Here is a 72,089-nt window from a genome sequence, read left to right as displayed (position 1 = left end):
TTTACCTGTACTTATATCTGAAACACTAACACATTTGTTAGTAATAACAATATGTATTATATTTGTCTCATTCAAAACCTTGCTGGGAATTGCTTCCGTCTTCGTCTGACTTAACACCAAGATCATCATTCCATATTTCAAACCACCATATGCAACCAAAAACTAGAACATCAAGGTTTATACTTCTCAATTCAACACCAAAGCCACCAATAAACAACATAGTAATCAACACATATAACACAAAATGATTAATATAAAAGGTTCTCTTACTCAATTACTCCAGAAAATCAAGGAAGAAGGGAAGAAAATTGAGAAAATTGCAAACTCTTGTATGTTGACTTCCCTGTGTAGGTTTCAACTCCTTAGCTTTGAATCTCTATACAAGCATAGCACAAACTATTCTAGGGAAAGACCCAAATGCTCTTGTGGTGTCAGAAGAAAAAAAGATCTCCTTTGACTACAAAGTCTATCTCTCTAAAACTTTTTTCTAAAACTCAGAGAAATGAGCTAATGCATTTCAAATTCTTCGAAAAATCTTACATACTTTCTCTTGTTTTTGGTCAACTTTGACCTCAATGCAAAACAATTATAAACAACTAAACTCTTAATAATTCCTTAATCCTTAGGGGTTTTAAAAACACCAAAAACATCACATCAACATAAGTCATATAACATGAAATATATGAAAAGCATACAACTCACAACATTGTGTTATAGAGTAAAGGAATGATAAGATGAATTTAGAGTAAAGGAATGATAAGATGAATTTAGATGGGTTTTGGAGACCCTAAATTGCAAGGTTCATGATTTTGTGAAGTGTAGGATCTACGATGGTATCAAGCGCACGTTTAATACATCAAGTGTGATAAGCACAGTTCTTAGGGATGGCAACGGGGCAGGTCGGGTACGGGTTTCATGATACCCGTCTCCGTCCCCGCGAGTAAAACCCATCCCCGTCCTCGTACCCGTACCCTTGGGTATATGATTTTCATCCCCATCCTCGTCCTCACGGGTATCAGGTATACCCGTACCCGTACCCGTCAATTTTTATTTTTTTTATTTTTTATAAAAAATATGATATTTTTAAAAAAAATTATTATATTATAATTATAATTAGGTTATTTCTCTATCTCACATTATAATAAATAATCACACATAAAAAATATTAAATTTTTTTAATATAATTAAATTAAAAGTGAGTATTAAATTAAAAATGGGAACGGGGACGGGTACTGGTACGGGGCGGGTAAGTACATACTCGTACCCGTACCCATACCTGATTTAATATATCGGGTTTTACCCGTACCCATACCGTACTCGGTCAAACCGGGTATTCCTCGTCAAAGTCGGGACGGGTTCGGGTATTACCTGTGGGTACGGGTATATTTGTTATCCCTAACAGTTCTCTATGTTGAGTGTGAAGAGGGTCACACTAGGCGCAAGAACCACAAAGAGGTCTTTGACAAATATTTGTAATGATAAAATAATAACCAATGCAATTAGCATAAATGTAAAGAAAAACTCGTTTATGAATTAAAAGAATTTTGTCATAATAGACTTTTCAATCTCTATGACTATTCCAACTTTTCAAGAGAATTTTTTAATCATTACCCCAAATGCTTTGACAATCACAAAATCAAAAGGCTAGTCATCGAAAAATATTAGATTGTAATTGTCTAAACCATTCGTTAGTTATAGACAATTATATGTTGCAATTTCTCAAGTTAAATCTAAATTTGGATTGAAGATTTTAGTATGTGATAAGTATAAAAAATATTAAAGACAATCACTAATGTTGTTTTCAAAGAGGTCTTCCAAAATCTATAACATGTACTATGTACTTAATCCAAAACTAACTATAATGTTATATTTAAATCTTGTTTGGTATTGACCTTTACCATTTTTAATATGAATTTAGTAAAAAAAATTAATTAACTTGCAGTGATTGTTTTCCATTTGAATATGCATCATGTCTAAACTTCTACTCTTATTTGAATTTTTCATGTAAGTTGTTTTAATAATCATTTCTAATGTATTCAATTATTACAAGTTGTCATTGACTATATTAATATAACGATTAAATATATTTTTAGTCCTCAAATTTAAGATAAGTTTATTTTTAGTTCCTTAAATTTAAAATTGGTCTTTTTAGTCCCTATAATTTCAAAAAATCTTGTTTTAGTTCTTATACTCAAATTTTATTAGAGAATTTGTTAAATACTATTGCATAAAATCTACCTACTCGTGTTCCTATTAGTAAAAACATCATATTAAACTTAGTTGATACTGCATAATTATTTTAATCTATTTGTTTTATATATGTTATTGGTGACTCGAGGAACTAAAATAAGATTTTTAAAAATTATAAGGACTAAAAATAATAGTTTCAAATTTGAAGGATGAATAATAAATTTATCCTAAATTTAAAGATAAAAAATATATTTAAACTTTAATATAATATACATTTATAATGCATGTCAGTTTACCAAATTTAATATACCATTTATTGTCACATCTTTTGATAATTTTATTTTATTATTATTCATTTGTAAGATAAATATGTTGTCGTAGTACCAAAGTTGGACCTTGGAAGTTTTTTTTTATTTTTATTTATTTTTATTTTATGAATGTTATTTACTATATGAAGTTGCTTTTTTCATGTTAAATTTTCATGTATAGTTTTAGTTTTAGCCTTTTTTATTTATTGTTTATTTTTTAAACTTTCCCCCCCTTCCAATTTAGCTATATATTTAAGATTTTGTCGGTGTTGAGTTTTAATACTCAATTTTAGTCCTCTCCATTTTTTTTCCTCATTCAATATTTTAGATACTCAGTAGTGGCCCCTTTTGAGTTTCATACTTTATTTCAGTTTTGGGATACTTTATTTTATATAACCTCAATTGGTCCACTTTAATTGGGGTGTTCAATTTTCATGGATTGTTGGTCATTGTTATTTTGTATTTTTAATTTTGGTTTCTTTTACTCTTCTTCGTTTCATTGTGTTTTTTTCTTCTTCTTATTTTGTATATTTGATTGGTGTTTACAATTAATGGTCCTTCTTGGTTTTATTGTTCTTTGTAGAGTACTATATTTGAACTTCATTTATAACTACCTCTACTTAACATGATATCATGTTGTTTTAAAATAGACAAAATTGTTTTGTATTTTCTACTTCAAAAATGTTATTTTCTTACTCTTTTTTCCCATTAAACATAAATGTTTTAGAACAATATTTATTTCATAAGTTCACCAAGAAAATTAATATACAAACTAATTACGACATATGCATTGGTATAGATTACCTACTAGTATTCATTAAATTAAGTAAAAATTTTAAATTTAATAAAAAATAGACCAATGATTTACACATCTAGTTTTTAATTTAGATATTTAATTAAATTATAATTTTAGTCCTTTAATATTTTGTCAATTTATAATGTCGATAACTTTATTTTAAAATAAAAATACTTAATCTTCAACTTTTGAAATTTTGATCTTATCATCAATTTATTACTCATTAATCATTAAATGACATTGTTCGATGATGTCACCATTTAAATGATATAATATTTAATAAAGTGGTACAATATTTAATAACATAATATGTATGAAAAAATAAAAAAATAAAATAAAAAATATTTATTTATATATATTTTAATGATGTATTGATATTTATTTCATCAATAAATTTTATTTACATTTTTTCTATTTTTTTATTTCTAAATCTCATCACTTGAGTATAAATTAATATTAAAATTTAATGATTAATAAATATTAATTTAATAGAAATATTAAAATTTAATATTTTTAAAATTAAAGAGATTAAATATCTCTAATTTAAAATAAAAAGAATAAAATTGCAGACAAGAGAGAAAACGACAACTTAACATAAATATTTAGTCTATTAATAACTTTTAGTCCTTAAAAATAAAAAGTTATAATAATGGCTTGACCCATTTGAATTCATGGGCTCCCAAAGGCCCAGATGAGTGAGAAAATTTTGGGCCTGTAATTAAACTTACCCAACCCAATTTAAATATTTCTTATTGTAATGAACTTGGGTGAGAGACAGAGCGAGAGAGTGACAAACGCTGACACAAGTCATAGGTTTGTGACTTGTGAGATGTTGGTTAGTGTTTTTTGACAGTGTGAAACGAAGCATCAAACATGGCAATGGCAAGACGCATGATTACGAGGATGAGGAATACGGTTGGTGCTGTTCTTCTACCACACGCTCCATCAACAACTCATTCACACTCCTTCCATTTTTATAACCATTCTCTCTCTCCATCAAAATCCCATTTTTTCTCATACTCCTCTACCTTCCTTCGCTCCTTCTCTCACCATTTACCAGGTTCCCTCTCTCCGCCTTCATCTTCTGACTGCAAAAAAGTAATCTTTGTTGGCATATTAATGATGGGTCGGTGTAAATGAAGTAGTTGGTTTTGGTTTGAGGCTTGGAAGGATTACCTCGAAGATTTTAACCAATGTTTGTTTTTAGTTTAGAACAGTTACTTTGGTCTCGTGTGGCTTCTTTTGTCTGGCAGAAGTTGGAAATGCTAATTTCAATAAATTCTCTCTTACTAGCCCCCTAGATCTTATGTGGAATAGGCTTTCTATTGATATGGCATCCATTTGGAGCTGTTTTGTGCATGGTTTATGTTTCTGTTAAGGGAATCTCCTAAATAGTTATGAAGAAAAGAAACTGGAAAATGAAGCTTCTTTGCTTTTTTCTTTATTTACTTTAAGGCCTTTGTTCTGGAGGGTTTTCCATCCTCCTTTGATATTTACTAGCAACTCATTGGCTTAGATCCTATAGTAACACACAAACTGGTTATTTTTATAATTAGCTGTTCGCTTTTTTTTATTGTTCTGTTTTGTTTCACAAGATTTGATATCTATACCAGGTGTTTATGGTTTTTCTAGTTCGTTGATAGATGCCCCTAGCAGAAGAGTCCATGTGAAGTTATAGTTCTCTTTTTTTAGGAGTGTTTTTATGAGGCTATTATCTTAAGAGATTAGAGTATGTTGAATTTGCAGGTGAGAAAAGTGATGAAGGTGCAACCACGGATGGATGGGAAGAGGAAGATGAGACTGAACCTAAGGTAGTGTCTTCAACTCAAGTGTTCATTTCAATTACATAATGGATATAATTAAACATTGATTACATTTGGTGCTGTCTTTGTGTGTAGATTGGTGATGGGGGCGATGGTGGTGGAGTTGCCTTGCAAAATGTTCCTTGGGGTCAGCGAGCTCTCTCTATTGCTGAGGAGGTGCTTACACAGTTCAGTGAGGACATCAAACTATTTGCTTTTAAGACAACTCCTCGTGGATATGTTTATGTGAGATTGGACAAATTAACTGGCGAGTAAGGCTTCAACTTGTATCATATTCAACATCCGGAGAACGTGTTTACATTCTTTTAATTAGCTTATTTGAAGGAGGTGTGTTTGTGTGTGTTCCAAATAGAACACACTAATGGTGTTGATGTGTAACTAGTCAAATAATCTAACCCTTGGAAAGCTTGGAGGGGAATAACATAGCATCTCAAGCAGTGTGGGTATGATTGACTAATAATTGAAAGGGTCTCAAGAGAGTGAACACGTGTCTAGCTGAATAACAGCGAGAACAGTCTATCTTCTGTTCCCACTACAAAGGTGCAATACCTGGTAGTAGACTTCCTATCTTCTGTCAAACCTGCAATTAATATCTGTAAAAACTTCTACCTCTTTGCTGCAATTCTTCTTGAAGAACAGTCCTCTGCCCAGGGATCTCTTGAAATATATTTGTGCAGAAACTCTAGGTCAACTTCCTTTGGTGGATGAATGGGATGGCTCACTACACTAACATTCTAAAAACAAAGACAATGTTTGGTTGGGTCTATTGTGGATTGGTAGATTAATTTGCCAGACATCCTCTGATATTTCATATTTCTCTTTTTCAACTGAATTTCTGATGTCTTTAATTCTTTTCCCAGAGTCAATTAGTGTGTCACTTGGTTCACATGCAAGCATGCCAAACTGCCAGTCTTGATCAGGTTAGGATTATAGGATATCATTCATGTTCTTTTGTTAAGAAACACTGATCTCCCTTTTTGATCTAGCAATTTCCATCCCAAAATTATCACATTTGTCCCATATCTTTCACTTGAAATTTAGCAGCTAGGACCTTTTTCAATCTTTCTATGTCAATTTTATTATACTCAGTGAGGACCATGTCATCGACATATACAATTCGAATACCCTACTTCCCATCTTTGGATTGTTTGAAGAACAAGGTGTGGTCCGATTGACTTTGTTAGTATTACCCTTGACCCTTGAAAGTTGAAAAACTTTGCAAATCTATCAAACTGTGCTCTTGGTGACTGTTAGAAACCATATGGAGATTTTTTGAGTTCGCTTACCTCATTTTCTATGTTCTTCTGGTATTGCCATAGACACTTCTACTTCTAAATCCAAGAATGCATTCTTAATGTGTGTGGACAATTCAAATTGATTGCTAAAGATAGGAGTACCTTAATTGTATTCTGCTTAGCTACAAATGCAAATGTCTCTGTATAGTCAAGTCATGGATTTGTATGTACCCCTTTGTAAGTCTCATTATCATTGTATTTCAACCTGAAAACCCATCTGCTGTCAGCTTGTGTCGTCCCTCTCAGCAGATCCATCACCTGCTAATTTAACTTTTATCCAAGGTCCTTATCTCTTCTATTGCTGTGTCTTTCTGTGTAGAAACCTCCAACATGTCTTGAATAGTCTTTGGAATTTTTGTACGTAAGAGCAAATAATATTGTAGACAGGGAGGGCAATCCAAGACAGAATTTTAAGATAGGATGGAGTACGTGTCCAGGTTTCCTTTCTAAGAGCAATGGGTAAATCAATATCAGGTGACAGACTTATGGGAATTCATGAACACTTGGGCTATTACTGGTTCCAGCTCTCTTGCTTTCTTGAGTAAACAAGTGTCTTGGCATTTTGTACTTCTATTTCCCCGAGTTTAAATTGCCTGCTGTATATGGCATGTCAGGGTGAGATAGTGACACTTTTAGTGTTTTGAAGAGTTAGTATTTTTGACAGATATTAGTGTTTAGGATGGGTTTATAAGGAGGCATGTAGAGGTCAAAGACCAAGCGTCACTCAAATTTACCCCCTGAAGAGAGGAAATTTGGAAGCAGCAGTACTTTAAAGAAGATAACATCAGGGATTAACAAAGGTTATTGTAACTGTAGCCTTTTTTAGTGGGAAAATACAACGACAACAATCAGGCCTTTTTCCATTAGGTGGAGTTGGCTACATGGATCATAAGATGCGCTAATGTTCTGTTATAAATCATGTCTATAGACTAATTCTTTACCTAAAGTCCTTCTTAATCATCTCTTTATTGGGACTTCTACATGTCTTCTCCACATATATACTCAAACTAGAGATGCATCCAGAAATCTATGAAAGGTGTGTGGGGGGAGGAGGGATTTTTTTAATTATAAATTTAATTATAATAGTTAATACATCATATCGTTTATCTAAGTTGTGGATGTTATTCTTTTAAATCAATAAAATTTATCAACAACATAGAATATGTTTCAAATTTCAATCAATTTCTCAATATAAATAATTAAATAACAAGTTAAAAATTTATATTTCATCTTGTTATTAAGCTAATTTTTCACCATTTACAAAACTAGAACTGATCTCTCAATTATAATAGTTGAAAAAAAAGAGTCAATCTCTAACAAATTAAAGGATCAATAATATTTTCTTAGTATCTATATATTTTATCACAATTTATTTTTTCAAAGAGTAAGGGGAAAAGTGGGGACAAGGTCCCTACTTGCCGTAGTTGGATCTGTCACTTATTCAAACCACCCATGGTGAGATTCTACCATCTTCAACAATAGGTGCTACTGCAACTTTTTACCTTAAGCATTCATTTCTAATCCTATCTTGGCTAGTATGTCCACTTGTCCAATAACCAATGCAACAACCTCATCTTTGCTACATTGTTTTTATAAGTTATTTTTGAGTAGGAGAGTAACCAACATAAACACGTGATTGAGGGTCTAAGTTAAATGTAGTACAGCTAAAAACACCAAGGTGCAGAGAGATGAGGTAGGGAAAAATTGAAACTTTTTTGTGTTTCATAGGACAGTACATAGCTCGAAATTCTATTGATGAGGTATGTGGATATCAAATTCAATAGGAACACTCATTATGAACTTTCCAAAACATATATTTCATGAAAGTTGAATTCCCAAGAAAAATTATTTCCCACTTTTCTAATTTTCAAAACTTTTAGGGTATTGATTAAATTTATTTGGTTGGAGACAGACTTTGGGAGGCTGATATCACTTCATTTTTTAGGATCCATTCTATTAAATTTGTATTCCATCCTTGCCGTACTGCTATAGCCAAGGTCTTAGCTTCCTTGTGCTCTAATCACTTACTATCTAACTTTACCCGATGCCACTTTTCCTCTTCGTTCCATTTTTCAGCTAAACTACTCTTATGGTCCTGATTTAGCTTCTTAGTGTTAAACATTTGTTTCTATTTGTGCATAGCATGTGCTAACAATGATTTGTGTAACATTTTATGAGCATGTTGTATTTGGCATGTAAAAGGACGTATTAGCCTATTAAGAACCTTAAAGATTATTTTATGAATCATGGTATATACCTCAAAGTTGATTACTCATTGGTGCATAATTTATTTATGAGTTTATGGTGCCTTGTCTATTTGATACTTCGGAACTATACTAATTGTTTTATGTTCAACTTTCCAACATCCTTTTCAGATATGGGTGTCCAAGCGTGGAAGAGCTTGAATGCTATAATAAAGAGTACAAGAAAAGATTAGATGAAGTTGGAGCACTCGGGGAGATACCTGATGATTTGGCTCTAGAGGTAATACATGGCAACTATGTTCTATACTTTTGTTCCAATGGGATTTTATTTAGTAGTAAATGAATGTTCTTTTGAAGTGTATTTGGTGCTTAACAAAGCATAATTTTGCTCTGAAGGTTTCATCCCCAGGTGCTGAGAGGCTACTAAAAGTGCCAGATGATATTAGTCGATTCAAAGAAATGCCTATGAGAGTCTACTACACAGAAAATATGGAGTCCAATTGCCCAGAAAGGGATGGAGTTTTCTTGTTAGATTCTATAGAAAAAGATTCAGAGATTTGTGTGTGGAAGATGGCAAACGTTAAAGAGAATAGAGACCCCCTTAGAAAAGGCAGACCCTTAAGTCGTAAACAGAAGGATTGGAGATTAAAACTGCCATTTAACTTGCATAGAATGGTAACCCTTTACCTTGAATATTTGTAAAATTTAATGTTATTCTTTGATTCAGGAACATGGAATCTCTTTCTCCCCCTCTTCCCTCCCCTCTTTTGCCTTCTTATATTTTCCTAGTTACGATAACTAGATGTGAGATGTGGAAGTAGTTTGAGAAAAGGTAGTTTTAGTTGTGGGCTCAGTCCCGGTTTTTTTTTTCTTTCTGGTTTTCAAAATTTTAGATGCAATATGAATATAATTAGCTGTTCTTTGGACATATTTGTAGTCTAAGCGACTAAGCAAGAATTTCAAAGATGAAGCTCTAAATTAATTATTTGTAATATTTAAAAAGTGAAGCTTACCATAAGCATAAGTACATAGCTACAAGAATTTACTTTGAGATTCTGATGATGTTTACTCTTGCATTATGTTATTCATAAATGGAATAACATTTTCATTTCATATCAATTTTAGTGTCAACATCATCTGATTGCTTGGTTTGAAAGTTTGGGACTGAGGTCGTGACTGTGGTCTAAAAACCAATAATGCGTGTTGCTGTAAATCTCGAGGGTTTCGAATTAATATCTTAATTGTGGCTTGTTAGGCTTGACTAGGATTCCTCTCTCGCTCTCCTTTTCTGTAAGGGCTCATAGCTAATGTGTTGGGAGTTTGGACAATTGGTTGGAACATTTGTACTAGTTAGTTAGTAGAAGAGTTTAGTTAGTTAGAAGGGATTTGTCAAGATACTAAATGGAAGGATGATGTAAGGGAAGGCACATTCAGATGAATATCATTTGAGAATTGAGTATTGCTCTTTGTAAAAAAACCCTTTGTGAATGGGAAATTCTTGGATTAGATCTCTCTCCTATTTTTTGTCCATTTCATTCAAGGAAAGATCTCTATTACAAGAGTTTCTCCTTCACAAAAGATTTCTTCTTTCACATAGAGCAACATCACACCACGCCATGTAGGATATGAACCTATGACATCGAATTTTGGAGACCCGTGTTCTACTGAACTAAGCTAAGATCGCGTTATTTTCATAATTTTTTGGAGACGGCTTCCACTGAACTGAACCAAGAGCGCTATGTTTTCATACATGCACACATATCATGTACACGGGAAAGCACACATACAAAACACAAACACACAACACACACATACTAAACAGAGACACACACAGACACTGACATTGTCACACACACACAGACATAGGCGTGCACACACACACAACACACCGACTTTATGGAAAAGAGATATTCCATGAAAAGGAAAAGAAAAAATTCTGCTTGATACCTAAGTTATATTACTGCTTGTGACATCATAACATGACTACTGACAAGTATAATTACTCATGAACTTTTCATTTTTCTCATTTCCTTTACCATTTTATGGTTTTCTCTGTCATCTCTCAAGACAAGATTGTGAGCTACATGTTCATGATTGAAAAGCAATCAAACAATGCTTTTATTTCTTCTGCTTCATGGAGTGCATATTTTAATCATGTCATGGATGAGTTTGTTGGTTATGTTATTTCTCTTGGCATAATTGCTGACTAGTGGTCCTTTGTTTTCAACAGTAATGAATAGATTATAAGTAATGGGGTGCAAGCTGCAGGACCACATTCCTAGTGCTTGCTTTGTATTTTTATTCTCTTTCACTCTCATCATGTCATATATTATTATCCATCATGAAACTATGATCGTGGCCTGGGTAACGGTTATTGTAATGGTGATATTTGTAAATAATACAACATACTTGGAAGTTTGGTTTGTGTTTCTCATCATGTGTAATTTCAAATTTTAAAATGAATTAAACGTATCCTTTCAGGCGAGCCAGATAACCGTTTTATGTGATGGGCTTGTCTATTTCCCAAGTTTCAATGAAACTACCTTTAAATTAAACTATTCAAACAAGTTAATGCAGATGATTATGAACTTTTTAAGATAAAACTGAATCGTTGAACTTGAAGTCTTCAAATTTGTATGGAGGACCAGCTTTTACCTTTTTTCATAGGCAGGCAAAACATTGGTAAAATGAATTTTAATGGCTTAAATATTATATCATATCATCATAATCAGTCACTAGATGTAGGAGTATATCTTATGTTATAAGTGATCTTGTAATTGTAGGTTGTTTAGCTCTTCATTTTTTATATTATGGTGTATAATAATCACTCTGAGGTTAGAACTTATGACTTTATGCATACCACTCTAATCTCTCTCACTAAGTCTAATTCTGGTGGTTCTAGCCCTTTATCATTTTATGTGACACTTGTTCTACTCGTTTTCTTAAGTTTCTTGTGGATGGAAAGAGTATATTTATCATATAAACCAATGTATAACCAAAGTAGCATACTCAATCTATTTTATTTTATTTTAATATTTTTGTTGATTTGTATGATCTGTGCTGCCTTCCTATCATTTCCCTGCTAAATTCGTCAGCTGTAACCTTCCCTTAACCTTTTAGTCTCGGGAGAAATTGACATTCTCCAAGATAAACACATTTTGAGAATACCAACATACAATGCCTTTAGTTTCTGGATTGTGTTCATTCTTTTATTGTTCGGCCATGTGAGAACACAGTTGTCCGTGTACTTTTCTTTCTCATTATTCATTTCCCTATCTGTTGTATTACACTAAGATTGAGTAAATGTGTGTTTGGTTTAGTTTATTTTTGAAAAATAATCCCTTATATTTTCCCACTTCCAAAGACTTTTTTTTTTTTTGAATAAATTCTTATTTTTATATAAATAAGAATTATCAAACACGCGTTAAACTATCATATAACTGGATTTTGGGTCCATTAATCAAGGTTACTAGTTCTAGTTTTATAAATATAAAAAACATAATTAGGAAACAAGATTCTAATAAAAGTAATCAGACAAGGTTTATTTTTTTTTATTTTTTATTTTTATAAAGATTAATTATCGATAAAGATAATCACACCATTGACATCAAGAAAAAAAAAAGTGTACTAAATTTTATGATGCCACACAAATACCAACATGATGCGCATCTGACGGTCAAAAAGTTGTCAACAGTGAAGAAAAATCATGATATATATAATTGGTCCAAGACGAAGTTCATGCACCAAAAATGTTGAAATGTGAGGACAATGAAAACTTTACTGGGTAATTTTTCATGATTGTGAAGGCAAAGAGGAAGACAATTGAATGCACAACATATGATATTGAGAAGCTCTAGTCAAATTATGACATTTGTATGTTCTTTTGCCTAGTACTTGTTTTCTTTTATTTGATTCATAGCATGTCACATCGTTGATCTATTTTCTGTTTGTTTTCCAAGTTCTAAATAAATCTCTTTGCACCAATCATAGAACAAGAGAAAAACAGCCACATGTGAAGTGGGGAGAAGGACATACATTTATTTACAAGAGTTTACATCAATAGGTTGTATCAAAGGAATAACCAGTGAATATTATATTACTCCATCACAAGGGAATCAATCATGGATGGAGTGCGGAAAATTGGTGATGAGAATATTGAGAATTTCACTCTTCAAATACGTCACGTTATTTGAATTTTGTATGCATGACAAATGACATTTAACACGTAAAGACAGGAATAGTATTCGATACAAGACTTTTTAGCCAATCTTTTGCACTTGGTATAAATGAGTGATAAACCATGATCTCATTTTGGGATGAATTGGAATGAACCAAAAAACACAAGGAGAAAAGTAATATAAGAATTAAAAATGATACACATATAATAAATAAAAAAAATAAAGAAAACGAGGTACGAATTGAATGGAAGAGAATATGTTGAAAATTTTTAGTATATTTTAGTATTGATTTCAAAGCAGCAGCATGTGACGTGAATAGCTTGCTTAATTTCCTTACCCATTGACACTACACAAAGCTCTCTCCAAATGCATGGCTACAAATTGTATAAGCTTGACCCATTGAATTTTAAGTGCCCCTAAATCTGTGGTAAAGACAAAAAGGGTTTGGAAGGATATGAAAGATGCATGAACTCGTGTATTTAGACTCTACCTCATTCCAAATACATTTAGTCATTACCGAAATTTTAATTTTTATTAGAATCTAGGAGATATTGAACTTGTTACTTTGATTTAGGCAAACACCTTATATTAGTTTCTTAAATAGGATAATTGCATAAATCTCTCTAGAGATCTTTTTAAATGACACACATTTTTTATTTAATTTTTAAGTCAACAATAATCTCTTTTATTTATTTATCTAAGTAACACATTCAACCTCTTATATAAGATAATATCATTTGTGTATTATTAATAAAGAATAAATTATTAATACAAGTTTTAACAATCGAATAAGACTTAATCTCTTACTCAATTTTATCTGTCAAATTATATCCTAAATATCATGTATATTGTGATTTAAAAATTATAATAATTACAAGGAACAATTTCAAAGAACGGGTTGAAACATAATTATTTTCAAAATTAAAAAATAAAGAAAATTTTCATGAAGAAGATAAAACATATTGTATGTAATTCAAAAATAAAAAATAAACACATATACAATTGACAAAATACAAATTGACATTTATTTTTCAATTTTTCTCACTTAAATTAATGATAGTATTCTAGAGGTGAGTGATTTTTAAAAAAATAGAAGGGAAGTGTGTGTCATTCAAACATATTTTAGGGAAGGTGAGTGTAATTTTTTCTTCTTAAAATGAGCGAAAGTTATAAGGGTCCTAAAAATTTATAGCATATAAGAAAGTTTTATCATAGTTAAAAGATAGTTGAATCTTCTTAAATATATTGTTGGAGTTTGATATTTTTTTTATAACATTGTTGAGAGACAAAACTATATAGCTTGAGATATGTTATGACTATTCTTCAAATTTATTTGTCTGATATATAGTATAATTTAGGGCACAAAAATATTCTAAGATTCAACACCATTTTTAATTGTAAACTTAGGAAAAATGAAAGAGGAGGATGAAAAATATAGAGTTCACGAGGAAGAAAGTGTTGGTTACTTTCTTAAATGTAAGAGGAGACATGTCTTTCTTCTTAGGAGAATATTTTCAATTTGAAAACACTCATTTTTTCATGTGAAAGTTACTTCTAATGTGGTCTATTATCGGTCTACATTCAACCCATATCAAAAACTCATACGATTTTTGTAGTTAAGTAATAACTCTAGTTAGATGGAGCATGAAGAGAAGTCAGATGGAACACTAAATTTTTTTATACTGATTCATCTCAACCACTAAGACTACATCTAATTCTCAATCCAATCAGAATAAATTCCATTATCTTTAAACAAAGATATAAGTATTCTTTCAACAAGTCACTTCTGACTCAACCCTGAGTATTATTTGATTTGTCTCTTCAAACAACTACCCAAGTATTTTTTTAACAACAAGTCTCTCCAAACTTAACAACCAAGTATTCTTTTATAGTCAAACTTCTCCAGACTCAAAACAAGCATTCTTTTATAGACAAGTCTCTTCAGGCTCAACCTTATAACAATGGTTATGTAGGTTACACAAGTGTTGTGTTCATCTTACTTAGACGTTGTACAACCAATACATAACAATGATTGTCTACAAGAAAGAATAAATCTATAGAGAGTATGTTTTTGTACAAGTGTGCCTATATGTCGATGTATATGTATATGTCTCTCTCTTGCTTGTACTTTGAATCTTCTTATATAGTAGTTCGAAGAAGATGACCATTGCAACACTTTGAGTTCAACTCACAAGTTTGCTTCATCTATTTTCATCGTCTTTTCTTGTGATGGCAGATGACCGTTAGGCTCATTTAATGCGAGCATTAAATTCATTTCACCAAATGGTATCTCTTATCTAATTAAGGAGGCTACTTATCAACTTTTCATACCAAACGTAGCTTGTAGAAGCAATGTCGATGCAAAGTAGTTGTAGTAGTGACTTTATCTACTTTTCTTCGTGATTTCAAGGATTTTGGATCTAACAGAAAACATGGTTCTTCTTTTTAATAGATTTATGAGTTCCAAGATGGCTTTCTGGTTTGATCTGTTAAGAAATGAAACATTCAATACAAACTTTGTCGTTAGTCTCGATAAATAAAAAATATTTAATGTATATGAGATAGACTGTATGGTTTGTCTTATTTACAACGTCTCAGATGATCTATGTCTTACACTTCATTTGATAAGTTTTTCAAAGATATTCTTAAAAGACATTTTTGCAGACATTTCTTCTTTATAAAAAGTTCTTGTTTGTTAGCATTAAAACTCTAAGTTTAAGGGATTTAGATAATCTTTTGAATTAACACTTCTACTTCTCAAAATTTCAACCAACTTTCTCTTTTATGTGTTTAGGGTTTTCCTTAAGGGACCAACTTTCTACTTCTAAGTTTAAGGGATTTGGCTCCTTGGTTTTCCTTAAGCTTCTCCAAAGCCTTCAAAGATGGATGAAGCTTCGAAATTCACCATCAATAATGAGGAACACTCTAAAGTGCGCCAGTCCTTGGAGGAAGATTAGTCACTTCAAATCTCACCACACTCTTGTATGAAAAGGATAAGAGACATGGATTAAAATCAAAGAGGTTGAAACTTTTGGAAGAGAGAAAATCTGAACAATTTTCGGAATTCTCTCAATATATGATTCAAAAGTATTTACAAAGTGAAGGAAAAGACTTATATAGTGGGGAAGTGGCTTGTGGTGCAAGCTAGGCTAACTATGGTTCAAGGAGAACCATGGTTAGCCTTCTTACACTCAAGTTAACCGGTCTAGTAACTTGGAAGCTTGTGGAACAAGCTTTAACTTTAAAGCTTATGGAGCAAGCCAAGCTAGAAGCTTGTAGCACAAGCTAACCAAGTGTGTGGGAGAAGCTAGAAGAGCTAGGCGGCCCATCTTGTTTTCCTTCACTTAATCCAATCCAAAAATATTGGGATTGGTTTAGTTAGGTTTACCTAATGAGGGTGGGACCTAACTAAATCAATTCCTTGGATTAAATGGAGCAAAACAAGCCCAATATGTAAAAATTAGCTTAGGCTCACTACAGGCAATTACTAGCTTTACCTACATACTTTACTATTTTTCACCCCACTTCTACTACTAAAAATATGAAAATCAATGACCCTTAATACAGGTCAAATGGAGCAAAAGTCTCCAAACAACATACCTTAAAATCTTAAAGGGATGACTCATAAGAAAAGGAAAAGGTGTCTTACAAATACAAAAGCAAAAATACACCTATACAAGTATCTACTATATACAAAATACAAGAACTCAAATAATACAAGGTTTGTACAATAGAGACTATGAGACTAAAAAGAGGAATCATAATCAATGTTCATATTGAGCATAGGTATAAGAAGCACCTCCTCTACCTTCCTAACCATGGACCTAGTTAAAGACATAATGGTCTTCAAGTGTGAGCTCTCTTATGGATCAACCTTCACCCTTCTTGGTTTTACCTCTTTCAAAGGGATCCTTGGGGAATAGATTTCCATCAAAACTCCTTAAGGTGGTAAATATGGACACTCTATGAGTAGTGATACCATGTCGACTAATATAGAAGGAACTAGAGTTAAGTTCTTAAGTCTTTCACCTCAAACAAGCTATCCCAACATTTGGATCGACGAAGAAAGAAATATCAATTGTTGTAGTCTTTATAAGAATCTTCTGCAAGTTTTAGAATGACTTGGTCCTTTAAGCCTCGAAGTGTTAGGGGGAATGTTTTCCTTCTAAATTCTTCCTACTTACATGAAAAAGGTGGTTAAACACCTTTTGGTAGCATAGATCCCTTCCTAGTCACATAACCACTCAAAGGTCACCTTGAAGACCCAAGCATTGAGGTGAAGTTATGAAGTACATGCTTGTAAAAGATTGAGCACCTTCACCCTAAAATCATTAGAAAAAGGGAATCTAACTTTGACTCTCTAAATATCGTGTTATACATTGCCAAGAAGTTGAGGTAGGAGTACTCGACTTTCTTTACTTTAGCTTCATCTAGAGGGACATCCATGTTCTCTATTAACCCTTGTGAACAAATATGGCCATAAAAGTCCAGAAAGAGCATTGATCACCAAGATCAAGCATTTTCATTTATGGTAATCTCATAAATTAAGGTTAAGTCACCTATCACATTTTCAAATATGATAGATCGTATCTTACATCTTCTATTGTTCTTCCTCGTCTCCTTGTCAAAAAATAAATAAAAATAACAAAGTAGGAAAGGAATTTACATACGTCAAAATCGCTACTTTCTACACTAGAAATTTTGAACTTTGAATGATTACTCACATTAAATGCGTTGATGGATAATATCATAAAAAAAGACACATCATTTGAAAGCTTACGCATGTTAAAGTATCTGTTACATTCAAAAGCACTACCCTTTTTAGATGCACACAAAGGGATATCTCAACTTAGAACAACATTCAAAAGCACTACCCTTTTTAGATGCACACGAAGGCTTATCTCAACTTAGAACAATTTTTTTGGAGATTACATCAACCTAGCCCAATTTCTACGCTTAAGGTACAAGTGGCCCCTATATGAACAATCAATCGCCTACAAGGCATGAACTACAACGCTATATCTTGCTTGACACATAGGTAGGCATGGACTACAATGTTATATTTATCTTGACACATGACTAACAAGCCTAGATCTATCGAGATAGGCTATAATAAGTTATGAACTTTGTAAGGCTAACACACTTGGCATCTAATGAACTTTTATCATCTGGAACTCCATGTGGCATAACTAAATCTAACAATTTTTTCACCAAATATCCTATGTATAAAGAGGTTATTTTCGCGATATGGTACATTTTTATCTCTCATTTTACAAACTTATCACTCAAACATCAACTTTTTTGTTAGAGTCGTTGCAAGTACTGAAGGTTCTTCATATTATTAGTGTCACCATCAACATTATTGTGAAGGCTCGTTGGAGACGCTTCTTTTTACTCAACATAACAACAAAAGTGTTGGTTCTATAATAAGGAAGAACAGAGTAGAACAAACTAAGAAACACAAAAAATTGAGAATACTTAATAAAAACGTAAAACATAAATGTAGAAAAATACAACATCAAAATGAAAAATATTGAGAGAAGATAACACTATAGATATATGTGATTCAATCAATTTGGTCCACATCCATGGGAGAGAGAAAATTTCACTAGCTAAAAATAAGATCAATTACAACATAACAATCTTTTATTTTTCTCATAAATTCCTCAATCTCTTTAATGGGTTTTTATTTACGTATCTTTTCCAAAGCTCTTCTACACTTATGTTCTCACCCTTCAATGCTCACACTTAGCACTCCTCTCTCACACCATAGCAAGGATCCCTAAACACACACACACACATATAGAGAGAGAGAAAGAGAGATCCAAGTTATTAAGACTGAGTCTTATGAAACAGTACATATTGAACCATTAGATTAATGAGGATGTAAACTATATAATATGAACTCATCAAATGAATGAAGACAAATTTAACCTATATACACTACAACAAAATTTATTATTACCGACAATTATTTAACTAAAATGAATTAATTATCTCTATTTTATTATCTAATAAAAATATTAATGACTAATATATAATGGTCACTAAAAATGTATTTATATTACTCCAAAATTTACTATTAGCGATAATTATTTATTGGAAAAAACTTAAGTCTTACATCGACTAGAGATAAAATAATTAAAGAGTATATAAGTAGATGATAACTCTCACCTTACAAGCTTGTTTTGTAGGGTTGAGTTAAACCTATAACTTACTATTCTAAGTTGGTATCAGATTACTCACCATTACTAAACTCAATGTGCTAAACTTGAGGGGTGTAGTGGGCAAAACTTAAATCTCACATCGACTAGAATTAAGGTAATTAAAAAGTATTATGAATCATTTCTTAAACTTTTAGTGATAATAGCAAAAAATATTAAATGTCAATAAAAATGTCACAATAAATGTTTTAGCTACACAGTATATAATGACTAATGTGAAAATGCTAGTAAAAGATTTTATAGCAATTTTTATTGCCATTAAAACTCATATTAAATGTTACTAAAAGTCTATTTTGTTATATTGATAACTATAGAGACAAAAGACCATATAAAATATACGGATGATACATTAGATATCAAGTAGTAGTAGTAGTAGTAGTAATAATAATAATAATAATAATAATATCCCCTTATAGCCATTTGTAAATTCGACGTGAATAACCTTGATAATATCAGTTCACCTAAAGTGAATCATTAGTTGGTTTTCTTTGAATTTCTAGCATACGGTTAGAAGAGTTGTTTGCTCGGTTCATGACAAACAAACAAGCCAAATTGTGAAAGGAAAAACAGAACAAAGAAAAGTAAAACTCAGATTAATACTTCATAGCATTCCAACAAAAAGAAAAGGTTGAAACTTAGATTAATACGCAGAGCAATCCAACAAATCTACACAGTTGAAGTGGACACAACTGAAGTGGAAAGGGCTTAAGATGGGAATTTGAAGGCATAATTGGAAGTTCATGGCTTTTAGCCAAAGTTTAGAATCAAAGTGGGGGTTGAAGATGTCAGCCACGATATGGTTCATGGCTCTTGCTTCATCATAAAAGAAGCAATCAATGTTAAGACCCCATCACCATGTCATTTTGTTTTTTAAATAAATTGGCAAGATTCCTTAGACTGGGGTACCCAAAGTGCTAATTTGTCACACTGTGGGACACTCATTTGTTTGTTATCGTAAGTTTCTCTATCATAGTGTAATCTTATGTTATTTTATATAGATAAAAAAATTAATAAATAAATACTTATTTTATAAAATTAATATTGTGAATATTCTTTTTTGTTAAAATTAATATAACACAATAATTATTTTTTAAATAAATATTAGGGTTATAAATAAAAAAACATAATCAATATTATATTAAAAAATTAACATTATTTTGAGACTTATTTATATCATATTATTTATTTTAAACATAATTTTTTTTTTTTGCTGTAGTTTGATTGGGATTGCTAAAGATTCCAATCCCCTCTTCATATGTGCATCATTTGATTCTATGGTGGTGGTTGGACAGAAACTGAAGAAAATGATGGCTGACATGGTGACATGATATCTTCGGTGCCAATGCCATGATATAATATGATATAAAGTTGGTTATCATAATTAAAGAACTATATATCCCTAAAGATTGAAATGGCATAAACTTTCAATCATGAGATGAAAAAATACAAGCAATATACAAGACTACATATTGAATGATATAGCCATAGTTTTAAAAACTGGACCGGTCATCGAACCGGTTAAGGTACTGGGTCAGTGGGTCAAAGGTTGAACCGGTAGGTTACTAGTTGAACCGCATAACTCGATTTTTATTTATTTTTATTAAAAAGTATTCATATTAAAATTATTTTATACTTATAAATTTTAATAAATTCATATCTTATTTTAAATTTCAATTTTTCTATCTTATTTAAAATTATTTTTATTTTTATTTTGTAAAAAAATACATAAAAAATTATATGTTAAACGGTATATTAATACAAATTAAAAATATAAATAATATGTACATATATAATATGCTTGCAATTAATATCAGAAAATAATATATGTAATATTTACATAGATATTGCATTATTAAATATATAATTTAAAATTAATAATATACTATAAAATTTATTTAAGTTGTATATATTGCAAACAAAATATATTAGAACAAGTAGTCATTGTTATATTTAATAAGACTCCTTGCTTTTTCATTAAGAGATTCAATTTTCATTATTATTTTTGTGATTTATGGTCCCTTAAAAAATTTATAAAAAAAAAAAAAGTGGTTGAACCGGTTTGACCCACCGGTTGACCGGTTGAACCGGAAAATTGACCGGTTCAATTCGATTTGAAACGGGTCGACTGCATAACTGATCCAACTTCAGATTCGGACCGGCTGGACCACCGGTTCCCGGTCCAACCGGTCCGACTGGCCGGATCGGTCCGGGTTTAAAACACTGAATATAGCAAGACAAAAAGAAAGAAATATATCGCAATGAAAGAAAAACACACACAAACAAGTGTTAAGTATAAAAATCTTGTATAGCACTAACAATCAAAATAAGAGTAAATCTCAGTGCTTAAGAATCTAAAAACTAATCTCTAAAATTTACAAAATTAGTCATATTAAATGTTTTTAGAAATTAAAGTGTCTTGTACTTAGAACTAATATAAATATTTTTTATATTAGAAATTAATTTAGATTTTTTATTAATAAAAAATAATTATTTCATTTTTTCAAAAGACGAATTTGAGATTTTATTCAAAATAATATATGCTGAATCGGGAAAGCATCTGGGCCCTGGAATGCAACTTGATGATCTATTTTTTTGTTTTGAAGTATTATATATGTTGATTTTTTTTTCTTTTATTTTTGAAATATTTTTTATGGTACTCAAAAAGTGGAATTAATTATCAACCACTATATATTAAACATAATCTTTTATCTTATGTGATAGTATTTTTGTAACGACTTACCATAATCTCTACATTTAGAGGAATCACGTTAATTACACTAGTCATCTAAGATAAAATACCAAGTTGGATAACAAAATATACATGTAAAGCAAGTAATAAAAAGAAATCAAATGTTTATATACAAACTATAGCACTATATATATATATATATAGTCATCCAAAATAATATTACCCTAGTGGCGGTCAAGCACACCTAATTTGTTACTCCAATAGTAACTCCGACACTAAGACAAAACATCCAACGCCTTAGTGCAGCCGCATCAACTCCAATCTAATTTTGACCTGCTCCCACATATATAGTATGATCATCACAGTCCATCCACCTAGAAATAAAAGAGTAAGTTAGAGTTCAATAAACAACATACAAGTATAAGAATAAACATTTATGCTACTCAATAATCGAGTCACCAAATCATGAAGTCAAACATCATATACTTCATCATAACAACAATCATGCAATTAAGCAACACATGAAAGATATCAATGCATATCTATCATATAATGTGTCATCACACATTCACCTAGGAGATCTCCCTAACAATAGAGTAGTATAAGTGACATCTCATCTTACCGAAATCACCCCGACCACTTTTATGCCTGAAGTGCCCTGTTGGGTCAATAACAAATCGGGATTTCAAATCCCCCTAACTGTTTACTCAAATAGTGTCATTTACACACTTGGAAGTCCGATTCCACCGTCTAGAATAGTACAGTTGGGTATAGGCTTACCACGATCTTGACATGTATTACCAAGTCACTTATGGAGTTTGTCCACCGCCTATCCACTAAGAACCACACAACCTTCCTTAGTACATTGGTTAAGGGAATAACCCTTGACCTCATACCCGCTCCAACACTAACTAAAGACTTAGAAGAGACTCATCCAAACTAATGGCCTATCCAAGCACCACTCTCACCCAAAACTTGTGGCTTATCTAAGCACCACTCTCAAGAGACTCTATGTGAGTTCTTCTAGTTCAAAAACATTTTTCCCTCTCCTTAAGTCATGGGCTAGACACATGCCATAAGACATCACATGCAAATAATGCATCATACATCATACATGGTCAATCCACCACTTTGATCAATATCATCCTTATATAAACATACATACATATCAAATCATGTTTAACCATTCATATATACCATTCCCAAGCATACATATGAATTATCAACATTCTGCATCATATATCATGTATATGAACTAATTATTAAACATCAAAACATGCAAAAGCATCACAACTCAACCACAACAATAAAATACAATTCACACCTGGCAAAGTTCAGCTCGTGCCTGGCCTAAGCTCAATCTGAGAGTTCCAGGGCTCTCTCACACTCAACATTAGGGTACCACACCTAGTGTTAGTCTGGCAAAGACTCCCTTAAGAAATCACGACTAGCCTTGTGCCCAATGCGATATCAGTAAAAACCTACCTTTACCACCATTTGATATTGCATCTGGCTTAACCTTCTTCATGCTCGACGCCATTCATCCAGAGGTCCAAATTTTATTTCACGCCCGATGAGACTAACCTCGCGCCCAGCGTAAACACGAAATGGCTACCCCTAATGAATGGCCACCTAGTGTCGTGAAGGTGTGCTCGACGTAAATTCATATAGTGACACTCCAACTTTCAAAATTTGCACAAAGACCTACAATTTCAACAGCACCAACCACACGCAATCCATATACTCCAACAAACAGACCTCACACAATCCAAAAATACCTTCAAAATCAACATGCATTCATCAAATGCACCAAAATCACCAAAACCCCATTTTATCCCGAAAATGCTAAAACCCTTAATCCAACAAAATAAAAATCCCAAATCATGCATCAATTAAGTTTCTAAACTCACATGAAACCAATCAACAACATCCTAGCTTCACTCACCTAAAGATTGGCTCAAAATCAGCCAAGAAAAGGAAGAAGGAGAAGAATTTCCAAAGCTCGACTTGTGGACTTCAATAAACCAAAATCAAGTTTCCTAGCCTAAATTCAAAGAAAAGACACAAAATATTAGTGATCTAGAGAATAATAGAATCAAACAAAAAAATTTGGTAAAGAAAGGAGCTCATAGACCAGTGCCCTTCTCTCTAAGTTTTCCTAAGAATGAGTTTGAGACTCTATTCTTAAAGAAAACATTATATATCCTTCTCTAGCTTTCACTAAATCCTAAACAATTAACTTACAATGTACAGTGTTACAATTTTTAGGAATTTTTCTTTAACAATAAGGTTTGTAAGAATTTTTTAATTTCTTATATATATTGATTTTTATTTATTACAATTATTTATGTATTAAAGATTAATAATTAAAAAGAAATTATCAATAAATAATAATGATTTTTTGTTACAATATAAATTATTTATCATAAACCTAAAATATAATTTATATGTTCTAAATATTTATGTATACTAATTTTAAATATAATTTATATATATAATTTATTATAAATTTTAATTATATATAATAAACATGTTTATGTATTGAACATGCTAAAATATTAGTTAAGAGTAAAAAATGACAATATTTTATTTTTATTTATGGTATCATCTAGTTGAAGTTAAATTTTGCTAAAACCATAAAAACTAAAATATATTAAAAAAAATGAAATGTTACCCAAAAGAAAACCTTTAGTTATCCCAATTATTACACATAACATGATATAAAGAAGTATGATAATGTAAATTTTCTTGTTTATTATATATATATATATATATATATATATATATATATATATATATATATATATATATATATATGGAGAGAGAGAGAGAGTTAGTATGTACAATATTATAAAATATATATAAAAATATTTATTTGATTGACATGATATCAACTATAATAATAAAATAAAATGAAATGTATATTATTACGGATAAATTTTTAAGAGGAGGCGTTCATTACTTAATAACTCATATTTTATATCAAATTTTAATGATTTAACTGTTGAATTAAAATTTTTTGATACATAGATCAAATATGCAAATTTTTATAAAAAAATTTAAAATTATTTGATACTTTGTTATATAAATTCAAATTAAAGTATAAAATATTTTTATAATTATCTACCAATTTGAATTAATGAAATAAAATATCAAATAATTTTTAATTTTTTTTAAAACATTACAAACTTAATATATTATGTATTAAAAACTTTTAATTTAACGGTTGGATCATTAAAATTTGATGTAGAACATGAATTATTGAGTGCAATAAGTTTAAGTAAATTTACTCTTAAGGGACATTTGGTAGGAGATAAGTTTTTTCATATATAGGAATCATGATTCCTGGGAATTACAAGGGAATTACAAATCTTAAGAATCATGATTCTTAAAAATTGTTAAAATATGTCTGGTTACTCATTAAGGTTCCTAGGAATATGCATATATGATTCCTAGGAATTAAAGATTTTCATGTTTGTTTACAATAGTATATTTCTAGATTTATAAATATTTTTTACAAAAATATCCTTTATTAAAATAAATTCATTATATATATTTATTTAGTCCAATCTTATTATAAATATAATATTAAACTATTTTAAAAAGTTGGAAGCTTATTAAAATACATAATGCTATAAAAAAATTAAAAAAATGAAAATGTTACATTATAATTCAAAAGAATAAAAATATATTATTTTATTTCATTCAAAATAAAAAAATAAAAAATATTAACAAATATCATTAAAATTGAAAATAAAATAAACTTTAATAATATTATTAAAATTGATAAGGTTAATAAATAATGAAATACAAGAAAAAGAGAGAGAAGCGAGTGGAAAAGCGATGAGAGAGGGAGAGTGAGAGTGATAGAAAGCAAGAAAGAGAAGATGGAAAAATAGAAGGAGATAAAGACAAATAGAGAGAGAAAGAAGGAGAAGGAGAGAGGAAAAGAAAAGGGAAGTGAGAGTGAGGGAGAGATAAAGAGAAATAAAAAAAGAGAAATATTTTTTCTTATTTTAAAAAATGATATTATGATCTTTTATATATATATATATATTAAACTTTCCTCCTAACTTAGGAAAGTTGGATTTCCATCCTTATAAAAATGTTTTTGTGGGAAGTTAAAATAAAAATAGTTCATAAGAAATTATATTCTTGAGAATATATATATTTTTTAAAATAACTATCAAACATGAAAAATTTAGATTTTCATAAATATAAAAACATTCTATGTACGTCCCTTAAAATAAATGAATCCCTACTCAATTTTTAAAGAAAATTAATAATTGATTTTATAGTTATAACTAACTAAAACTTGACCTTATCTTATTTTCTATGTACGTTCTCTTTGAACCTTTAAATATACATTACTTAGAACATTTATAAATTTAATTTATAATATACTTATTAAGAATTAACGATGTAAATTTAAATATAATAAATTTAAATATGCATTGTTTGTCATGGTATCGTCCAGTTATATTTTAATGTTCAAGGGCCAGCTATGCATTTATCACCATTCCATTGACCGGGTTATCTTAATCCTAACAACTACTCAATTTTCAAATTCAAATTTATCTAATGGCAAATTGAATGGTATCAATAATCACATTTTTTTTAAATGTTTATTTTAAATCCTTTCAATTATAGTTACATATTAAAGAAACAAAATGTAACTTGTTGACAAAAAAAAAAAGGTTGACATTTACATTCCAACTTTTACGTTTTAGATTAACCAAAAAAAAACTTAAGTGAATAAGTTTAAGATTAAAAATATTAAAACTTGAGCCAACTTACGTTTTTTATTTTTATTTTTAATACACTTATGGGATTAAGATCTTACCAATACCAAATATAAGAATAGTCTAAATAAAAATAATAATAAAAAAAAATCTAAACACATTAAAAGATGAAAAACTGAATCACTCGAATTAGCCTTATAGTTAAAAGAAAATGAGTTGTAATATGAAATATGAGGACTTAAGTTTGATTCTCATTATAATCAATTTTGTAATTTTTTCTATCTTTTTTTTAAATAAACACTAAAAAATTCAATTACAATGTACTAACACTAATAGAATAAACTAAATTAATATTACTATAATTACATTAATAAAAAAAATTTAAAATATGATAAAAAAAATAGATTAATTTATTTTTTATCTATAAAAATTATAATAATAACAACAAAATTCAAACTTAGAAATCTATATATTAAATTTCAACCCATTAAAAGATTAGTTTTAAATCTCTAGCATAATATTTATCAAACCACTTTTTATATGAAAATGTTATCTAAGAAAATTAATAAATTAATATTATGCATTATATTCAACTGTATAAATTAAATGTTAAATTAATTTGAAATTTTCATATTTTTCTTTTTTCTTTAAATAAAATAAACAATAAAATTAATAGAATAAATTGAAGTTTTAAATTACTATAATATTTAATTCACAATTTTGGTCCATGATTTTTAATTATACAATTTTATAAAATTTACAATTTTGGTTACATTATTAATATGTATCTATCAATCGTTAAAATTTTAAAGTTAATAATGACTTGATATAAAATATGTTATAAAATTAATATTTAAGTTAAATTACAATTTTATTTTGTGACACTTTCTACCTTGCATACCATAATAACAAAATATATAAAATTTGAATTAAAAGGAATCTATCATTAATAGAAATCATCTCGTCCAACAAAAGAATATCACATTTTAAAAAAAATAAACAACAGAAGTCTAATATAATGTAAATAACAATTGTCCTAAAAGTATAACAAAAGAAACCAAATCCTAGTTAAGCTCCAATGTCATATTTTATCATAGCAAAATTCCAAAAGCAAAGACTAGACCTCATCGCCAATATCATCAACATCACGATGAATTTGACTTGTAATAATCAAAAAGAACAAATACAAGAAACGAGGAGTAAGAAACATCGTACTCTGACTTATTACATAGAATATAGTTGGATAGCAAAACAAACAACAATACAGTGAGCAACTAAATCATGGCAACAACATAGTAATAATGCAATTTATCATATCATTGCAAGATCATTAAAATTGATAGTACAACATATTTCCTCATAAACATCATAGATTCAACACATTGTTTCATTCATATACATAATGCAACGGACATAGATTGCAAAATGTTCATGTGTGTGGCCTAAGAGATCATGTCAGGTCACACACTCGTTGCACTCTACACTAGGAGGACATACAATTAGGGTCTCGTTGAAACAATTGTGTCATTCAAATTCTACCCCCATACACACAATGGGTGGGATTGAGGCTTCCTAAACCCAATAATTCTCGAGAACTAATCCCTAAGTTTTCACACAAAGGGGTCTTTCCTAATGGCATATTCCATATCGTACTCGTCCAATACAAAGATGCATATAATGCATGTCAAATAGGACTTGATGCATAACCATATTACAACAATACACATCCAAAAATGTACACCAATTCCTTTCATATCATATTCACATCATGACTAAGTTTCGCTCAGACTTCTCACCACATCAAGATACTAAACACAATACATCATTCAATTCATATATGATTCTCAATCATGTTATTAACATACTCAATTAAATCAACTAGGAATTAACAATATGTAGCATAAAGATCATAATAATTAACATCCATTCAACACGAACAGAGAATTGCAAGTTATAGAACGACACCCGATGGTGCATGTTCTGTGCCCAACACAAAACCTCTAAAAAAGCAATGTTGCTCTCAAGTTAAATCGTGCTCAATGTGACCAAGCTTATGCCCAACAAAAACATCATAGGGAGTCCCTAGAGGTCCAACACTTGGCATGGATCATCCCACACCCAACGTGAATGCCCCCGAGAGCAATCTTTGCTCTCGGCCTCAACAACACTCAACAAGTCCAAGGTGGAGTTCAATTTCATATCAAAGAACATAGTCCCTACATAAAATAGAAGTCTTAAAACACAAGCATCAATCACCAAATTTTAATTACAATTGGTAAAAACATTTTAAAGGTCATATAATACTCCAAAAAAGGTACTAATTATATACATTATATAATACTCAAACAATCTCTTTATACAATCACCAATGCATTCCTCTAGGATTCCCATATGAGTCCAAGAGCATGCCAAGATTCATAAGATTAATCCAAAACACAAATTTAAGCACATTTACATTTTAACATTATCAATTAGAACATTCAAGATTTATGAAGAAAACAAAAACACAAGATACACATAAATTGAGAATTTTCCCTTCATACAACACATGCAATAGCAAAAAGATTGAGAAACTAATCTCACTACGCACCATATAATCTATATGCAAAATAAGATTATTCACTCATCCCTTACCTTGGTGAACACTAAACGATGGACGTAAATCTCCGAAGTGATCTCCCAAGAGCTCTAGTTCTCCTAATTCTTCAAAGCACAAGTTTGTGAAAAAAAGAAATTAATGAGAGCATAAAAAGAAAACTGACTCAACTCCTTTCTTATAACTTAACTCCTCTCTAGCCACAACAGTTAAAATAATAAACTCAAGTTACCCTCTCCTTTCCTCAAATAATAAAATAAAACAATTAATTATAAAATCACACACACACCGTAAAAACATTTAATATAATCAACCCAAGAATTATAAAAATAAATAATAAATACATAAATATTATTAGTGAAAAACCTCAAGGATGTTATACATACTCCATTTTTACCTTAAAAAAATGGTAAAAAGAGATTAAAAAAATAAGGATTAAAATTTAAAAGTGCAATTTAGGTTAAATATTATCAAATATTAATTGTGATAACATCTACTCAATATAAAATTCTTAACATTGTCACCTCAAAGAGATGTGATCATAAAAAGAAACCTTACATATATATATATATATAGGGAGCATATCAAGTGAGAGGGAATTTATTATGAGAGATGAGAGGGTTAAAATATAATCCTTAGATTAATCAAGTGAAAGGAAATTAATCTAAGAGTTATATTTTAACCCTCTCACCTCTCATAATAAATTCCCTCTCACTTGATATGCTCCATATATATATATATATATATATATATATATATATATATATATATATATATATATATATATATATATATATATATATATATATATATATATTAATTTTAGTAATAAAATTATATATATTAATTATATATATATATAAATAAAATTAATATATATATAATTTTATTACTAAAATTAATATATATATATATATATATGTGTATGTATTTATTACAAAATTATTTAAATGATGGATTTAAAAAAATAATAAATTATTTTTAAAATATTCGAATAGAAATTCTAGTAATTTGGATGAATAATTTTATTATATTTACCATTTTTTTTATATATTGTAATATTCATATTTTTATATATTATTTCAATTATTTACTTAAAAATGATTTATATATAATTTTAATAATCAAATTTAAAACATAAAAAATAAAAATTTTATAAATAATTTATTTTTAACTAACTCTCGTATATAAATAAATTATTATTTAAATAATGAAATAAATTATATTCAAATAAAATAAATTTGTATTTATAAATCATAAAAATAGATAAGTTTAATTATTCATTCACTCTTTGTATAAAATTTACCTTTTAATTTTTATACTTAAAAATCATTATAAAAATCATTTATTGTATTCCCTATATAAGTATTTCAATATTGTTTTACCTTATAAACATATATGGAGAAACTTTTTTGTAAGTACTTTAAAGGGAAAACATATGAAGGAAAATGAAATAGATTTATTTGTAAGCCAAAATTAGTTTCCGTGTAAGTTTATTTGTATTTTTTTGAAAAAATTACAAGAAAGAATTTCTATAAATTAGTTTATAGAGAAATATTTTATTTTTCCTTCTTATTTTTCACTTTTATAAGTGTTCTTGAAAAAATTTATTTAAATAAATCTTATGTTGTTATATAAGACACTTTGATGAATGACATGATATTGACATAAAATTATTATATTTTTTTTAGAATAGTGGATTTAAGTCTAATTCAACCTTACAAAACCGGCTTGTAAGGTGGAGGTTGTTTTCCACTTATATATTATTCAATTGCCGAATTTATAGTCAATGTGGGACTTGAGTTCTTTCCAATACACTCCCTCACGTCCGACACTATTGGGCCTGGTATGTGGATAAATGGCGGGTAACCCTTTATAATGATCTAGGATTGGTGGGACTTGAATTTTTTCTCAATACACCCTCTCATGCCCATGGTGCATGTATCAGTGGTGGGTGACCATTTTTAAAAATCTAGGATAGCTCTAATACCATCTTAGAATAGTGAATTTAAGCCTAACTCAACCCTACAAAACCGGCTTGTAAGGTGAGCGAGGGTTGTTTTTCACTTATATACTATTCGATTGCCTAATCTCTAGTCGATGTGGGACTTGAGTTTTTTTCCAATAATTTTAACGTGATGCTAATGTGTATTGCGCTTTATATCTTAATATTTATATTTGTGTTATTTTTTTTATTTGTCTTACATTTTATAGTCCCTACACTTACACAACTTCTATATTTTATAGTCTCTAGACTTGCACAATTTTTACATTTTAGTTCCTATACCTAAAAATTACTCATTTTAGTCTATACTTTAATAAAAAAAATTTTTTTATATATTTTAGTCTCTATCAACATTTTTTTTTCTTATTTTAGTCTCTACATTTTACTCTTTTTTTCTATCCATTGTATTTTTTTTTTTCTTTTTCCCTCGTCAACACCCCCTTCCTCTCTTTTTTATTTTGTGATTTAAAGACTAAAATGTGAAAGTTGTACAAATATAAGAAAAATAATATAAATGTAGAAACTAAAATATTAATATTAAATATTAAACAATTTAGTGTGACATTATTCATCATTAATAATGCTAAAAAAATTTAATGATAGAAAACAAAATAAAATTGAAAGTACTTTTATAAGTACTAATATGAAAAAAGCATTTCATACCTACATTATATTAAAAAAATATTTTTATGAGTAATTTTTAAATAAAAAGACTAAGAAGTTAATTTTAAGAAAAAGTAGTTTTAAGAAATTATAGAAAAAATAAGAAAGAAAATAGTTCATGTAAAAATAAAAGAAAAAAAAACTTATTATAAGGAATATCACATAATTTTTAAATATAGGTTTAAAATACAAAATTCATAAAATTATAGAAAATAAATAAATAATTAATCAAAATAAATGTTTGATATTTTTCTTTTGTATTTATTTTTCAAAATTTAATAAACATTCCATCAGTCAATTCACAAATAGCAAATTAGTTGTGTTCATTCATTGGTGTGTGATGTGAAGTAAAGTAAAATATTGTGTTTAATTCTTGCAAGACACAAGTACTCATTTGTATATTTGTCAGTATGTGATTTGGACAGGTGTTTGGTTTGTCTTTCTTGACTGAGTCTCTTCTTTTCTTTTCTTTTTTTCTTTCTTCCTCCTCATGTATAATAATAATTGTCAAATTAAAATACAACATAATATTATTTTATGCATTAATTTAACACAAAAGGTTAGAGTTTACTACATTAAAAAAAATTTCCCCTTTAGATAATCATACCTGTATAATTGTATTCATATGTTATTCTTACGAGTTATGTTTTATTTGAAAAGATGCATATATTTTTTAATTGACGAACCTTGTACATTTTTTTTTATATAAATAACAAAGTAATTATTTCAAATTTCTATTCTATTTTGTTTTATTGGACAACAAAATATGCTTTTTAATATGCATATAAATAGATAGGTTCTTTGTTTTGATAGGTAATAATGTAAAAAAAAACATTAGATTACCCCTTTCAGAGATTTAGGTCCAGGTAGATAATTTCAAAAAGTGAGATATTCATAATTAATTTTAATTATATTTTTATTAGGATCGATTGAAACAATGCAAGTTTTACCTAAAAAAAAATATATGGAACGATATAAATGTGTAAATAATTATTTTAGGTAGGTAGAGTAATGAGACTTCATTTTTTTTATATTATTTTTGTAATTTTTTATATAAAAAAATCAATTTTATATATGATTATGCTTTAAAGAAGTTATCATTAATACATTTTAAATCTACTTAATTAAAATTATTTGTATATTTTAAAGTTATTATAAATAAATATTTTTATGATTATATTTCATTTAATAACTATTTTTAAATTTTCTTGAATAAAAAATAATTTTCTTAAAACTATTTGACAGATTGCATAATTTATTTTCTTTTTTGAGTTTTTTTTCTTTTGTTTCTGTCTCTCTCGTTGAGATGTTATAGCAGAAGATTTAAGATTCTCAAGTTTTTCTATTACTAGATTTATGAAGAAAAAAAAAAACTCTCTCTGACTTCGTTTTTTATCCGCTTAGGATATAGAGAGAAACAGTTTTGTGTACCTTTGGTCGCTATCAATTGATGCACCTAATACCAAACAACAGATGATACTTTTTTTTAATAATAGATTTTATTTTATATTTTCAATTGTATTGTTATATTTTTAAATTGTTTAGAAAAAGTTAAAAAATTAAAAGTTTTTTTTTAATATTTTTTTCTCTTAGAATTAATAACTTTTTCATATTCTTTTAATAACTGTAATGACTCGCCTGACCGTCATACCGCAGAACAATACCACACAGAAATAGAATATGTATATAAAGGAATATATATATATATATATATATATATATATATATATATATATATATATATATATATATATATATATATATATATATATATATATATCCAGCCTGAGGCTCAACAAGTCGAAGTATATAACAAAATGCTACGCCAAGGTAGCCTACACAAAATCAACTCCAGCCCTCCTCTATGGCACTGCTACTACTCTCCAACTTATCCCTGCTCTACTCCCATACACAGTATGATCATCCCAGTCCAAATGTGACACCCTTACTACCCCAACACATTTATAAATAAATCTTGTAATTAACTAAAGAATAAAATATTCAACAATGGTAAAAAGGGTTCACATAAAACCTTCATAAATAATCAAAATTATTAAAAATGAAATTTAGAAAGTAAAACTTGAGAGTTTACAAATTGTTTTCAAAATAGAAGGTATAACTCTAAATACATATAAAAATTTATCCTAGAATCCTCTGCCCCGATGTCACAATATCAGAGCACACTCATAACTCGATGGTTGGCATTCTAGATGCCACTCAAAGCCGGATCTTCCTCACCTAAAACATCCACAAATTATACGGTGAGAAAAGAAAACATTTTTATGGAAAGCACACAAGGAAAAATACAACATAATCCATCATAACTCCTTACTGAATGAAATATTCACAAGCATTTATATATATCATAATTTAACAATCATTTATCATCTTCACATCTCAATTACATCAATCCATCACAATCCACACAAATCTTACAATTAACACTATGCCAAGGCCACGCCACATCTGACACAAGTGATACAGATTAATTGCCTCACTCATCCCACACCATGTCAGGGGCACGCTCGTCCTTGTAGCATCACTTACTCAAGGTTCGTCTCATCCCTGGTCATTAGTGTGAGGAATCACAATCACATTACAATCCACACAATCTCTTGCAATTAACCCTATGTCAGGGCTGCCATATGACATAAGTGATGCGTGTTAATTGACTCACTCATCCCACACCATGTCAGGGGCACGCTCGTCCTTGAAGCATCACTACTCAAGGTTCGTCTCATCCCTGGTCATTAGTGTGAGGTACCACAATCACAATCATAATCATATCCACACAACATCTCATCTCATATCTCAATTCCATATTACATACACAATTTTATATCACATACACAACAGATAAGTCCAACAAAATAAGGGTTTACACACCCTTCAAGCAATTCACATCTAGATCATCAATTCTTATTAATTAAGATAACAATAACATTCATAAATTAATAAAATAATCAATCAAATTATCAATTTAATATAATTTTAACATAAACGGTAAAACCCCCAATTATTCCAAAACCTAGCTCACAGGCACTTTTCTACAATTTCGTTCTCTCTCCCAGATCATCATTCTTACAAATTAAATATATATTTCTAATCCTCAACACATACAGAATCTAATGGGATCACCAATTTCTCAAACAGAAATAATCCAATTTTTCCAAAACCTAACTTACAGGCACTTTTCTATAATTTCGTTCTCTCTCCCAGAGCATCATTTTTACAAATAAAATATACATTCATAATCCTAAATTCATACAGAATCACATAAAATCAATAATTTTCCAAACAGAAATAATTATAAAATTACTCATAATCTTAAGGGCTCTTCCTCTACCCAATTCCCTCATGTAACTCTACATATAAATAATTCTCTTTTCCCCCGTACCTGGATAAATAGCAGTTGAAACCAAAACAGAGATCTCTTGGTCTCCTCTTCTAAGTGCCCCTCAATCTTCAGAGAGTGTAGAAGGGAAAGAAGAGAATGTAGAAGAAAGAAGTCAGAACTGAAAAATATGATTTTAGGAGTGCTAGAGCACTCAATTTATAGGCATCAGGATTCGTAGAACGACCTGTTTCAAATCCGGAACGGCCCGTTCTGAAATCTCACGTCATGTGTAAAATTCACATCCAGAACGGCCCGTTCTCAAACCAGAACGGCCCGTTCTGGGGTTTGCATTAAAACTCTCAACGGTCATATTTTGGAACGACCCATTTCGAAACCGGATCGGCCCGTTCTCAAATAAGGTTCAAAGGCCATTTCTGAAATCCGGAACGGCCCGTTCCCAACTAAGAATCATAGACAAATTTTATAGTTTGGAACGGCCCGTTCCAAATCCGGAACGGCCTGTTCCGGGCTCCCAAAAGTAGGTCTATTTAGTAATTTGGAACGTCCCGTTCCGGGCTACTAAACCACCTTAATTGGGCTCTTGGCCCAGTGAAAATTGGGCTGTTACACCAAACCACATGGAAACATGCAAGGGTAAGCTAGTGAAAATAATCAACATATAGATATATATAAACAACCTTCAACTTAACAGCACCATCATCATTCTCAACAGGTTCAACATACAATATATAATAACACACAACTCAATCACAGCTTCACAACACAACAACACATATACAACTCATTTCAACATCAATTAAACACATCAACAGCTTATGCGTCGTCACGCATTTCAACTCGAAGATATCCTACAACATGGGTGAGCAGTTTAAGTGGCTAGGTCCTACCGAACCGATAGCAAAGAACCTTTTTGGACTTGCTAGGTAAACAACAAATTTGGATGCCAATCCATAGCACGATAACGATTTCTCAGACTTTGTCACTTAAACAAGAAAATATAGTACTATGTCAGGATAGAATAGTTGGGTTTAGGCCTACCACGACATTAGCTAGCTCAACTAAGTCATTTATGGGATTACCCTACTGACTATCCTCCAAATACTACAACTCTCTGATACTCGGTTAGGAACTAAGTTCCTGACTTCGTACTTTACTCAAATTGGCCACTTGTAATCGGTATAGCTCGACCTGACCCCTATACCGTGGTCGCTTTGTACACGTGTGCCTAGACCTTGCCCACACACAGGACCAACTAAGTCCTAGAGGAGAACAGTACAACGTCCACTCCAAGGGACAACTTCCCAAGGAGGGTTTTCAACAAATTGGGCTCTCTAAGCACCACAGCTTTCTCAATCCACACAATGAGATGAGTAACTTTAAAAATATGTCCCCTAGTCCTAGTGATCAACAACTCATCATCACAACTCAACTCAACAACTTAAACAGCATGATCAACTCAACAGCTTAACGGCTCAACTCATAATCTACAACTCAACACCACAGCTCAGCTTAACAACTTAAATAACATGATCAACTCAACAGCTTAACAGCTCAACTCATAATCTACAACTCAATCATCATAAAATAATATCTTTCAACACATAATGCAATGTACAACTTTCATCACACAACTACATCTTCTCATCTTATCACAAAATTCAACATTTTTTGACTCATAGAATCAAACACCTTCACGCCTGGTGCAAGTAAACTCGCGCCCGGCCTGAACCCAACCCGAGAGCTCTAAAGCTCTTCCACGCCCGCGTATCATCATCGCGCCTGGCGTGTTGGGAGGCAGAGAATTCCAGGAGTCTCCCAAGCCTGGCATGCCGAAATCGCGCTCGGCACAACGCAGAGACCTCACCAGGGTCTCATGCCCGACGCGCTTATTATGTGCCCGGTGCCACCCCAGGTAGAGACCCCCAAGGAGTCTCTACGCCTGGCGCAATCAAATCACGCCCAGTGCTATGTATAAAAAATAATAATTAAGACGTAAGAAATACCTATTTTCTTACTAATTTTTCATAAATAAAATTATTTTATTAACTCTTATGTAATACAAATTTTTATCTAGAATACTTTTAAGAATTTTTCTTCAATAAGAAGATTTATAGAAATTTTTATAACCTCTTATCTAATTCAATTTTTATTTATCATACTTATTTATTGTACTGACCGTACCGCGAAGCCGAGCTCCAAGCTCGGCATCACAGTGCAAGATGATCTCGGGCACGCGTCATACGGCGTCAACTCGGCATTCAGGTGAATCACAACTGATTCCCGAGAATCTCGCCCATACGAGATCCATTATCTAATCATTGATTACCGAAGATCTCGCCCCAGATGAGATCCGCTATCATGTCTTATCTCAGGCCCAGAGCCCAAAGCAACCTAATTCACTCCAAGGTACGTGCATTACTTATACGAGACTATTGCTCAAACAAACCCTAATTTTGGCATCGGAGTCTCTTTTGCAGGTACCTCCCCCATCTTGGAGCACCAATACATCAAGCAAAGGAGGCTCACCGATCTTACTGGACGGATCACCCCTACGGTCAAATTTCGGTAAGAACATTTGGCGCCCACCGTGGGGCCGATCAAGACAACTCTTATCGGCCACCTGCATGGTTTCTACTAGAAGCCACATCAGACGAGCAGCAGACGACGCAAGCCACTCAACTACCATGGACAGCGACGCTGCAACCCTAAGGCGGCTGATCGACCAAGTCGAGCAGATGCGACGACAGCACGACGCCAACCTCCAGAACATGCGTGCCCAGCATGAGAATGACCTCGCAGCAATGCGAACCGCTAATGAAGCAGACCTCGCAGCGTTACGCGCCGAGAATGAGCGCATCCGCGCCTAGCTCCCTCGACATCACTCCAATCAACCTCCGTGCGACAGTGACGATCATGAGGAGGAGACACATTCAGCCTCCCAATCCCGAGCGACAACTAAGGCACCAACTTCACGACCTGCCACGCACCAGTCTCATGCATCAACGCACAGAACAGGGCAGGGTACCAGCAGGGCCCCCACCCACGTCTCCGAGGGCCAAGAACCCTTCCGCCGTCATCCCTTTATGGATGGCATCATGGAGACCCCGCTACCCCGCGGGTGGAAGCCCCTCCACCTTGACCGCTACGACGGCACCACGGACCCCGACGAGCACATAGACTCGTACACAACTCAGGTAAACCTTTACACTAACAGCGACGCTATATTGTGTAGGGTTTTTTCGACCTCACTCAAGGGACCCGCGCTTCATTGGTACACCCAACTACCAGCCGGATCCATCGATAGCTTTGCCACCTTGGTACGGTGATTCATGGCACAATACGCCACCAGCCGACCTCACCACACAACCTCGGCCGCCTTGGCCAACCTCAGGCAGAACGACGATGAATCTCTACGAGCCTTCATGGAGCGCTTCTCCAACATCTCGGTTCGAATCCGGAATCTAAACCCGGAGGTCGTCCTGCACGCCATGCTCATGGCACTAAAACCCGGATCGTTCGTTGACAGCCTATGCCACGACGCCCCCCGCGACATGGATGAACTGCGTGCCCGCGCCACCGGCTACATTCAGATGGAAGAGCACTCGGCCTTCCGCGACCAAGTTCGCGGGAAGGGCCCCGCAAAACCGGAACAGAGCCACAAAGATAAGGTAAAAGTCAATAATGACAGTCAATTCAAGAAGCTGGCCAGAGCCAACAGAAGCGGGAGGTATGACTTCTACACTCCCCTAAACGCCCCGAGAGTCCACATCCTGGAAGAAGCCAGTAACAATAACCTACTAGCCCTTCCACCACCCGGCCACACCCCCAACAACGCCGATAAGTCCAAACACTACCGGTACCACAGGAACTACGGCCACACCACTTACGAGTGTCGCACGCTCCGGGACCGCATCGAAGAACTCATCCAGGCAGGCCACCTCGGCCACTACATCCAGCGACAGCCAGGTTCCTGAGGTGGCTCTGGAGGCCGGGGACGCGGGAGAGGCCGCGGGTCAGGAGCTCGCACAAACCTACCCACAGGGTCCCAGCAAAATGTTAATGGCGCGGTACAGGCCGAAATAAGTCAGGAGACAGACTTAGCCCCCTTGCGGGGAATAATCAACACGATTGCAGGTGGTTTTGCGGGAGGAGGCGCCAGCAGCTCGGCCCGAAGAAGACACTTACAGAACATCAACTGCGTCCACTCTACCACCTCCGCCCCGCACCAAAGCTCACCGCCGATCTCCTTCTCCAACGAAGACTACACCGATGTCAACCCTAACCAGGACGACCCCATGGTCATTGTTGTGGAGATAGCCAACTAGAAAGTGCAGAAAACACTCATCGACCAGGAAAGCTCGGCTGACGTCCTGTACTGACCAACGTTCCTCAAACTAGACGTCCCTCACTCTCTCATCCAGCCTCACACGGAGCCCCTAGTCAGCTTCGCGGGAGAGCGAGTTCACACCCGGGGATACGTAGACTTGCTGACAACTTTCGAAACGCCACCGGATACAAGGCGGGTCATGGTCCGGTTCCTCCTCGTGGAAGCCAACACTTCCTACAACATCATCATCGGGAGGCCAACCTTGAACCAACTCGGAGCGGTAGTGTCAACCCCACACCTCACCATGAAGTTCCCGGGCAAGGACGGTAAAGTCATCTCCGTCAAAGCTAATCAGAAAATAGCTCGGCAATGCTACGCCGAGAGTCTGAAGACTTCCTCGTCGAGCAAGCAAAGCAAGGGGAATCTCCCCACCATAGCCCCTTAAGTTTTTGAGTCTCTCTTCTTCTTTCAGTGTGAACAAAGTTGTGCACTCTTTTCCCGCCTCAGCCTTTGACTGAGAGGGTTTTTAACGAGGCACACAAGCACCATAAATAAAACTACTCCTTTCGCTCATCTCATATTCTTATTTTCCTGATTATCTAAAGGACGAAAACGAACTCTAACTGTGCAAACGCTGAAATTTGAGGTCGAGTACGAACCTTGACGCTCTCGTTAAAAGGTCGAGTTCGAACCTTAATTAAATAGCATATCTCAAATTTCTAGAGTCGAGTCCGAACCTTGACATCTCCGAGGTCGAGTACGAACCCCGACGCTGTCTTTAAAGGTCGAGTCCGAACCGTAATCAAATAGCAAATTCGAGGTCGAGTACGAACCTCGATGCTTCCGTTAAAGGTCGAGTGCGAACCCTAATTAAATAATCTATCTCAAACCTGAGGTCGAGTACGAACCTTGACGCTTCTGTTAAAGGTCGAGTTCGAACCTTAATTAAATAGCATATCTCAAATTTGAGGTCGAGTCCGAACCTCGACATCTCTGAGGTCGAGTCCGAACCTCGACATCTCTGAGGTCGAGTACGAACCCCGACGCTTTCTTTAAAGCTCGAGTCCGAACCGTAATCAAATAGCAAATTCGAGGTCGAGTACGAACCTCGATGCTTCCGTTAAAGGTTGAGTGCGAACCCTAATTAAATAATCTATCTCAAACCTGAGGTCGAGTACGAACCTTGACGTTTCCGTTAAAGGTCGAGTTCGAACCTTAATTAAATAGCATATCTCAAATTTGAGGTCGAGTCCGAACCGTAATCAAATAGCAAATTCGAGGTCAAGTACGAACCTCGATGCTCCCGTTAAAGGTCGAGTGCGAACCCTAATTAAATAATCTATCTCAAACCTAAGGTCGAGTACGAACCTTGACGCTCTCGTTAAAAGTCGAGTTCAAACCTTAGCTAAATAGCATATCTCAAATTTGAGGTCGAGTCCAAACCTCGACATTTCCGAGGTTGAGTACGAACCCCGACGCTTTCTTTAAAGGACGATTCAGAACCTTAATCAAATCACTTCACTCGAATTCGAGGTCGAATACGAACCCCGACGCTCTTGTCAAGGTCGAGTTCGAACCTTAATAACTTATTCGGCGGTCGAGTCCGAACCACACATCCGAGATCGAGTTCGAACCTCGATGAAACACGCACCACCCTAAATCTAAGGTCGAGTACGAACCTCGACACTATCGTTAAAAGCCGAGTACGAGCCGTATACCTAAGGTCAAGTTCGAACCGTGACGAAACATACATGACCCTAAACTTAAGGGCGGATACGAACAACCTATCCAATTCACTACACTCCGGTTTGAGGTCGGCTCAGAACCTCGGCGCCAATAAAGCAAGGTCATCGAACCTTCACAGAAACGCTCACCCAAACAGAAGTCCGAGGTCGAGCCCGAACCTCCCTTAGCATAGGAGGTCGAGTACGAACCACAGCATCCGGATGCAAGGTCGAATACGAACCTCGCCAAAAACTTCGTTTTATTCGAAATCGAGGTCGGTATGAACCTCGATGTCCCCGCTTAAAAGTCGAGTTCGAACCTTAGCTAAATCATTTTGCTCAAATCTAAGATCAAACCCGAACCCCACCAAAGCCTAAGGTCGGATACGAACCTCGGCACTTTCAAGGTCAAACCCGAACCTTAATAAAATCGGTCAAATCCAAACCACAATAAAATCAACCAGTTGCTCAAAATTGAAGTGTAAGGGCGAATATGAGCCTCGACACTCCCGATAAAGGTCGAGTCCAAACCACTAACTTGAGGACGACTTTGAACCCTGGCAAAACACACCCCACTCTCAATACTGGGGTCGAATTCAAACCCCGGCACGACCGACTTAAGGTCGAATTCTAACCTTGACTCCAGTCTAAGGTCATTTATGAATCTTAACACATTCATTTACGGCCGGGTTCGAACTCCCACAAAAAGTCCTACTAAACAAAAACTAAAGCCGACCTCGAATCTCGACTTCACCAACTCAAGGTAGAAGTATCACCATATACAAAAGCATATAACAGACACCAAACATGTGCCTCAAACAGCACGAACAGCCAAAATTGAACGCAAATACGGACAAGATAGAGCAAAATATATATATATATATATATATATATATATATATATATATATATATATATATATATACAAACAAAGTTCTCAAAATTCAGTACATCAATTCAAGCCAAAGAAAAATAAATCTAGCTATTACAAAGGCAGCCTAGGCTGAAGCACCCCCGCTAGAACTGTCGTCGGCATCGTCCTCCTTGACTAGCCTCCCAAAGCGGACGAATTTCTCCACATGCATGGAAGAAAAGTCGAATCCGGGAGCAAGAAGCCGAGCCTGACGAGCAGCCTTTTGGAAGCCCCTCTTGTGCTCAACCACAACGGAGCGTTCGACCTCCGCGAGCCTCTTGTCCGTGGCCGCCTTTCCCGCCGCCAGCTCCACGAGCTCAGCCTTTAAGGTGGCAATCTCCTCCTCACGGCCACCAAGAATGACCTCGTTACGGAGGCGCTCCTCAGCCTCCGCCGCCAACTCTCCCTTAAGAGAGGTCACAACGTTCTCCAGAGCCCGCACTTGGCCACGAGAAGAGGTCACCTCATCCTCTAAGGAGCGAGCGCGACCTCGAGAGAAGGCGACGAGCTCCTGCAGCTCCCCCACCTGAGAGGCATAAGCCTCATTGGATCGCAACGCAATCTCAAGAGACTTCTGCACCCGTGCAAGGTCTCCATGCGCAGAGCGGAGCTCAGCCTCGTGCAGCTTCGCCTCATCAAGGGCAGTGCTGAGAGCCTTGTTCTCCTCCCTCAGAATTTTATTCGCATCCTTCCAAGGTTGAAGCCGACCCCTCAGCTTGGCCAGCTCCTCTTGCTGCTTGGCCAGGTCCTCTCGCTGCTTGGCCAAGTCCCCCTGCTGCTTGGCCCACCTTGGTTTCCAGTGGCCTAGGATGCCCATAGTCCTCTGCAGCAGGACCTGAGCAGCATCAAAACTATCCTCAGGACCGACCTCCTCTATCAGCCCCTGGTCCTTGGAGCTCAACGAACCCTGAGGGAAGAACTTCTCAGTGGTCACCCCTGAGCTCCACAGTGAGTCCATGTCGGCTGAGGCACTCACATGGTCCAGCCTCACTTTCAAAAGGCCCTTCCTGAAGCGATGGGCTAAATATCCGCTCCGGGAAGCCCCCTGTGGCAAGCCCGAAGGCGGCGCCGAGGCTGCAACAGTGGACGGGGGAGCCTCACAACTCATGCCCCCTCCGCGAGCCTCAACGGAGGCAGAAACCGACGTCCCCTGCTCGGCATCCAGGGAGTCCACAATGGGAACCTCCGACCTCGCCTGCGAAAACCAACCCCATGTCAGAAAATAAACAAGGTGGCATACGGGGAATCACAAAAACAAGTTAACACTGTTTACCCCAGCAGCATGGGAGGCCCGCTCGGTGGCTGGGACCACTTCTTCGACGGCGGGAGCGACTGGCCCAGCGCCGGAGGTCGCCATCCCGGCAGCATTTCCTGCCTGCAAAAAACGACCCCAGGTCAAAAGACAAGAAAGCATAATAAAAGGCAACGAAAAGCCGAAGAAACAATACTCACCACCTTGGCAACTCGAGGAACTTGCTCAGCCGCCCGTACTCCTACCTTAGTGACGGCCACCCCAGCCTACAAGAAAACCCATATCACCACAATAAACCAAGCAAAGTCTAACACAGAAGAAACGTATAAGGAAGTACGACACTCACATCGGCGACCTGCGTGGTAGGCTCAGCGACTTGGGCCGCCTCCCCAGCCACCACTAGGGGAGCCTCTTTAGACGGTGGACTCTCAGTGAGATCCACCGCATCAGCATCAATGGCCTTGGAGGTCACCTCCTCGGCACCTGGAGGGGCAGAAGTTCCCCCGACCTCTTTTCCCCCCTCTTTCTCTTTCGGCTAACCTTCAGAGGGGCAACTTCCTCCTCCGGAGGCTCGGGAACCTCGAGCTCAGTAACGTTGTAGCGGTGCTTAAGCTCGCGCCACAAGTTCTTCCCCATAATGCCTGCAGACAAAAACGGAAACACATCAACAAAAGGAAATTACACGACACCTGGCAAACCACCAAAACACGAAATACTCACTCTCTAGGCCCCTCTCCCTGTAGGGAGAATTCGCAAGCGACAGAACGAACTTGCAATCCAACGGGCGAGGGAGCGCAGCAAGGTTTTCAATGGCGGCTACCTCCGAGGCCGTCACCTTCAGGTTACCCAAACCGTGAAACCTAGACGGGTTGGGACACCAGTAAAAAGGAAATTTCGGCAAGCTGCCGAAGTGGAACACCGCGTCCTCCAGGGGGTCAATACCCACAAGGGCAACCCGAAAGAACTCCTGTTTGAAGTTTTTATATGATTGGGAGTAGAGAGTAAACAAACCCCCATCCCTACTCCCATTCAAGGACAAAATACCATAAGGCGGTGCGCCCGCCTTCAGTTGATAAAAATGAAGAAAGACGCAAAGGGACACCTCTATCCCCAGAACCGCACACAGGACCTGAAAAGCCCTCAAAAAACCCCAACTGTTGGGATGCAACTGCCAAGGAGCCGCGTTGATAAATTTCAAAAAATCGCACTCGAACCGAGTGAAGGGAAGACAGACACCTAAATCCTTAAAAAAGCTTTGGTACATATAGAAATGGGGAGAGTCTGTAGGCTTCCCCATATACACGCCCTCATCGGCCTGACAAGGCTCAAGCCGAATCATATGGGAGATAGAAGGGTCGCAAACCCTACACGACCTGGAGATCCTATTGACCTCTAGAAAGGTCCGAAACACGCTTTGGACCCCCACCATCTCGCTCTTGACCCAGTCGTAGCCAGGAATGCCTGGCTCTGGGCCCCGGGGCGGATCCTTCTTTTCGGCGGTGGCCTTCCCGGTAGCCACCGCCTTGCCACGCGCCTTGCCCCGAGAAGGCGCAGAAGGGCCGGTACCACTTCCCCCAGCCATTGAAAAGACAACAAAAACCGGGAAGAAAAGAAAAGAAGACAGTAAAAAGGAAGTACCTGGTACTCCTCTTCAGAAAATAACCCTAACAACGAAGGGGTTACCGAAAACGGTGACTGAAACGGAGAAAACGGAGACGGAGGGTGGACGAAAACAAGAGAAGCGGCGTACGCAGGAAGCTGAAAGAAGAGTAAAATGAAGAAGGCAAAGAGGCGCGAGTGAGAGAAAAGAAAGTCTTCTCCCAACAATTCAAAACGGCCGCGCCACGTGTAACGACCCGCCATGGTCTCTACACTTAGTGGGATCGCACTACTACTAGTGAACTAAGAAAAATATTAAATTGGATAACTCATACATACAGGTATAGATAAGAATAAAAATAACCAAATTCTTTAAATACAAAATAAAATGCCATATATGTACAGTCATCCCAAAAATAATATTTCCTAGTGCCGGTCAAACAGACAAAAATAGCTACCCAAAATGGTAACCCTAACACGAGGATCAAACTCCCCGTCTCGCAGCGGTCACCTCGACTCCAAGCTAGCCCTGATCTGCTCCCATACCAAGTATGATCATCGCAGTTCCACCACATGGAAACAGAAGGGTAAGCTAGAATTCACAAATGAATCATAATAATCTATACTACACAATCGCATTCATAGAGTCACACCATACACTCTATCCAATACTACTCATGCATAAAATACAATCCACCAATCATGAAGTCAAACACCACACTTCATCATATTAATAATCATGCAATAAATGCATCTCATGACAGATATCAATGCATATCAATCATCTAATGCGTCGTCACGCATACACCTAGGAGATCTCCACAACAATAGAGCTGTATAAGTGACATTCCATCCTACCGAAACCACCCCAACCGTTTTCACGCCCAATGCGCCCGCTCGGTCACAGCTAAACAGGATATATAATCCTCCCTCGGGTTTACTCGGATGATGTCACTTACACAATTGGAAGTCCAGATCCACCGTCAGGTATAACACAGCTGGGTACGGGCTTACCACGACCTTGGCATGCATTAACCAAGTCAATTGTGGAGTTCGCCCACCGACTATCCGCAAGGATCCACGCACCTTCCCGAGTACTTGGTTAAGGGAATAACCCTCGACCTCATACCCCGCTCCAACACTAGCTAAGGACTTAGAGGAGACTCACCCAACCCAGTGGCCTATCTGAGCACCACTCTCCCAAATCCAGTGGCCTCCCAGAGCACCACTCTCATATATCAGTGGTCTATCCAAGCACCACTCTCAAGAGACTCTGTGTGAGCTCTTCCAGTTCGAAAATATTTTTCCTCTCCTCAAGTCCTAGGCTAGACTCATGCCATAGACATCACATGCAATCATGCATCATACATCATAATGGTCTGCCCACCATCATGATCAACAATCATACACATGTCATAAGACATCACATGCAATAATGCATCATACATCATAATGGTCTGCCCACCATTATGATCAACAGTCATACTCATATGAACATATACGCATGTCATATCATATTCAAACATTCATACGTATCATCACAAAGCATACATATGAATCACACCTCACCATACATCATATATCATACATACATAATCTAAAACTTTAACTTTAAACATGCATAAGCATCAATTCATTCATAAACTTATTCACGCTCGGCGTAGCCTAAGCTCGCCCAGCCTAATCCCAGCCTGAGAGTCCCAAGACTCATCCACGCCTAACGCATTCAACCTGCGCCCGCCCTAAATTCCAATAACAGAGTTCACAAACTCTCATCCAAACCAACAAATCCAGTCACATGCAAACACAAAACACAATACATAGGCTCCATACAACTTAAATAAACCTAGAATCAACATGCACCCATCTGATGCATCAAATTCACCAGAAACCCCATTTTTTTCCAAGACTTTGAACAATTAGCGAATTCTCCGATCCAGCCATGGATCCTCAACTTCCATGCATCAATTGAGTTTCTAAACTCACATGCAACTTAAATAACAAACATTCTAGCTTCCCTTACCTGAAGATTGGCTCAGATAGCCAAAGACTGAACAAAAGTATAATTTCCCCTCGAGGCTCAACTCGGAACTTCAGTCCTCCCAAAACAAGCTTTCTAATCTGAATTTCAAGAAAAGTCAGAAGGAGTTAGTGATCTAGAGGAGAAAAGGAGTCAAACAGAGAAATTTGGGAGAGAAAGGAGCTCACTGACCCAGAGACCTTCTCTCTAAAACTTCTCTCTAAAAACTCCAAAACTCCTGAAGGCCCCCAACCCCCTATTTATAGACTTTCAGATTGGCCCAGAACGGCCCGTACCGAGTTCGGAACGGCCCGTTCCGAACTCCCAAATCACACACAAAATTAACGCCCAGAACGGCCGGTTCTGAAATCAGAACGGCCCGTTCCGGGACTCATCCGGAACGGCCCGTTCTCCCTCCGGAACGGCCCGTTCTCCCTCCAGAACGGCCCGTTCTCCTTCCAGAACGGCCCGTTCTCAACTACAATATGTAGTTCAATTCAGTAGCTTGGAACGGCCCGTTCCAGTTTGGGAACGGCCCGTTCTGGGCTACTGAATCAACCTCTTTTTTTTTTTTTTTTAACAATGTTACAATACTCCCCAACAAATAGGAATTTTCGTCCCCGAAAATAGGTCTACCTGAAGAGAGGAATGGATATTGTTCGTTGAATTGACTCTCCACCTCCTAGGTAACCTCACCAGTAGCTGCATCCCAAACAATTCTCACCAAGCTGATGGATTTGCCACAAAGCTTCTTCAACTTGTGATCAACCACAGCTACCGGTCTCTTCTCATAGGTCAAGTTCTCTCTAACTTGCACCTCATCCATCTCTACTACTTGACTCAGATCTGGGATGTACTTCCTAAACTGTGAAATGTGAAACACATGCTCTCCCTCATCAAATTCTAGAGGTCTCCTCCTCCTATCGGGATAGGACTTTCATCAACTCTGGGTAGCCCTCAACCTTTGCTGAATTTATCTCACCATCTCAGTAGTCTGAAGAACTAACTCTGGACCAACCACTACTAGCTCACCCTCTTGATACCAACATAATGGAATCCTACACCTCTTGCCATATAAAGCAGGAAGTGTCATGCCAATAATCAAGTGATAACTGTTATTATAAATAAACTTTACCAATGGTAACACCTCTTCCCAACTACCCAGATGATCCAACACATAAGCTCTCAAGAGATCCTCCATTGACTGAATTGTCTTCTCCGACTGACCATCTATCTGTGGATGATAAACAGAGCTCAACCTCAACCTTGTTCCCAAAGCCTGATGCAGAGTCTGCCCACCGGGAAGTAAACCTTGGATCTCTGTTAGAAATAATACTGTAAGACACTCCATGCAACCGTACTATCTCTCTGATATACAATTGTGCAAGCCTCTCCAAGGACCACCTCTTGATAGGAAGAAAGTGCGCACACTTTATCAACCTATCAACAATCACTCAGATAGAGTCACTGTTCCTAGCTATCCTAGGCAACTCAACCACAAAGTCCTTAGTGACACTATCACACTTCCACTTGAGAATCTCCATCAGCACTAAGCTCAAAGCACTAAGCTCAAAAACAGCTGCCCTCTTAATACCAAGCAATCCCAAAATCCTCAACAATTCTAGATCTTGTAATTGCTTAGTTCCCACCTGTCTCAAGAACTCATTAGTTATGGTGATCATACCGCAACTAATGTGATCTTGGACAACCTCCACTTCTAGTCTCAAATCTCTAAACTACTCAATCAGTTCCAAGTCCTTAATCAACATAACCGACACATGAATGAATTTCCTACTCAATACATTTGCTACCACACTCGCCTTTCCAGGATATACATCAACTTAAAATCAAAGTCCTTTAGGAATTCCATCCACCTCTTCTGCCTCATATTCAAACTTTTTTTTTTATCACTAAATACATTGAATCTCGCATCATACAGATAGTGTCTCCACGACTTCAAGGCAACCACCATAGCTGCAAGCTCCAAATCATGAGTAGGATAATTCCTCTCATGAGTCTTATGTTGCCTCGAAGCATACACTACTATTCTTCCTTCCTGTATCAACACACAGCCCAACCCCTGGTGAAAAGCATCACAACACACATCAAAATACTCACCAGTATTATGTAACACCAAAACTGGAGAAGTATTCAATCACTCCTTCAATTCCTGAAAACTCTGCTCACAAGCGTCCATCCAAACTAAAAGCTGATCTTTCCAAGTCAGTTAAGTCAAAGGCATTACTATTCGAGAGAAACTCTTCTATAAACCTCTGATAGTAACCCGTTAACCCAACAAAACTCTTAATCCCCGTAACAGTCCTCTGACGCTCCCACTGGATCACAGCCTCCACCTTGGCTGGATCTCCTGTAATCCCCTCTATCGATATCACATGCCCCAAATCTCACCTCAGACAGTCAAAACTCACCCTTGGACAGCTTGGCATACAACTACCTCTCTCTTAGTACCTGTAAAACCAACCTCAAATGCTCATAGTGATCCTCCAAAGATCTAGAATACACCAATATATCATCAAAACATCGAAGCTCCCCTTAGTTGATCCATCAATTCATCAATTCTCAAAAGCGGATACCTATTCCTTATCGTCAATTTGTTCAGTTACCGATTGCCGATAATCACACAAACGGGCCCCACCATCTTTCTCTACTAACAGTACCAAGGCACCCCAAGGAGAAACATTGGACCTCACTACTATTTTTCCAACAAATCCTCGTCTGTTTCTTCAGCTTTACCAACTTAGCTTGAACCATCCTATAAGAAGCCACTGATACCGCTCTTGCACCCAATACCAGGTCAATGCTAAATACAACATCACGCATAGGTAACAATCCCGGCACATCATCTGGGAACACCTCAGGAAACTCACTGACAATCTCAATCCCAGTGATGGCCCTCTCCATCTCAATCATTCAAAACGACAAACAACATGAAGCACTCAGCTCCATCTTTCTTCAACTGCTCAGCCTGACCCGCTGACAACAACACCTCACCCTCCAACTGAGGAAATACCAATCTTCTCCGAGCACAATCTATAAAGATGTGATGGGCAGATAACCAATCCATCCCTAAGATTATGTTAATATCTATCATGAGCAACCCAATCAAGTTCACTCAGAACCTCCTACCAAAACACCTCTATTAGGAATCTCACACACATCTCCAATGTCATCAAAGAAATTGAAGCCAGAGTAGATACATACAAAACAACGTGCCTTGCAGACACCAACAACCCAATCTCCCCACACAATCAACAAAAATAAAACATCCTCACCTGCTGCCTTCCCTTTCCCCTTCACCAAGTCTGATGAAGTGGAAGCCTCTGCACCTGATAATGTAAACACTCTCCCCGCAGTTGTAGGTCTAGGTGGCCTCGGGGCACTCCCAGATGAAGTCGGCGGTGTTTGACAATCTCTAGAGATGTGGCCTGGCCTACCACATCTGAAGCAAACATTCCCCGAATGAGAACAATCTCTAACCATATGTGCTCTTTCACATCTGTAGCACCGCACCAACTGTGCTCCGCCCTGAGAAGTAACAGGTCGAGGTCCCCTACTAACAGCTCCTCTCTGAGACTGTACAGGTCTGTCATAGGGTCCCCTCTACTGGCCTCCCCTCCTGAACTCTAGCAGCCTTACCACTGCTACTACCACCCTCCAAACTCTCAACAGTCTTTGCCTTCTCAACCAAGGCAAGAAACTCCACTATGGACATAGGGACTATGACCCTCTTCAGCTCGTGCCTCAATCCCTCTGCAAACTTTCTACATCTCCAAGCCTCAGATATGGCCTGAGAGTAGAAACGAGCTAAATGCTCAAACCTCATAGCATAATCTAGGACAGACAGGCTCTCTTAATGCAATCCCTATCAACAGGTACACTCCTGTTCTCTAACATTTGATTGGTGTCTCTCCACCAGTACTCAGCCTCGCCTGCCAGTATACATATTGCATAGGCCAACTTCCTTTCCTCAGAAGATCTCAAAACACTGAAGATCTTCTCCATCTCACACAACCACTAATATGCCACATCAAGATCTGAATCCCCCTTGAACTGAAGAAGCTAACATCTCCTGAACTCTGCCTGAGAGACCACCGGTCTAGCTGCCTCAACCGCAGCTCTACCCACCTCCATCTAAGCAAAATAAGCACTTTACTATTGCATCACTATGGCCATCTTCTCCATAGTTCTAGCGATATGATCAAACTGAGACCTCACCATACTAAAAGAATTCAAACATTCTTTTACTAACACTTTACCACTACAACTCACCAAAATTAACACATATCAAAGATATGACACAACAGAAACATAGAAGGATCACTCCCCACAGAGCATCCTAACAGACTCGACCGGCTCTGATACCATAAAAGTGTAACGACCCGCCATGGTCTCTACACTTAGTGGGATCGCACTACTACTAGTGAACTAAGAAAAATATTAAATTGGATAACTCATACATACAGGTATAGATAAGAATAAAAATAACCAAATTCTTTAAATACAAAATAAAATGCCATATATGTACAGTCATCCCAAAAATAATATTTCCTAGTTCCGGTCAAACAGACAAAAATAGCTACCCAAAATGGTAACCCTAACACGAGGATCAAACTCCCCGTCTCGCAGCGGTCACCTCGACTCCAAGCTAGCCCTGATCTGCTCCCATACCAAGTATGATCATCGCAGTTCCACCACATGGAAACAGAAGGGTAAGCTAGAATTCACAAATGAATCATAATAATCTATACTACACAATCGCATTCATAGAGTCACACCATACACTCTATCCAATACTACTCATGCATAAAATACAATCCACCAATCATGAAGTCAAACACCACACTTCATCATATTAATAATCATGCAATAAATGCATCTCATGACAGATATCAATGCATATCAATCATCTAATGCGTCGTCACGCATACACCTAGGAGATCTCCACAACAATAGAGCTGTATAAGTGACATTCCATCCTACCGAAACCACCCCAACCGTTTTCACGCCCAATGCGCCCGCTCGGTCACAGCTAAACAGGATATATAATCCTCCCTCGGGTTTACTCGGATGATGTCACTTACACAATTGGAAGTCCAGATCCACCGTCAGGTATAACACAGCTGGGTACGGGCTTACCACGACCTTGGCATGCATTAACCAAGTCAATTGTGGAGTTCGCCCACCGACTATCCGCAAGGATCCACGCACCTTCCCGAGTACTTGGTTAAGGGAATAACCCTCGACCTCATACCCCGCTCCAACACTAGCTAAGGACTTAGAGGAGACTCACCCAACCCAGTGGCCTATCTGAGCACCACTCTCCCAAATCCAGTGGCCTCCCAGAGCACCACTCTCATATATCAGTGGTCTATCCAAGCACCACTCTCAAGAGACTCTGTGTGAGCTCTTCCAGTTCGAAAATATTTTTCCTCTCCTCAAGTCCTAGGCTAGACTCATGCCATAGACATCACATGCAATCATGCATCATACATCATAATGGTCTGCCCACCATCATGATCAACAATCATACACATGTCATAAGACATCACATGCAATAATGCATCATACATCATAATGGTCTGCCCACCATTATGATCAACAGTCATACTCATATGAACATATACGCATGTCATATCATATTCAAACATTCATACGTATCATCACAAAGCATACATATGAATCACACCTCACCATACATCATATATCATACATACATAATCTAAAACTTTAACTTTAAACATGCATAAGCATCAATTCATTCATAAACTTATTCACGCTCGGCGTAGCCTAAGCTCGCCCAGCCTAATCCCAGCCTGAGAGTCCCAAGACTCATCCACGCCTAACGCATTCAACCTGCGCCCGCCCTAAATTCCAATAACAGAGTTCACAAACTCTCATCCAAACCAACAAATCCAGTCACATGCAAACACAAAACACAATACATAGGCTCCATACAACTTAAATAAACCTAGAATCAACATGCACCCATCTGATGCATCAAATTCACCAGAAACCCCATTTTTTTCCAAGACTTTGAACAATTAGCGAATTCTCCGATCCAGCCATGGATCCTCAACTTCCATGCATCAATTGAGTTTCTAAACTCACATGCAACTTAAATAACAAACATTCTAGCTTCCCTTACCTGAAGATTGGCTCAGATAGCCAAAGACTGAACAAAAGTATAATTTCCCCTCGAGGCTCAACTCGGAACTTCAGTCCTCCCAAAACAAGCTTTCTAATCTGAATTTCAAGAAAAGTCAGAAGGAGTTAGTGATCTAGAGGAGAAAAGGAGTCAAACAGAGAAATTTGGGAGAGAAAGGAGCTCACTGACCCAGAGACCTTCTCTCTAAAACTTCTCTCTAAAAACTCCAAAACTCCTGAAGGCCCCCAACCCCCTATTTATAGACTTTCAGATTGGCCCAGAACGGCCCGTACCGAGTTCGGAACGGCCCGTTCCGAACTCCCAAATCACACACAAAATTAACGCCCAGAACGGCCGGTTCTGAAATCAGAACGGCCCGTTCCGGGACTCATCCGGAACGGCCCGTTCTCCCTCCGGAACGGCCCGTTCTCCCTCCGGAACGGCCCGTTCTCCCTCCAGAACGGCCCGTTCTCCTTCCAGAACGGTCCGTTCTCCTTCCCAGAACGGCCCGTTCTCAACTACAATATGTAGTTCAATTCAGTAGCTTGGAACGGCCCGTTCCAGTTTGGGAACGGCCCGTTCTGGGCTACTGAATCAACCTCTTTTTTTTTTTTTTTTTAACAATGTTACACCACGTGTCAACTCAAGGGCACGCCTGACAGCACAATTAATTGCAAATTCATCATTGCATAACCGTCATTTCCCGTGGCACGTCACTTGCGCGTTCCTAGGGAATGAACTGCCGCGACACATGTGAAAAGCCACTTTCCCCAACGAGCCCGGCATTAACTCCTCGACCAACGGTCTTCGGAGCTCGGGGGGCTAGTGTACTGACCGTACCGCGAAGCCGAGCTCCAAGCTCGGCATCACAGTGCAAGATGATCTCGGGCACGCGTCATACGGCGTCAGCTCGGCATTTAGGTGAATCACAACTGATTCCCGAGAATCTCGCCCATACGAGATCCATTATCTAATCACTGATTACCGAAGATCTCGCCCCAGACGAGATCCGCTATCATATCTTATCTCAGGCCCAGAGCCCAAAGCAACTTAATTCACTCCAAGGTACGTGCATTACTTATACGAGACTATTGCTCATACAAACTCTAATTTTGGCATCGGAGTCTCTTTTGCAGGTACCTCCCCCATCTTGGAGCACCAATACATCAAGCAAAAGAGGCTCACCGATCTTACTGGACGGATCACCCCTACGGTCAAATTCCAGTAAGAAAATTTATTAATTAAATATTAATATTTAAAAGTAAATTATCAATAAAAAAGTATTTTTATAATATAAATTATTCATCATAAATCTAAAATATAATTTATATGTAAAAAAATATTTATATATTTTTATTTTAAATATAATTTATATATTTAAATATAATATTTTATAAATTTATTATAAATTTTAATTATATTATATGTAATAAACATGTACAATATACAAACTAAAATGCTTGTTTACTACAAAATTCTTAATAAGTTATTCAAACATTAATACGAAACTTAATTGTCAGGGTTGTAAAATTTTTTGTTATTTTAAAAAAAAATTATTACTAAATAAATAAATTGTTAAAAAACATGCTATTAGATATCTTTTTATATTTCCACCTTATCTTTTCGGAAAGCTTAACATAAATTTTAGTTAAAAAAAAACAAATTAGTGTCAAATATTAAAAATTAAAATATTACTTTAAATACTAATAACACCACACCTATGCATTAGTCTAATTTGATCTTTTTTTATTAGTAGGTGCGGTGCAGCTGAAAAAATTAACTGTACAAGGTGAATTTCGCTTATGTATCTGTCATTTTAGTTTGGTATGTTTTTACTGTTTGTATTTTTTTATTTATATAAGAAAATTTTATGGTTGAATTCTTTTATAACAGTAGACATTCCAAATTCACAGGCTTGCACACATTTGTATGCGTGAAATTAATTAAATAATATTTTAAAAAATATAATTTAGTTTTTTATTATATTTAATGATATTACATTTATGGTTATACATGTAATTAATGTTATATACTTTAGTAACTTTATCTAAACGGTTTAATAATTTATATTTTATATTAAATTTTAACAATTTAATTATTAAATTTAAAGTTTTTAATACATAAAATATAAAATAAAATTTATATAATAAATATTAATATATATATTAAAAATTTTAAATTCAAATTTATATAATAAAATATTATATAAATTTTAAAATTTTTAAAAAAATTACATAAAAATAATAAATAATTAAAATTTGATATAAAATAAAAATTATTCAACAGTTGTTTTGATCTCATAGTAAATAAATACTTTCATTTATATATATATATATATATATATACACCTTCCCATCTTCCACATTCGTCAGCTTCTTCTTGTGTGTCACCTTCTCTTAATTTTTTTTTTCTTTGTAAGTATTTTTTCCTTTTTATTGTTGTAAAACGTGTCGATTCTTTTTGTGATGCAGTTGCTAGTTATGTTAAACTGCATGAGACTATGATTGACCTTCATGCTTTGTTTTTCTTCAAGTTTTTGTTGTAGTGGGGGTGTCAATTGAGCATATTTTGATGATCTGGGGCATGTATTTCTTGTTCTCGGAGAATTTTCTACAATCGATGAGTGTGCACTTGTTTGCACCTTATTTTTTTGTTCTTAACATCGATCTCTTCAAATTTCGGTTGCGATACCCTTTTGTAATTTTCTTTTTTTTAACAATTAGAGACTCCACATGCAAATTGAATTTATGGGGTAGACTGAACCATATCATGCATAGTTTATATAGATTTTTTTTTTTCCTTCAATACTTTAGTGTTTATAACTCATGTTACCTTGTAAGTCTTGTAGTCAAATATAAAGTAAATTCAAAATTATATCATATTTATATCCTTATTTCTGTTTTCCTTTAGAATTTTTTGTTTTTAGCCAAAAAGCTGGATCTTGGACAACTTTGGAATCCCCTTTATGTTTTAGGTTTAGGAAGGCTGATGTCAGAGCTGTTTGTGTTTTGAATTTTGTTGATTTTATTATTTCTATCTGAAATTGTTTTGATGCTCTCTTTATGTTTTTCTTTTTGGTTACAAAATAGAGCAATTGGACTCATTCAAACCATGGCTCTCTCGGGTGCTCATAAAAATAGAGGAGAGTTGAGGATTCATGAGAGTTTGGATGAGCTAAGGACTGATTTGGCAGACTATGTTGCTGAGTTATCAGAGGCTTCTGTGAAAGAACGAGGAGTCTTTGCCATTGCTTTATCTGGTGGTTCTCTCATTGGCTTAATGGGGTATCTGTATCTTATCTTTTCCATATAATGTTTCTCTGGTTTTATGATTTGGTGTTGGTTTAAAATTTATGGTTGCACACAGAAAACTTTGCGAAGCTCCTTATAACAAGACTGTGGACTGGGCCAAGTGGTATATCTTCTGGGCTGATGAACGTGTTGTGGCAAAAAGTCATGCTGATAGCAATTATAAGCTTGCCAAAGATGGCCTTTTGTCCAAGGTTGTGCCTTAAATTCAAACATCTCATGTTTCTCGTTACTTTATCCTGTTTCTGTAAAGAATGGTTTATTCTCAGAATAATTTGGAGAAGTTTATTTAGCATTGAACTGTTCTTTCTAATTTACCTTCTGTTGCTTTTTAAAAGGGAAACTCCAAAAGAGTGGAAATGGTTTCACCTTTTAACAAGATGGACAGCTTTGATTTCTTCTAGTCTTGACAATTAGCTGAGAAAATTGAATAGTTGTTTTAATTTGAGCTATATAAAGAAAGAAGCTTCTTAAAATTCTTTTGATCACATGGAACATTATATTTGCTTCAAGGTGACTAATTTTGAATGTGTGTCTTATGTAGTCAATAGACTCAATACTGATAACTTTCAAGGAGTTGGTTAGCAAAGTTGGAAGTTTGGATTTCCTTTTTACTATTTACTTTATTGAGATTTAACATTTATTCTGATGTTGAAGTTGAACTGTAGTAAGGTGATATTATTAGTTCACCCTTTATAGTTCATAGATTTGGCTTGAAAGATTGGTTAGGAGAGTTATGGGTTTAAGATTCACCTCTTAGTTGGCTTGAAAGACCATTGGGGTTGAGTTGTTCTGACATGTTCAAGGGATTGGGATAAATTGTAATTGGTTTCCAAATACTTCATGGGATTTAATTAACTGTAGTTGACTTGGTCTGGTGTATTTGTGGGATTGAGATATATCATGGTTACAGCAACAACATTGCCTGGCAACAGCATGATGGGCTGGTTGATACCAACCATAATTACATCAGAAAAATGTTGGGGGTGGTAGCTGGATGTGAGACTTGAGCCTTGGCAAATCCTGACGGCAAAGAGGAAGGTCAACTTGCCACACTGCTCTTTATTGGTCTTGAAAATATGGGTGTATTAGCTGTTTCATAAAATGCAATTTAACTGAGTTTCATATCTTGAGGTATCTGGGTTCAAATTGACTGGCTTAGATTTCCAACTTGGTTTTGTATTTTGTGACCATTTTTAGTTGCATTTCACATTAATTTTTTTAATTGCTTTAAATTTAATGGAAGAAGCTCAAGAATTCAAAGACACGAATTCCTCCTGGGGATCTTTTATGGACAACCTCAGGTTGAAGCAAGAAGGATGTGACTGCTTGTACTATAGCTGTAGTAACTACATGAGAAGGGTTTTATCATGGCTTTGATTGAGAGTCTGAGATTAGTGTTATTTCCGGAAAATAATATTCCCAGTTAATTAGTAGTTCTATGATGGACTGCCGCATTCACTTTATCAAAAGTATCAGCTGATATATTAACATGCATATCTTCATAAATGCACTGGCTATTGTTTCCTGGTTTAATTTCACACTTTTGTATCTTCAGTTCCATGAGCTTTTATCTTGGATCCAGATTTTTTTCCTAGTTTCGTTGGTTACCGTCAGGGTATAATAATGTACCCAGTATTTCTTGAAAAGGCAAATGATCAATGTTCTCTTTTAACAACAAATAAGTGAATGGTTTTGCCTAGGATTTATCTTTAGTATTTCTTCCCATTTCTTATGTTTGAGCATTTTTAACCACTTGATGTGCAATTAATGACTTGATCTAGGTGTTCCCAACCTCCAATTTTCTGTTTGCAACTACTGTGCAATTTGATCCACTCGAGTCTGTGAAGCCAAAGCCTTTCCCCCACCTGACATGTTCATCCAGAGCAGTTTAGGTCCCTCTTCTGTTTTATTCTCAACTTGTTTTGGAATTTCTTTGTTGGTGGCTTCAATGGACTTATGTTTTTTAGCCCCTTGGAAAATGGGAGCCAATGACCATAATAAATTTTTAAAGAAGACAATCCAGAATTAGTTTAGAGAGCTTTGGTTCCCCAGTAGGTGTTGCAAATGAAGCCCTGGATTTGTTGTGAGGCTTAGGAGTAGATGCCAAATCAAATTCTTCACTCATTCTCTTATGGAGTCAGTTTGCACACATGAAGTAAATGTGTAAAAGTTAAGTGACATTAGTGGAATCACAGTTTCATAAAACTTGCTAACACCAAATGTGTTAAAGGAATCAGTCATTCCTCATAATGCAACCTCAAAGAAACCGTTCAGATTTTTATTGATTCTCCAGCATACAATGCCGAAGGTGAACACATGTAAGTTCTGCAGCAAGAGCTTTTTGGCAGCAAATGAACCTTTTTAATATTGACAGTATGAGAAGTAGAAGCAGGTTCTGAAAACTTCTCAAGGTTTTTTTAACACTTAGGGAGGCAGCAGAACTCATCTAGTATCGGTTGGGCTGACTTTAATAACCTGGTCTCCAAGGTGGATGAGACCAATAGATATTTCTTGGAGGGTCTTTTATGTTGCACGTGCTGGGTTATTAAACTATACCCATTACCAAGTATAATGTTTGGGATTCTTAGAGTCCTAACAGGATTGGTGATATCATTATAAGAAAGAGGAATACAAGCAACACACATGAAAACTTTCATAATAGAAGCATTTTGCATCTGAAAGTTTGTTATTCTCTTGCCACAGACAGAGGAAGTACATTGCCTATCAGAGGCATGTGCCTCCAATTTCCTTCCACGCATGGCATGTTGGTTGTTAGGTTTGCTTTCAGAATAAAGGTCTCAGAAGTGCTGAGGACCCTATTAGTTGACACTTGTGCTTTGAAGGTTGTAGCATTATTAACTACAATGATCTAAACATTCTAAGCTTCCTAAAGCGAAGAGGATAATCTCATCATGTTGGATCTAGGAAAGGCCTCAATCAGACAATTCAGTCCAGCCTGAAGGTCACAGTTGTATGACTTTACATTCTGAAAACTAATTAGATACATCTTTTGGCTTGTATGTATAAAGACCAGCCAGAATGGATACAGAAAAATTAATGTGAAGTATAAACTTGTCTATTAAGATTGAGTTGGGTAGACATTAAAAAGAAGCAGCTTTTCTGCATGCCCAGCCTTGGCTTGATATGAGAGAGTGAGACTTTCTGAAAGAAAGAGACAAACTATCTTAGAATGCCTTCTATATTTTAGTAATGATTTCTTAATGGCTGTCTTATTAGTGCCAACCAAATTAGTTTTAAAGTAACTGCAATATGTAGGGGTGAATTTGACATAATTCCAGAGCACTGTACATTTACAATGGAAATTCATACAGTATAGCAAGAATATAGTTCTATCAGTGTTGCCATGCAAAATAGATCTTAATCTACATTTCTATTTCCCATGATCCATTGGTATTTTCTAAAAGCTATATATATGGTTATTAAAGAATGATGAGGAATGGTTGTTTGAAGATAATATGCCTGCTGTGTTTGGCTATCTGCTTTGGTTTCATTTTTTTGCTTAGCCTTTAATCATGTATACTGCTAGTTAATGTTTCCTCAATTTTGTAGTTAATGGACTATCCCCCTTGTTTTGTCTCCGTATATGATGAATTACAATAGAAAAATGGAATGTGATTATCCGACACGAAAAAAGCGTAGTTAGATTGAACTTGTCTATATTTCTAGTTGATTACTTGATTTGATTTAAAGCTAGTCCAATTGTTGTGAATTTTATGCTTGTTGTATGCTCTAAATTGGCTGAAATTTTTTCTTGGCCTAATTTATATTTATCTTCCATCTTTCAGTCCCCTATGAATTGAGATGTATGTTGTCTTCTTGGAACGATAGTCCACTTTGAATTAAAAGTTTCCAAGTATTAATGAAATTTTAGTCAAAAACAAGACATCCTATGATGGTCATAAAGTAATGAGAGATAGCGGTGGGAAGAGGGAGTTCTTGACATATTACATATTATCCCTTCAGCAGATTATGAATGTATTGTGTCAAAAATGCTTTCTACATTCAAGAAAATTGTTCTTTTACTATTACAGGTTAAATAGCAATATAAGATGCATTACGATACAGGGCTGTACAACTTGCTTTTGATGTATGATCCCACCAAATGCAGTTTGTAAATGAATACAGGAAACAAAAGGTGTGGTTCAACTGGGGTATTGTAAAACTTTTTTTGTTTAGCTAGATGACTGGGTTGTTATTTATGCTTCATGTTTCAAATGGATCACTGTTGCTTGAATGACTAATATACTTTGTAGCTGGGGAGTTGGAATGATTCTGTATTGTCTGATCTGTAACATTTCAATATTCAGGCTTCAGGTTTATGTCTTCACTATTACTTCTGTGCATTTCATTTCTGAATGATTCTGTTTTGTGGTCCATACCATTCAGCTTGATTGATGTTTTTCTGTGCTGCAGTTTCTATAATACCTATATGCTATTTAAGAAAGCAAAACTGTCATTTAGAAAGTAAATTCTGTGTTTCCCTGGTTAGATATGCATTTCTTTTTGTCTGGCACTATTTTGTAAACCCTGAATTGCACTTTTTGTTCTACTATGAAACACATGATATGATTGTGGTCGTGGTTGAATTTCATACCAGGGGAAAAAGAGATGTTTCAGGATTTGCCTGCTGCTTTCTATTTAAATATTGAGTTCAACTAATGCAACATGGGAGTCTCTGATATAGATGTTTTGCTTTAATGTGTAAAATATTCCATGAGATTACTTGATATTCATTTATATTCCTCTGCTAATTTACTTGTTATATTTTCAGGTGCCTATTGTCCCTAGTCATGTGCATTCTATTAATGATTCGGTGTCAGCAGAAGAAGCTGCCGATGATTATGAATTCGCCATTCGACAGTTAGTGAAAACCCGTGTCGTCAGTGTGTCTGAGATCAGCGACTGTCCAAAGTTTGATCTCATTCTGCTCGGATTGGGTCCGGACGGCCATGTTGCCTCTTTATTTCCTAACCACCCAGCACTCAATGAAAGGGAAGAATGGATAACTTTCATTACTGACTCCCCCAAACCCCCTCCTGAGAGAATCACATTCACCTTGCCTGTTATCAATTCTGCATCCAATGTTGCAGTAGTTGTCACAGGGGAAAGCAAAGCAGAATCTGTACACTTGGCAATAGATGACATTGGAGCCGACTGCCCGTTAATACCGGCAAGAATGGTCCAACCCGCCATGGGGAAGTTGGTGTGGTTTTTGGATAAGTTGGCTGCCTCAAAACTTGAAGATTCCAATTTGAACAAGTAGGACTTGATGAGGTGCAAGTTTGTATGTAGTGTCAAGGGATTTGGCAAGTGTTGATCATCCTTGGATCCTGCCTAGTTCCTTTCTCTTGGATAGAAAGTCTTTGTTTTTTTTACCTTTTCTTGCTCTCTCATGGGAGGTTGTTTGGAGAAAGTGTGGTATAGTTTTTGTAAGCTGCCAATAAATGTTGTGGAGAGCATCATTCCAAGTTCCAACACCCTTCTTTCCTTCTGATTCCTCATTGGGTTATTGGTTATGATGATGGTCTCACCTGCTTGCAATTTAGAAAGGAAAATCTGGTTCATGTAATTCCAAGAGTTCACTTTCCCACACCCTCCCAGTTTCTTGTTTATCTATTTTGTTTCAATTTCAATATATAGTCTCTACTTGATGATGAAAATTTTGAATGTGCCCCATCTGTTTTTTTTTTGGGTTGATTATTAAATTTGAGGGATCCTCTGAAATGGGAGAGGATAGTATGTGGCATCAATCAAGTATCTATTTGTTTACTCTTCTTTTGGCATTTGTGGTTATTGATGGATGCAACATGCCCCATCAAGGATTCACATATCATTCATTTGATTATGTCGGAGCTAGTATAGTGCCTGTAGGGATGATGGAAAAGACAATTGAATACATTTTATCATCTACAAATTTCATGTCAATTAGTACATATATCCTTTTGGGGCATATAGATTTACATAAAATTCGTATATACATTTAGTTTGGATGGTTGGAATACAGAAGATAACATATTAAGGAATGTAATGAAATGAAGATGATAATTATTGTCATTCTATCATTTAGATAACTCTAGGAAAACAGAAAGTGTTTGTGTACATTCAAGCTTTGGAAAACAATAATAGAATATTAATAATTTTTTTAACAGAATCTTAATGTCATAATTTTAACTTTTCTTTTATTTCTAATCATGGTTGAATTTAGAAGTTAATAAAATTCTATTGAACGACGTTTTAGGACCCAGTTGTTTAAACTTTAAAAAGAAAATGTTTTTATAGTTGGAACTTTTTTATAGGTAATTATTTTTAACTTCTGAATAGTGTATTCAAATTACTTTAGTTTTTGAAATTAATCTATTCATTTATAACTTTTTAAACACGATTATTTCATTTAAAAATTAGTTTCTCTTAAAAAATTCCCCCTACATGCCATCAACTACTTTTGGAAGGGAAAAAATGGAAGTATAAAAAATGAGTTATTAAGTCTGCAAAATATTTCGTGTCTGTCATTCTTTCCTACCAATGTCAATAGTACATTCGAATATGGCATAGAATTATTCTTATTAATTATTATTTATTCCATTATTCACCAATTTGATGTCATTTTTGCATTTATAATGTGTATCCAAACACAATGGGAGCCATTGAGAAAATGAATAACTTAAGACAAATAAGGAAGGTATTCATGAATAAAGACTTGAGGAAAAATCTTATAAAGAACCTATAAGGGGAAGAAAATCATTTGCATCCCGGATAGAAATATAAGATACTCCTTTATTATATTTGTTTTGAAACTGTTTACATCAGATGACAGAATCCTAGCATCTACATGGTGCAGGGAATCCGGGATCAGCAATTATCTGAAGCACTGGGACAAAGTTAAAAGTAATAATTATTTTTTCGTTGGGTTTCAAACAAAATTAGTTTTATAATCAACTAGTGTTTTGGAAAGATAGTTCTTCCACAAAAGATTACCTATAGGTCTGGCAATTTGGGGAAACTGAGTGAGATTTAGAGAAATGGTGCTATAAAATTAAATATAAATGAAAATTTTGAAAAACCAGTATTAAGAACTATAGATTTGGTTGCAGTAGCATCGTAGTAATAATAATTTTTTAATTGCACTTTTTGTTCATTTAGTTTGGATAATGTATGATTTTCATCATCTCGGTTTTTTTTTTCAATTTAATCTTCCTACTTTTAAAATTAAGCAAATTTGATTTCTCTTTCGGTTTCTTTTACTTAAATTTCTCCCATCCTAGTAAATATTACATATTTCACTAGTTTTTCACTAATTTTCTGACTTCTAAATTTTAAAATCATTTCAATCTCAAATCTATTATAAATTTTCAAATACTTAGATAGAAAATAATAACTTAAGAAATTTAGACAAAATAATTCAGAGGGATCAAACTTGATTTTAAAATAGAGGGATTTAATTAGTTAAAAAAATTAAACTGGAATTACACATAATCCAAACTAAAAGAATTAAAAATGAAATTAAGCCAAAAATAAATATTTGTTATGAATTTTTAGCGAACTCTCCTAAACACTAAAAAGGAAATAATTAAAGGAAGACGAAAGGTACATCCAGCTCTCTGATATTACCAACATAAGATTTAATGGATCATGACAATGTCACAACTTAACAAATTTCAAAAATCATGTATTATGAGATGACCTCCCACCTAAAGGTTTAATTAAACTGCCCTTTTCAAATTATAGAACATCAAGAAGCACCAAACATTCCATAATTACAAAATTGAGTTCTGAGACACTTTCAAGAATGTTAGCCCAACAACAAGGAAGCACTTATCTAGATAACGTAAATAGACATCAACGCCCAACTTATATTTTAGGATATTCTTTTTCTTCTAAAATCTCCTTTCAAGTTTATATATGGTGTAAATTATGTACTTAAATAGTTAATTAACCTAACTTGGTACTTTTCTAATTATTTTATTAGTCTCATAAAAATAAAGCTAAAGTAGAACTTTTATCCCGGATTTCAATTTGGTTTTCTAAATTTAAAATGTTTTTATTTTGATCCTTAAAAGTGTTTTTGTTAGATCAAATTAGACAATTTTAGGACATATTTGGCCTAACAAAGTAAAATTCTTAATTTTGAAGGATCGAATTAAAACTTTTTAAACTTGATGAACTAAACTAAAACTAAAAATTGAAATAAGAAACTAAAATTCTAATTTAGCCAAAAAATAAAGATGTTTAATAAAAAAAATTATTAAGTTACGTGTTTGTTTTGTTCTCTTTGTAGTATACTCTATTGTAACATAAAATGCACCCATCAAGTCAGAAAGTGACAAAAGATAGATAACTTTGTCAAAGAAATGTAAATTGGAATTTTGAGCTTTGATTATAATGTCATTGATACAACCAAAAAAGAATGGGAAATACAACAAACTATGGTAATACAACCTCTAGAAGTGGAAAACACAGAAAGAAACAGACCAATAAAACACAGTTTTCTATACAAGTGATGAAAGCTTCACTGTGACAAACAGGCTACAAAACTGATATCACTCACTAACAGTCCTTAATACTGTGCGGTATTCTTCTTCTGAAATAGTCCTAATACCATTTGGATCAGCAGTTATGTCCTCTATATCTTCATCTGGAGGAAAACCCCGTACCCGACCGAGTATCCATTGATCGATAACCCCGCAATCAATTGCATACTTGATGGAATGTTCCAGGTATCCTTTATCAGTTAGCAAATCAGGTTGAACAGTCAACATTCGCATGAGAGCTGCAAAGACAATAAGAGAACTCAGTATTAAGGCTTAGTTTCACAGCATGTTTGGACTTTGGTCCCGCATTTACTTAAGCAATATGCATATCTTTCCATAAGCTATCAATTACAGCTTCTACGCTTTTTATAAAGTGGATGTGGTTTTATGGGTTCTCAATGTGTGTCCAAACAAATTCAGGTACCAACAAATTGTTAGTTTCCTGGTGCTAGACTCAATCTCCCTAAAGAAAGTCTCAGATTCAAGTTTTGTGGATGAAAAAAATGTAGTTAGAAGAGAAGATTTCACTAAAGGTGATTAACCAAATTTTCTAATAAAGATTAATCATTGGCGAAACTGGTGAATATCTCATACCAATAACATAGTTAACACAAAAAAAATTAACAAAAACCCAGGATGATGAAAAACCTGATTAACTCTATGAGAATTAATGCTTGAAAGTTTTAGGGTGCAAATCTATAGGTACCAAAGATATAAGCAATATAAGCCCTGAGTGCTGCCACCATTTAGCACTTTCATGTGCTTATTATGACATTCATTAAGCAATAGTGCAATATCAAGGTCAGGGTAAAGACAACCGAGTTTTATCTTTTATATATGTTGTGGCTCAATGCTATAACCCCAATACGCAATTAGTCACCTACTGTAAATTAATACTGTTTAAATTTTAAAATGTGTTTTATCAAAGTCCTCCTATTGGATTTTCAGAACGAGACAACAAATTGTCCAAAGAAAGTCTATGAAATTATAAGATAAATTGAAGGACCTCTATTGCATTGCTTCAAAAGCCATCACCTCTCAAATGATTTGTTTCATGATAGTGATAGACATTTAAGAGGTTTCTTTTTATATTTTTCAAAAGAATGTAGGGTTGTGGTTTAAATGTAAATTTACTATAATGTACCTGCAACAATGCCATCTCCACTTGCTGACATATCAGAAGTGAATGGAGTAATTGGAGCATCCTCCATCCCAAGAACAGCACCATTGAGCTCTTTTGTGTAGTAATGTATCTTGGAAGTTCCATTAGTTACAAATAAAATCTTAAGATTTTCGTGCCAAAGTGGGGCAACCACTTCAGGTTCATAATGAGCAAACTTCGACCTGGCATTATTTTTGGTGTCAAATTCTTCAGATGGCGTGATCCCACATAAGAATTCTAGTTCTTGTTTAGTGACCTCAATAATGTCCGCAAGATTCCACACTCGCTGAATGAACATCATAGTTTCTTCCCTAGAGTGCCATAGCGGCATAGGAAGGTTTAGATCATAGAAAACAACCCCTCCAAAATGCTTGGAAATCTTGATGGCTTGCAATGTAGTTGACCTCATGTTACGATCAAGCAGGGGATGTGTATTGAAGTAGAACATTTTTGCCTGCATGACATGTATTTAAACTTTTAAAGTATCATATAGCATTTGGTAGCAATATAATCTCCCAAGCAGCTAAAACCTAAAGTGTAAGTAGAAGCTTAAATTATACAGAGGACCTAACATATGCCTAAATGGAGCCTAGAAGTAGAAGTAAACTATTCATGCTTTTGCTTTTTATTTAAATGCACACATATAACTAATGTGGAAATTATTAAGAAGTGGATTATGGACCTAAAGTGAGGATTCCTCTCCACTTATATACATTAATTAGACTATACCACTAGTCGATGTGGGATTGCTAACAGCAACCAACAATGCACCATTTCAACGGAAGGCATGATTGTAAAATATAGAACAAAAAAAGGATGAAAAAATAATTTATTGTATAGATCTTCCAATTTTGCTACTAATATATACTGGTTCCATCTAATGAAGACAAACATCAATTCAGGTTCAATAATACTGTCATATCAGCAATGATCAGGCTAGAGCCTACAAGCTACAGAGAATTCTATTATTTTAAGCTTCATACCTCTTTCAGCACATCAACATTTATCTCCGACTTCGTCAAACTATCTTCAGCACAGGATTTTACACAACTCATTTTGAGTCGACTCCTTTTACCAATCTTCATCAGCGATACAGCCGTTGCCCTTTTACTATCAATACGTACTGACCGGGTTTGGACTTTATTCACATTCATATAGTACAGCATTGCTTGACCATAATCGTCATCTGCAAGTTTTCCCATGAAAGCAACCTTGCCACCCAATGTAGCAAGAGCAATGGCAACACTACCAGCGGAGCCCCCAGGAGACCTAACAAACTTTTCAGGGCTCCATAAGGCATCCTTCATGCTTTCATGGATTTCATGATTTATAAGCCTATTGGCGGGTCTCCCCGAAGGCACAAAAGCATGCTGTGCGGCTCCAAAGCAACACACAAGAGGAGGCCATCCATAAGTAAAGCTAATATCCTCTCCATCATCTTTTATCAGTTCCAAGCCACTGTCACTATCATCCTCCACATTTTCAAGAAATGAAGGCTCATCTTGGTCACTGATTTCAGCTTCACTACCTTTATACTCTACAATTAAATTCTCCTCTTCAGTTTTCCTTCGTCTTCTAACCTTTTTCACTTCCTTTACTTCCTTCTTTTCTTCCAAGCCAGCAGAATTTGATACATCTACAAATGCTAGCAGAAATTAGCTAGCCTTACAAGCAAAACACACATATAATGCATAAAATTCCCAGCAATGATATTTGAGATAAAGATCAAGAGATTACCCTTTCGCCGAGTCCTTCGTGTTTTCTTCAAATCATCACTAGAGGCAGATGAGATTTCTCCAATGGAAGCATCATCTCCATCTGCCAACAAATCAGCCTTCCCTTCAGAAGACTCATCTTTTGTTTTCTTCCTCGTCCTCGCCGTGGCCCTCTTAGTTTTAGATGACCTAGTTGTCTTCTTTTCCACCACAGATTCATTGTCACTGGGCTCTTCTTCTATAGCAGAGTCTAGAGAAGCCTTTTTCCTAGCCATTGCCACATGACCCCATTTATACCCAGACCTAAGTGCCGTAAGTTGCACTGTGTTAAAAGAAGTACAACAATTGGACCAAGTCAAGTGGTACCTGCACCATTGAAGAGACAAGATTTACACACTCACATTCAACCACCACAAGAATTGCAACCTAACATTCGGCTAAAGTTGAGACTCTAAGGCTCAGCAAACAGCAAATTTCCAAACTTTACATCAATGGGTTTCAAATAATTTGCTAAATTCCAAAACTTTCCTTGAAACCCATTTCTTGATTATACCACAAAAATTAAACTTGAAGAAAAAACTCTTGAAAAAACCACTTTTTCCGCAGAGGGTACTTATATTTTATTTATTTATTGGGAAACTACAGGTAGGGGGAATCAATGGATAGAGTCATAGAGAGAGAAGAGAGAACCTGGGAAGTGAGAGAAACTGGGGAAAGGAAAGACAAGCCATTGTAAAGAACAAAAGTTACAAAGTCAGAATAAAATTTGCTTCAGGCATGACACCCTGCACCAGCTAGTAGCTAAGGTTTAGTTTAGTTAGCACAAGAAGATTATGTTTCCAGGGAGGAAGGGTTTAAGAGCAACAACCCAAAACGACAAGGGTTTTTGGAAGAGGTTGGATCACGTTTTGAAACGTCCTGCCGTTTTAACAGGTTTCATCAAACTTTGAGTCTAACATTTTTTTATCTTTAATTCAAAAAATAAATCTTAATACTCATTTTTTTAAAATATCAATAATTTAAAATAACTTTATATCATATATAAAAATCGTTTATTATAATGTTAAAATATGTTTGATATATTTTAAATATTTATTTATTATAACTAATTATATAAAATAATTTTTATCCTATTTATTATACTAAATAAAATATTAGTTATACAAATAATTCTCTAATTATAAGAAAACATCTCAAGCTATCTTTCAAATATTAAAAGTTCTTTTAAATTGATTTTTGAACATTAGTAAAAATTAATACTTCTTTTCCTATAACTATCTGTCATAGTCTTTACATTAAACGTCATAATTATTAGTACGGAAAAGACAACTAGCTTAAGATTATAGATCTACATATATAAGAACACGTACTATTACACATATATAAAGATAAACAACTATATAAATATGTACAATATAAACAATAATCACGTAGATGTGAACTATACAATCTAAGTTATCGGTTAAACAACTTCAAAACTAAACAAAACCATCATAAAAGGTATAGTCATCAAAAGACATCCAACTCCAGTGTCCTTGAAAGGCCTCCATTGCAAAACTCCATACCTATCTTTGTCTTGCTCTCTTATCACATATGATTATTGTAGTCTAAATCACATAGAAGCACGTAAAAGTAAATTAGAGTTTAAAGCATCAACATATATACAATATTCTACACAGAACATCAACTTTAATACATCAACACATCTTATTTCAACTTCAAAGTTATCAACATAACTTCTCATTCTACTATAACATAATATCAACTCAATCATCACAATAAGTTCAACATAGATAATTCATCACAACAACGCAGTATTTTACAACACAATATTACATGCATCATCACGCATTTCATCTAGGATATCTCCTACAACACATGATAAACAACTTAAGTGATTTGACCCTACCGAACCGACAACATAGGGTGATCTTTTTGGACTTGCTAGATCAACAACAAATTGAATATAAATCCACAATACAATAACTCGATTTCTCATATGTCTCCACTCAAACAAGGAAGTCTAGTACTACTATCATGGTAAAATAGCTAGATATAGGCTTACTACGACATTAGTTAGGTTAACTAAGTCTCCTATGGGATTAGTCCACTGACTATCCTCCAAATACTATGTCTTTTTGATACTCAGTTAGGAATTAAGTTCCCAACTTTATACTTTACTCGATTGGTCATTTGTAATCAGTATAATTTGTAACAGCCCAAGCAACCCGCATGTGGATATTGTCCGCTTTGGCCGCAGCCCTCACGGTTTTGCTTCTGGCGATGACACGCATGCCACCCCAAAAGGCCTCCACACAAGGAAGGTATCCACACCCATATATATGGCATGCTTCGTTCGCCTTCCTAACCGATGTGGGACTATATCCACCCCCCCTCAAGGGAGTCCAGCGCCCTCGCTGGCACACCGGCCCGGGTCCCGGCTCTGATACCAAATGTAACAGCCCAAGCAACCCGCATGTGGATATTGTCCGCTTTGGCCGCAGCCCTCACGGTTTTGCTTCTGGCGATGACACGCATGCCACCCCAAAAGGCCTCCACACAAGGAAGGTATCCACACCCATATATATGGCATGCTTCGTTCGCCATATATATGTATTATTGATGTGTTTTGTTTTATATCTTATTTATTTACATATTAGAATCTGTTATTTAAATGGAAGGCTGAGCCTCCTTATTATCTTATATTACCTTTTAAGCTTCCTACTTTACTTAAAAGATCTTAATATATTATTATATAGTCCCACATCGGTTAGGAAGGCGAACGAAGCATGCCATATATATGGGTGTGGATACCTTCCTTGTGTGGAGGCCTTTTGGGGTGGCATGCGTGTCATCGCCAGAAGCAAAACCGTGAGGGCTGCGGCCAAAGCGGACAATATCCACATGCGGGTTGCTTGGGCTGTTACATAATTCGACCTGACCCCTATATTGTGGTCACTCCATATACATGTGTCTCAACCTTGCCTATGTTGAGATTCATGGATGGTGAATCAAATTTTGAGAAGTTTTGATGATAACAAAGGATACAAGCTTTGATGAGAACAAAAGAGAAGACATGAAGACCATAAATGAATACCAAATGTAATAGGAGTAGTTTATGTGTTCTTATGTGTTGAGTTGCTTTGTTGGTCAATTTTATTTTCTATGCATGTTTGTGCTTTGTGCATGAGTTGAATCTTAATTCTAATTGTCTAAGAGTGAGTATGATGATGATTCAAAGTAAATTGGAAAGGTTTTAAATGAGTGAAATTAAATTTTTGAGAACTAACTCAAAGTAATCGATTATTACTTATAATAATCGATTATTTCAGCTCTATTTTTCAAGAGGTTGAGAAACCTTGTTGTAATAATTGATTATCTGTGAAATAATCGATTATTCTAGAAAGTGCTCTCTAGAATAATCGATTATCCTGCAAAATAATCGATTATTCTATTCTTGAGTGATTTCCATAATTCATGAAGAACAAATTAATCGATTATCCTTAAAAATAATCGATTATCTAGGTCTGAAAACTTTATAAAAATAGTTCTCACATTCAGAAACGAAGAGAGAAGAAACCAAGTAATATTTTGAAGTCTTTGTGATAAACTTTTGATCTTTGTGATCTTCTTGGAGAGTTTTCTTTTGTGAAATCAAGAAGTAAAACATTTTGTGAAATGCTTTGAGAGAAATCATCATCATCACTACATTCTTGGATAGAGGAATTAAGATTGGTCAGGAATTCACAGTCTAATTTGTTCAACTTCCAGGTAAATTCGTTTCTTTAATCTTTTTGTGCATTGTGGTAAAAATATTGAGTAGGTTTCTCAAGTGGTAAGGAATGCTTGTAGTGGGTTTCTACAAGAAGTGCTTTCTTGAGTGCAAGAAAGGGTATATCTTGTATGTTGAAGTGTGTGCATGTGTGGTATGCTTGTAAAACTTCTTCATTGAGATAATGGAACAAATCTTGATCAGGTTATGATTAAGGACTGGATGTAGGTCACATGTGGAGTGGCTGAACCAGGATAAAACTCTTTGCACTCTTCTCTCATCCTTATCTCTTACATTGAACAATCTTTATTTGAATGTTAAAATGACTGGTCTTGATGAATATGCTTGTATGATTAAAATGGTTTAAACTGGAACATAAGCATTGCATATTAGTTGTTCTTTAAGCTGATTCAATAAAGATTAATCAAGAAATCATATAGGTGTCATTCCCATGTACTAATAGGTTCAACATACTTCATTGGAAATTGGTTTTAGAAGTTTTTTTTGG

General features: G+C 35.0%; 3 protein-coding genes and 1 long non-coding RNA gene across 5 annotated transcripts; 2 read left to right on the top strand and 2 right to left on the bottom strand.

Moving 5' to 3' along the window:
* The first annotated feature begins 4,057 nt into the window (after nt 1–4,057).
* LOC109797296 (uncharacterized) lies at nt 4,058–9,544 on the top strand. The gene is made up of 5 exons (XM_020357286.3): nt 4,058–4,354; nt 5,041–5,105; nt 5,193–5,368; nt 8,788–8,896; nt 9,013–9,544. The coding sequence occupies exons 1-5, from the start codon at nt 4,168–4,170 to the stop codon at nt 9,316–9,318; spliced, it is 843 nt and encodes a 280-aa protein (XP_020212875.1). The 5' UTR covers nt 4,058–4,167; the 3' UTR covers nt 9,319–9,544.
* Nucleotides 9,545–33,730: 24,186 nt separating this feature from the next.
* Nucleotides 33,731–47,477, bottom strand: LOC145953169 (uncharacterized). Its single transcript, XR_014430722.1, has 2 exons — nt 46,910–47,477; nt 33,731–33,951 (listed from the first exon to the last, which is right to left on the bottom strand). It is a non-coding gene; the product is annotated as an uncharacterized LOC145953169 (long non-coding RNA).
* A 7,936-nt stretch (nt 47,478–55,413) lies between these two features.
* PGL1 (6-phosphogluconolactonase 1) lies at nt 55,414–62,174 on the top strand. 2 transcript variants are annotated; one of them, XM_020355650.3, is made up of 4 exons: nt 55,414–55,486; nt 56,162–56,356; nt 56,439–56,574; nt 61,176–62,174. In XM_020355650.3, exons 2-4 carry the CDS (start codon nt 56,184–56,186, stop codon nt 61,665–61,667), a joined length of 801 nt encoding a protein of 266 aa, XP_020211239.1. In that variant the 5' UTR covers nt 55,414–55,486; nt 56,162–56,183; the 3' UTR covers nt 61,668–62,174. The 2 variants fall into 2 exon arrangements, with proteins under 2 accessions (XP_020211239.1, XP_020211238.1); XM_020355649.3 differs by lacking the exon at nt 55,414–55,486 and having other exon boundaries at nt 55,528–56,356.
* Nucleotides 62,175–64,740: 2,566 nt separating this feature from the next.
* Nucleotides 64,741–68,689, bottom strand: FLN2 (fructokinase-like protein). Its single transcript, XM_020356813.3, has 5 exons — nt 68,500–68,689; nt 67,832–68,175; nt 67,078–67,730; nt 66,077–66,548; nt 64,741–65,171 (listed from the first exon to the last, which is right to left on the bottom strand). The coding sequence occupies exons 1-5, from the start codon at nt 68,538–68,540 to the stop codon at nt 64,942–64,944; spliced, it is 1,740 nt and encodes a 579-aa protein (XP_020212402.1). The 5' UTR covers nt 68,541–68,689; the 3' UTR covers nt 64,741–64,941.
* Nucleotides 68,690–72,089: the final 3,400 nt, after the last annotated feature.

Source organism: Cajanus cajan, chromosome 11 (assembly GCF_000230855.2).
Source record: "Cajanus cajan strain Asha chromosome 11, NIPB_CcT2T_4, whole genome shotgun sequence".
NCBI classification, from domain to species: domain Eukaryota; kingdom Viridiplantae; phylum Streptophyta; class Magnoliopsida; order Fabales; family Fabaceae; genus Cajanus; species Cajanus cajan.
This window is presented reverse-complemented; position numbering and strand designations above follow the sequence as displayed.

Bases quoted from the DNA above. Each gene is read 5' to 3' on its own strand.
- LOC109797296 (XM_020357286.3), top strand. From the start codon at position 4,168: ATGGCAATGGCAAGACGCATGATTACGAGGATGAGGAATACGGTTGGT. The intron at 4,355-5,040 runs GTTCCCTCTCTC...TTGAATTTGCAG, and splicing joins CTTCTCTCACCATTTACCAG to GTGAGAAAAGTGATGAAGGT. The intron at 5,106-5,192 runs GTAGTGTCTTCA...CTTTGTGTGTAG, and splicing joins AAGATGAGACTGAACCTAAG to ATTGGTGATGGGGGCGATGG.
- PGL1 (XM_020355649.3), top strand. From the start codon at position 56,124: ATGCTCTCTTTATGTTTTTCTTTTTGGTTACAAAATAGAGCAATTGGA. The intron at 56,357-56,438 runs GTATCTGTATCT...GGTTGCACACAG, and splicing joins TCTCTCATTGGCTTAATGGG to AAAACTTTGCGAAGCTCCTT. The intron at 56,575-61,175 runs GTTGTGCCTTAA...TTATATTTTCAG, and splicing joins AAGATGGCCTTTTGTCCAAG to GTGCCTATTGTCCCTAGTCA.
- FLN2 (XM_020356813.3), bottom strand. From the start codon at position 68,540: ATGGCTTGTCTTTCCTTTCCCCAGTTTCTCTCACTTCCCAG. The intron at 66,549-67,077 runs GTATGAAGCTTA...CATGTCATGCAG, and splicing joins ATGTTGATGTGCTGAAAGAG to GCAAAAATGTTCTACTTCAA. The intron at 65,172-66,076 runs GTACATTATAGT...TTGTCTTTGCAG, and splicing joins TGGAGATGGCATTGTTGCAG to CTCTCATGCGAATGTTGACT.